Source organism: Acomys russatus, chromosome 29 (assembly GCF_903995435.1).
Source record: "Acomys russatus chromosome 29, mAcoRus1.1, whole genome shotgun sequence".
Classification (NCBI taxonomy): Eukaryota; Metazoa; Chordata; class Mammalia; order Rodentia; family Muridae; genus Acomys; species Acomys russatus.
The window spans coordinates 35,728,562-35,798,396 of NC_067165.1; the positions used below are offsets into that span (position 1 = coordinate 35,728,562).

A 69,835-nucleotide genomic window follows, 5' to 3' on the forward strand; every position below is an offset into this window, starting at 1 on the left:
AGAAGCACAGAGCCTAACATGGCCTTGAGTCTAGGTTGGGGAGGCCCTCCCCTTCATGATGGGAGGACTATGTCTGCCTGATTTTGTCTCCCTGCTCCCCCTAATCCCATGAAGCCTTAGGCAACCACAGGCTCCCTGGTATTCCTCTCTGCAGAACAGGAAGTGCGTACCACGCCAGTCACCAGCATCCTTTTCATCCTGAGAGGCAGGCACTCCATTTTGTTTTAAAAATGTATTCCCAGCTTCAGAACCACATTCTAGACAAGAGATACAGAGGAGTAGAGGCCTGGGCTCTCAGCTTCTCAGACCCTTAGTGAGGGGCAGGACACTCCCTCCCCCCACCCCCACCCCAGCCACAGGAGGAGCTGCAGCCTGGGTGCCCAAGCTGGGGAGTTTGTCTGATTGCCTCCTGGAGGCAAGGAAGAAAGATAGGGAGAGAGACAGACAGAAGGAGATAGGGAGAGAGAAGAGACAGACAAAGAAAGGGAGGTCCAGAAAAAAGGTCAGTAGACGTTGATAGAGAAAGTGAGGGAGGAGGGGGAGGGGAGGGGGATGGGGGAGGAAAAACCACAGCATCCCCCCCCCCCCCCCCCCCCGCTCAGGTTCTTTCGTTAAATAGGAAGATCCTAAAGCCTCCACGGTAGCCCAGGAGTGTGACCTTGGGTTTCTCTTGCCTGGAAATGAAGTCATGGCTACCTTAGTCTCCTCTAAGTGGGACCTTGTCCCCTGACCTTGCTTCAGGCCTGAGGGCTCCTGAAGTGATAGATCTTCTCAACAGAGAGACCTTGATGTTCTCATATGTCCATGGGGTGGGAGGATGGGGGGTGGTGGGGGGGAGGTGAGCCACAGCTGAACCCGCTGATCATTGTTGGCTGGGAGAAATCTAGCCACCAGAAAGCCCGGGGTTGAAGCCAGGGAAAGGCAGCAGCTGGAAGGCTTTGTTTGAGAGGCCCAGGCTTCAGGCTCTGAGCTTTAACCTGGAGTCTGATTAACGCTTCTGCTGGAAGTGAGGTGCATGTTCTCAGGGTGTGGAGGTGTTGGGGAGCTTGAGGAGCGGGTAGCTTGATCTGAGCCCCCATCACATTTGCACACAAGGGCAGTGTGTCACAGACCAACCTTTGCTAGGGCCTAAGCCTCACACACTGAAACCTTAATCTACGTCTCCTTTCATTGCCTTTGTGTGTGTGTGTGTGTGTGTGTGTGTGCGCGCGCGCGCGCGCGCGCGCGCACGTGCACATGCACATGGAGATCCAAGCTTAGCGCACGTGCACACATACACAAACATACATGCACATACATGTGCATATGCAAAGGCATCATATCCTCTTTTAGTGGACAGTGAGACAGGGACTCAGCATTAAAAACAGTCCTGGCAAGCCGGATATGGTGGCACATACCTTTAATCCCAGCACTCAGGAGGTAGAGGCAGGTGGATCACTGTGAGTTCGAGGCCAGCCTGGTCTACAAGTGAGTATAGGACAGCCAAGGCTACACAGAGAAACCCTGTCTCAAAAAAACAAAAACAAAACAAAAAGAAAAACAGTTCTGGCAGGCTGGCCTCGGCACATTTGTGTAATCCCTGGACTCGGGGAGGAAGAGGCAGGTGTATCACTGTGAGTTTGAGGCCAGCCAAGGATACATAGAAAAGCCCAGTCTTGAACCTACCACACCTTCCCAAAAAAAGCAAAAAGCAAGAAAATCCCCTCCCCAAACCCAAAAACAAAAACCCACCAACAATAACAAAAACCCATGCCTGGCAGAAATGATGATAAAAGATGCCCTTGTCTCTCAATGTGACTATGAGGTCATTGAAACGTTGGACACCAAATAAATAGGAATTTCCCCAGGAATCTCATAATGGGAGAAGGAAAAAGCCCCACCCGGGTGGGGAGGGGATTTGTCTCCTGGAAAGAGTCCACACAGCTCTGACAACTTGTCAGACCACCTTACATAATGAGAATGAGGCCCAGACAATGATGGGTTGCTGGTGGTGGGACCACACCTCGACACAGACTGCTTAGATGTGCATATCCTTAGCCCTCTACTTAACCTTTAGTCTTTCTTGCTTTAGGAACCCACAGCAGACATGGGGAGTTTGTGCGCTCTCTCTGTCCCTGTTCCCAACGTGGCCACACTGAACAAATCTTTTCTTCTCTTCCATTTTGTTGGGGTTTTTGTTTGTTTGTTTGTTTGTTTGTTTGTTTTTCTGAGACAGAGTTTCTCTGTCTAGCCCTAGCTATCCAGGAACTCACTCTATAGGCCAGGCTGGCCTGCTTTCCACTTTGAATCATCTTACTCGGGACAGTGGCAGGACCTGACTTGGGGTACAGTTTGTGACCCTCAAGTTTGATAACAGGATCAAGTCCACATCCCAGTCTCCAGATGATGAAAGTTGTGTCAGAATTTTATTTTAAGCCAGGCATTGGTGGCTCACACCTTTAATCCCAGCACTTGGAAGGAAGAGGCAAGCTGATCTTAGTGAGTTCTAGGCCAGCCTAGAGACTTCCAGGACAGCCAAGGCTATTACACAGAGAAACTCCATCTCAAAAAGCCAAAATGAAAAAGAAAGAAAAGGAAAAGAAAAAAGAGGGCTGGAGAGATGGCTCAGTGGTTAAGAGTGCCGCCTGCTCTTCCAAAGGTCCTGAGTTCAAGTCCCAGCAACCACATGGTGGTTTACAACCATCCGTAATGTGATCTGATGCCCTCTTCTGGCCTGCAGGTGTGTATGCAGGCAGAACACTGTATACATAATAGTAATAAATAAATAAATACATCTTTAAAAAAAAAAAAGAAAAAGAAAAAAAAAGTCTAGTTTATTTGCAAGCCCTCCACAGCCTCACACCCCAGGGGAATGGGGAGTGCCCAGGGTATGGCTCCCTATGCAGGGCCCAGAAGGGGCACAGCACACCCCTCAGGCTTCCGGGAGGGGGCCTATCAGACAACAGCTGATCCTCAGGTTTTGTTTCCTGCACAAAGGCCCCGGATCCAGGCTTAGCAGTGAATGAAGGCCACGGTCCCCTCCCTTGGCTGGGCTGGCAGCTCTGGCCTGGCAGCTCCTCCAGTGTCTCGAGAACCTAGCTCGCTTCATGGACTCTGGCTCGGTATCCTAAGTGGCTGCAAAACCGAGCAGACCTGGGACTTTAAAGGATGCAGTGGAAAGCTGGGATGCACACCTGGATGGACTCTCATTTCCTGTCCTCTGTGCAGTATTGGCAACACAGCTCAAGTCCCTCTAACTCAGAAAGTCAAACTCTCAGTGCCTGTGAGCACCACGGGATGCCCAACCAAGCTCAAAGTTTGGGCTTTCAGAAGAAGAATGCTTAGCCTTGGAAAAGTCTAGACATTAGCAGAGCGCAGCGGTGTACACCTGTAAAGCCAGCACTTGGGGAGGCAGAGGCAGGCAGATTGATATGAGGAACTCAAGGCCAGTCTGGTGCACAAAGCCAAGGCTACACAGAGAAACCCTGTCTCAAAAAAACCAGAAGAAGAAGGAGAAGACGAGGAAGAAAAAAGAAAGAAAAGAAAAAGTCTAGGGAGCTGGAGAGATGGCTGAGTTGTTGAGAGCACTGTCTATTCTTCCAGAGGTCCTGAGTTTAATTCCCAGCAACCACAGGGTGGCTCACAACCATCTGATCACCTCTTCTGGTGTGCATAAAAACAGAGCAGTCCTATACATAAAATAAATAAATCTTAAAAAAAAAAAACAAAAAAAAAACAAAGTCTAGACAAATATTCTAGTTCTGGTCCAGAGGGGATGGGCGATCTGCCCCAATAGCACACAGCAAGATAGACACCCAGTCAGTGAGCAGGTCCAGCCCAGAGTCCAGAAAGATCTGTCTCCTTGGCTCCAGAGAAACACAGAAAAAGACATAGGCAGCCAGAGGAAGAGGGGACATGAGAGGGTCTGACCCAGAGGCCTTCCTGGGGGAAGAAGGTTCCCCAACGGGACAGAGCTTTTGGAAGAGAGGAAAGGAGAGCAGGGGTTTCTTTAACCAACCCTGGGAGGAAGGATCTGGGGTGACCTGGACCTGGCGCTCAGATTTGCCTCAGACAGAGAGCTGAGATGCACTGGGCTCTGGTAGATGTGGGGGACAGAGGAAAGCTGACACCCGCAGCCTATCCCAGAATCTGGCCATGCTGTGCTGCCTCAGAGACCTAAGAGAGACCTCAGAAACCTAAGTTCTCTGTCCAGGGACTCAAAGCCTCAAGGCTCCCCTCCTCCTATCATGGGGTGCAGAATGCGCCTCTCACTGAGTGGAAGCTTTCCCGCCAGGTCTGCTTTTCAGAGGAAACCTTAGGTTCTGGCAAGCCTCGTCCTTGGTCACATAGACTGTCTCAGAATGTTTTGAGCTCCACTTTGGCCTGCTACCGGTCTGCTGCTGGAGACAGGACCCAGAGCCAAGGCTGCCTCCGTAGAACGCTGAGCCCTACTGTGAGGTGCCCTCTGCCCAGTGCCAGGGTGGCAGAGGAAGGAAGGTGAAGTTGCTTACCTGGTCCCCCCCCCCCCAGGTCCCAACCCTGCTGCTGTGGCAGCCCCCAAGAATGCTACTGCATTCCTGTGGTGGGGTGTGGCTGCCCACAGCTCTGTTTGCCCAAGGCCTGGCCTGGGTTGCTAAGTAAGCTGTTAGCTCCAGGTGCTGAGTCAGCAAGCTCGATGCCCAGCGTTCTCTGGAAACCCAGTCACCAGTTAGGAAGTGGCGGGGAGGCGGTGAATGAAGGCTCTCTGAGTCTTTCCCCCTGGAGGAGGGAGGGGTGCCTTGAGGCTCAAATTTGGGGACAGCAGGCAGCTCAGCGGTCTGGGTGGTTGGGTGGGTTGCAAGAATCTGGAGGACACTTGTGTGGGTTTCAGAAACCGAGCTGAGGATTTTGGACCCAGGGAAATGGGACTGCTTTGCTGCACACCTGCATATGACCGTGACCGGCGCCAAGCTGACTGCTGAGGCCCAGCCCCTTATCTCATGTAATAAAACTGACTCAGTCATTCCTTAGCCTTGGTTTTGCATGTGGGGAAACGGAGATGTACGTATCCCAGGACTGGCGATGAGAGCCTGGGCTAGCCCCTCTCTCTCTGTTTCTCAGTTTCCTATGCTGGCTGGCCAAGGTTCACAGGAGGTCTCCAAATCCTGGAAGGAAGGAAAGAGTGCGCCTGAGGGATCCAGAGGACAGATGACATCCCTCACTGGCCTCTCCCCTGGGGCTGCCTTTGATCATCCAGCAGCTGGCCGCTGCCGGCAGTCTCAGATTCCCCTTATCTTTATGGGCAGCACCCTTGGCCTGCCGCCTCCCCACCCCAGCCTGGCATCCTGAGGGTGAGACGCACGGCTCCCTCCACAAGAGTGGAAACAGAAGGCCAGAGTCACGGGGCCAACAGACAGCATCGGAAGTCTGGGATGTTGGCTCTCCGGGCCAGATCTTTTACGTCTAAGGCTGCTAACAGCAGAATGTCAGGGTGTGGTACCTGGGTGCCAGGGTGGGGCAGACAGGGTGAGGTGGGAAGGGGGGGGTGTCAGGAGGCCAGGAGTTTCGATGGTTGGTTTTGGTGACTTTCGATAAGAGGAGAAAAGAATGATAGAGTCATTGAGACATGGAGTGGGGGATGGGGTGACTAAGTTGGCCAAGCACTTTTTTTTTTTTTTTCCGAGACAGGGTTTCTCTGTGTATCCTTGGCCATCCTGGACTCACTTTGTAGACCAGGCTGGCCTCGAACTCACAGCGATCCGCCTGCCTCTGCCTCCCGAGTGCTGGGATTAAAGGTGTGTGCCACCACGTCTGACTGTGGCCAAGCACTTTTTACTCCATTGTCCAGGCCAGTTTTTAGGCCTTGCTGCTCTCTGCTTGGCTGCCACCTCAGAACAGATAACATTGAGTCAAGGTCATACAGCTGGCAGTGTGTGCTGTGTTAATGCCCCCTTCTTTGAGAGACTGACAGTGGGGAGGTATCATGGCCTGACAGGGCAGGCCTCAGGCCTGGGAATATGCCTGGTGCCCTTGTGGGCCAAACATTCCATCACTGGAAATGCCTGTCCTCTGCTGAAGGGGGCATAGCCCTCCCATTGGGGAGTTCACACGAGAGGGTGGAAGCCAAGCCAGTCTGGTAGTAAGAAAGACAGGATGGGGCCTGAGGACCCTCGGGTTGGGCCTGGATGAAGACAGGTTCACAGGAGGGGAGGCTCCCCAGGTGAACCTGAGGCAAATGTTCAGGCCATAATACAGGCAGATGCTCTGTGCAAAACAGTTATTAGCACTGCTCCCTGGGGAGAGGGGGCCACCACAGAGTGTCTGTTACTGGACAGCAGCGGGTAGCCTCCCTCTGCCCCAGCTCCACCATACATACTCCTTCACAAACACAGGGTCCTGCACAGGTACCCACAGGAAGACATACTACCTGTAGCATTTTGTCTCTTTGTGTGTGTGCATGTGCATGCATGTGTGTGTGTGTGTGTGTGTGTGTGGTATATGTGTGTGTGCATGTTCATGTACGTGCAAATGATTATATGTGGAGGCCAGAGGACAACCCGGGATGTCTTTCCTCAGGTTTGCACCATTTTGTTTGAGATAGAGTCTCTCCCTGGCCTGCAACGTGACAAATAGCATAGACTAGCCCTAGCTCCTCCTCCCCAGTACTGGATTTTAAATGTATTCTGCCAGACCCTGGATTTTTTTTGTTCTGTTTTGTTTTGTTTTTTTGAGACAGAATTTCTCTGTGTAACAGCCCGTTTGTCCTGGAAGTTTCTTTGTAGACCAGGCTGGCCTCGAACTCACAGCGATCCACCTGCCTCTGCCTCCTGAGTGCTGGGATTAATGCCCCCCCCCCCGCTATTATTATATTTTTTAAAGACAGGATCTCAGGGCTAGAGAGATGGCTGGGCGGGGGGGGGGGGGGGGTGTTAAGAGGACTGGCTGTTCTTCCAGAGGACCCAAGTTCTGTTCCTAGCATCTGTAACTTCAGTTCCAGGGGATCCAATGTCCTTTTTTTAGCCTCTGAGGGCACCAGGTATACACACGGCACACATACATACATGAAGGCTAAACACTTGTATACATAAAAATTAAATAAATAAAGCTAAATTAAAAAAAAAAAACAGGTTGTCATGAAGCTAAGAGCAGCTTGCAGCTCTGCTTCTCAGGGAAATTGAATTACAAGAGTGTGTCTGTCATATCTGGCTTTTTTCTTTTTTTGTTTTTTTGAGACAGGGTTTCTCTGTGTAGCCCTGACTGTCTTGGACTCACTTTGTAGACCAGGCTGGCCTTGAACTCACAGAGATCTCCCTGCCTCTACCTCCCAAATGCTGGGATTAAAGATGTACACCACAATACCCTGTTTATAGCTGGCTTTTTTCTTGTGTTTATTTGAGATAGGGCCTCATTACATAGCCTATGCTGGCCTGGAACTCACTATGTAGCTGAGGCTAACCTGAAACTCACAGTAATCCTTTTGCCTTCTGAATGCTGGGAATACCGGTGCACATCACCATGCAGGCCCAATTTGGGCCAAGCCAACCTGGGGCTTAGTGCATATTAGGCAAGCACTCGACCATCTGACTACACCCCCTGCGACCATTTGACTACAGCCCCTGCATTGGTTGTAGGGCTAAGCAAACCCTTCACCTCCTGGCGCCTGTCTTTCGATCTGTGGAGGCTGCTGACAGCGGCCTGTCTGATGAAGCCTGTGTCCCAATGCCTCAGACACTCAGATGTAGACAGACGCCTGTGGGGCTGCACACTTTCACCTGATCCCACAGGCCGGCTCAGCCCAGCCTTCAGGGCTCACGCGTCACGTGCCTTCCCACAAGGCCCACCCAGGAGTCCATAACAGGCAAGAACTAAGACTTTCCCTCCAAGGGAAGCTTTCGCCCCTCCCCCCCACCAGCAGCACCCGCTGTTTCTAGGGCAGACCCCCAAGTCAGCAGGACCCCACAGGGAGTCTTGTGAACTACACCGAGCTGGCTTCAAATCCAGACTGCCCCCTTCATTTAGTCTCCCCTACCTGTAAAACAGGGAGGTAAAACGGTCGTCGGGAGGGTCCATACTCAGTGTGATGGATGTCAAGTTCCAGGGTCAAAGCCGCATGCTCCATGCCAGCTAGCTGGCTGTGTGGCTGCTGCAAGACCAGGCCCCCTGGCCTTCAACAAGCCTCTTATGTTCTAGGCCCTGAGCTGGGCATTGGAGCCTCAGATTGACAGACAGCAAAGTGAAATCGGCCTCCACGCCCTCCCTTTTCTGAAGGCGCTTGCCCTGCACTAGGAATACATCAGTTTTGAGTGCAAGGTACATTGGGACTCAGATTTTCTACCCATAAAATGGGCATGGAGTGACCACCTGGCTGGTCTGCTGCCCACATTCAAGAGGTATGGGGGCACAGCCAGGCTCAGCAGCAGTCGAGATGACGGCCATCAGTGGTGGCCATAGTGGAACGGCCTCTGGGCCCCTTTTCTCTCCTTCTAAGCCTGTATTGGGGAGGGTCCCAGAGTACGACCAAGGCTGTCTGTTCCCATGGCAGAGTTTGCTTGTTTGCTTATTTGTTTGAGACAGGGTTTCTCTGTGTAGCCCTGGCTATCCTGGACTCACTTTGTACACCAGGCTGGCCTCCAACTCACAGCGATCTACTTCCCTAAGTGCTGGGATTACAGGCGTGCACCATCACGCCAGGCTCAGGGCAGAGCTAAGCCCCCGAGTCAGTCGCTGACTAGATCTCAAGTCAGGGAGGAAGTGGAGGATTCCTGAATGCCCCTGTCCATGGCAAGAAAAGGTGCCCCATCAGTCTGGCCTTGGGCATTTCTAGTGACCCCAGACCTGGGCAAAAGACAGGGGTGTCCTTAGCACTGCCTCTGCAGGAAGAGGCTGTGAGTGGAGAGGCAGGCGGGATCACAGATCATGCCTGATGACCTAAGACAATTCAGCATGTGGTGGTGTGGAGGGGTTGGGTGTCCCTTAGAATGTCTAGCCTCTACCCAAGTGTGGTGGTGCACGCCTGTAATTCCAGCACTCGAGAGGCAGAGGCAGGAGGATTGGAGTGAGTTCGAGGCCAGCCTGGTCTACAAAGTGAGTCCAGGACAATCCGGACTACACAGGAAAACCCTGTCTGGAAAAACCAAAAGAAAAAGAAAAATTTAAAAAAAGAGAGAGAAAAGAAAAAGAAAGAAATGTCTGGTCTCATTAGCAGGTTTCAGAGCCTCACTCTTGGCCACTAGGGTGGGGCTTACTGGAGCCTTCTTACCCTACCTGTGGTTGTACAGTTAGAGCTAGGTGTGGGATGTACTTCAGTGAAGGGGTTCCATCCAAGGCGTTATACTCAGCCCCCCTACCCCCTCCTTCCTGGATATTGAGGTGCAAAGTCTGGAACTGGACCCTCCCTTTAAATATACTTTTTAAATTTTTTTGGTTTTTTATTTTATGTGCATTGGTGTTTTGCTTGCATGTGGGTGCTGGGAATTGAACCTGGGTCCTTCAGAAGAGCAGTCAGTGCTCTTAACCACTGAGCCATCTCTCCAGCCCCTAAATTTTTTGTTTTTTAATTACTTTTATTTTATTTTGGAGATAAAGTCTCACTCTGTAGCCTTGACGGGAACTTGCTATGTAGACCAGACTGGCCTCAAAAATCAGATATCCCCTTGCTTCTGCTTCCCATGTGCTGGGGTTAAAGGTGGGTGCCTAGCCCTTATTTATTTTGTGTGTGCACCCGCCAGCCAGCAGCAGGGCCATGGAGGCAGGCATGTGGCGCTCAGAGGGTAAATAGAGGGAATCAATTCTTTCCTTTCACCATGTGGGCTCCAGGCATCGACTTAGGAAATTATCAGGTCAAACAGTAAGCGTCTACCACCAGCCCCTCCTCGTTGATGAGAAAACTGAGGCCAGGTGATTCCCCCCCACCCCCACTCCTAGCTGATCTTTGGTATGAGGACAAAAGATGACAGTTTCAAAGGGCATCTTGGAGCTTGGCTTGAAGTCAAGGTTTACACAGTGCAAGCTATGACCATTGGTGGACATTGCTACAAAACGCCAGTCGCCCACCCCGCCCCCCGGCAGGTGGCAGTAGCTGAAGGCTTCCAGGAGGAGGTGACGCACAAAGGAGCTTAGAGAGAGGGGTGGAGAAGCGCAGCAGGGGAGCGGGGCCCACCGGGAGATATGCAAAGTGCGCAGCAGGCGCGTCCGGTGACCCCAGGCCGGTCTCACCATCCTGGTCCACCTTGGGGGGGGATGCGCCCCGTATCCAAGGCGACAGAGGCAGCAGCTCTGCAGGCCGCGACCCCTTTACGAGGCGCAGAGGCGGTTCCTCCCGGCAGGGCGAAGACGGGGCCTCGCCATAAACCTCACGTGGCGACCTTCAAAGGCGGCACCTGCGAGGTCGGAAACAGGGAAGCCGGTGCGAGACGGGCCGGGTCGGCTGCTCCCCTCCCCCAGCGCTCGGGATCCGTTGGGCCCTGCGCTCCACGTGGCCCCTTGTCCTTCTGGGCTCCTGGCTGTTCCTCCTTTGCCCTGGGCTTGTTTTGCCTGGCTCATCCCTCAGTCGCAGGGAGTGCCGAGGGGCGGAGGGGCCAAGGGTGGCAAGTGGGCTTGGTTTTCCAGGGCAGGGTCGCCTGTGCATTGATGGTGCCCCGCTGAAAATCTCAAATTGTGGTTATGGTTTTGTTTTTAGTTTGGTTAGCCAGATCCTCATGTTGCCCTTGCTGGCTGACAGCTCTGTTTAGTAGCTAAGGCTGGCCTTGAAATCCTCAGCCTTTTGCCTCCACCTCTCAACTGCTGAGATTATAGGCCTAAATCAGCACACCGAAGTGTGTGTGTTTGTGTGTGTGTGCGCGCGCAGGCGCTGAGACAAGTTTGACTATGCAGCCCAAATTGGTCTCAAACTCAGAGCAATCCTCCTGTTTCAACATCTGGGACTCCAGGTGTGAGTCAGCACACTCCATTTCTGTGTGTCATTTTGAAGAGGCCTTTGATGGATCTGGCGAGAAGCCCAAACACCACACAGGAAGTACACACAGTAAACTAGCCACTCGCACCCACCCCAGGAGGTTCCTAGTCTCCAAACACTTAACACGGGATCCTCAAGCAAGGCGATGCCCAGGGTTCCTAGTCTTGAGAGATGGGGGAAGGGCCCCTTTCCCTCCTTCTCGGGCCCCAACTCCTATACTCACTCATCACCAGGCTTGCACCCTCACAAGCTCACACAAAGGCTGAGAAGTGCCACACACGTTCATGCATACCCTTGTGTGTGCCCAAGAGGAGCTACCCTGAGATGCAAACTTTGCTAATGGCTAACTAGGGCTCCCCACGAACCAGGGTCAGGGGCCTGGACTCCTCTCCTGTCCCTGTTCCTCTTTCCTGTCCCATTTCCCTCCACCTTTCTGTGTTTCTCCAGTCTCAGAGGGACCCAGCTGACTCCTGCCCAGTCCCTTGGACCCATCCCTCAGGTGTGAGGTGTGAACCCATCTGTCTGTCTGCAGCTATCCTGGCAGAGAAGAGCCCTTTGCTCCCTGGGTCTGGTCCTTCATCTTAGCCACATCTACCCCAGCAAGACCCCTCTCCGGCCCTCAGCAGGGGCTCTCATCACTCATCCAGAACCCCACCCACCCCTCCCTCTTCCTCCTATCTGTTTCCCTAATCTGTCAGTGTGTCTGTCTGTACACCCATCCACTCACCCCTTCCTTCCTTCCTTCCCTGCTGGGCCTCATCTCTCTCAACTCTCCCTGTGTCCCATCCATCAACTTACAGACAGCCCTACACTGCCAGGTAGTCTCTCCTCCTGGCGGCTCATCTGTTTGTCTATCCACCAGCCCATCCATCCATCTGTCTCCAAGCCCATCCATCATGCAAGCCACTTTCTGGTCCTTGCCACTATTCACGTGCTCCCTGGTGGAGGCTCCCTCAGCAAGCGCTGAAAGGAATGTGTATGCCCTGAGGTACCTTTGCGACCCTACCCCCGACCCCCCATACCCACTGTACTGGGCCTGAAGTAGTATGGGGGTGGGGTGGGGTGGGGGTGGGAGGACCTGAGGGGATGGGAGGGGGAGGAGTTAGGGAGCAGGTTTGAGGGTGTTCTCAGAGACTTCAACCCCACAGCATGGCTTGGCCTGTCCTCCCACTCTTCCTTTTCCCTCTAGGCTTCCACTCAGGCCACTGGCCTTAGCTGTCAGGATTTAGGAAGGAGGTGACACTTGTCAGGTCCCATGTCAGCCTAGGGCACCCAAGTAGGGTGTTAAGTGATAAAAATAAGCAAGCAGAGACGATGTTCTGAGGACCTGCCATGGGCCAGGCATCGTGCCAGCTTTTCACACTTTCAAGTCTACCCCCACAAGGTGGGGTATGGCATTATTTTTATCCCCACCTGACATAGGAGAGAACAAGGCTGGAGCCTGGACGCACCTCTTCGACCTCTTCACAGCGAAGGAGAACTGGCCATGGTTCCATCTGCCCAGGAGACACTGGTTTTGGTTTTGGTTTTTTTGGGGGGGGTGTTTTATTTTGGGGGTGGGAGGCAGACTAGAGAGAGGGCATAGGAGGCCACATGGGTCGTGATGCTGAACCAGGACCAATGGGGCCAGAAGAACTTGATCTTTGCCACAGAAGTGTGGTACAGCTTTGAGTCACTTACTTCACCTGTGTGGTGCCTCAGTTTCCTTGCCTGTGAAATGGAGCCAGAAGGATAAGGAAACATGATCTAGGGAAAGCACCTGGACTCAAAAGGCTCTGGGAGACATGTAGGGGTGTTTCCTGGAGACCCCTTTGCCCCACCTCTGTAGCCGTGGAAATCCCCCAGTATTCTCTCTCTCTCTCTCTCTCTCTCTCTCTCTCTCTCTCTCTCTCTCTCTCTCTCTCTCTCTCTCTCCCTCTCTCCCTCTCTCTCTCAAGCCTCCAATGGCCTCTAGGCAGGGTGCCAGGCTCTGTACAAGGCGTACTTGTGCCAAACTCAACACATCTCTTAGTGGGTGAGCTATTGCATGTACCCATGGGGAAAGTGTGGGGCAAGAGCAACCACTGCAGGGGTGGTGAGTATAAGGTTGGCATGGGTGACAGGCAGAGAGGACAGTGAAAAGTAGGGTCCCCTGATTTCTGCCTATACTGTACAGAGTTGGTGATGAAGGACTTTCCCTGCAGCTGACAGCCTTCAGGTGCTGTCACCCTTGACAAAATGAGACTGCAGGTTAGCAGTGAGGCCTGTGTGTTGTCTTCACAGTGGCTCTGGAATTTTCTGGAAGCCCCCCTCCCCCACCCTACCTCAACCTGCTCTTCCATAGAAAAGACACAAGAGGCTGGAGGGGTGACTTAGCCGGTAAAGGCAGCTGCTTCCAAGGCTGACAACCTGAAAACCAACACTCCCACAGTCTGTCCTCTGCTCTCTACTTGGGCACATGGCAAGCAGGCACCACAAAATAAGTATCTCTCAGCCTGGGCGTGGTGGTGCACTCCTTGAATCCCAGCACTTGGGAGGCAGAGGCAAGGTGGAGCTCTGTAAGTTCAAGACCAGCCTGGTCTACAGAGCTAGTCCAGGACAGCCAGGGCTACACAGAGAAACCCTGACTTGGAAGGGAGAAAAAAGAAAATAATTAAGTATGTGCCAAAAATAAATACAGAAGCCGGTTGTGCTGGGTGGTGGCCTACGATGCCTTTAATCCCAGTACTTGGGGAACAGAGGCAGGCAGATCTGTATGAGTTTGAGGCCAGGCTGGTCTACATAGCAAGTTCTAGGCCAGTCAAAGCTACATAGTGAGGCTGGTCTCAGAAAGAAAGGAAGGGAGGGAGGGAGGGAGAGAGAGAGAGAGAGAGAGGAGCTTGATTTCTCTGTGTCCTGTACTGTCTTCTGTTCCTGCATTCCTGTATTTCCCTGTAGTGGACTGAGGTGGCTTAGGGAGGGAAGTAGGTTTTAGGGGTTCACGTTTCGGGAATTCCCACATCTCGGAGCTTTTGGGTGGCGCACGATGGCATTACGTTCTTCTGGTACACCGCCGGGCTCATTATTTCATGTGAGCTCTTTTGCTTTGATTTCTCATAATGAAACCGAGGTTGGCCTTGAACTCGGGGCAAGTCTTCTCCTGCCTCCAAGACTCAGTTACTGGACTTTGCTGGTCTGAGTCACCTTGTGCGACTTGCTTTACTTTTAAAAAACACTTCGTTGTAGACCCGACTCTGTGGCTTGAGCAAGGCCGGCGGTGGACAAGGAAGTTAAGAGCAAAGACCGGAGATCTAAACTCAGCTGGAAGCCCAGGAGGATGTGGACAGATGGGGGTGGGAAGGCCCAGAGGAATGAGGGGCGGGGGGGGGGGGGGCTGGAGGAGGGTGTTGAGAATCCAGACTGGAGATGGGCGGAAGGCACCCCGGTGACCCAGGGGGACTGAGCGGAGGCCCCGCCCCTCCGGGAGGCCCCGCCCCGGGCCCCGCGGGCAGGATTTGCGAAGAACCCACTTCAAAGGGTCCCAGGAAGCGCTTGCGAGTCCCAGAGGAAACGGTGCAGCCTCTAATCCAGCTCTGGGGGAGGGGGAAGCCCCGCAATTACACAAGGGTTTTCCTCTTATGCCACCCCCTTAAAAATCTCAGAGCCCACACGTGAGTCCCCGACCCTCGCCTCAAGCTGCCTTATTCCCGCTGTGTGTGTGTGTGTGTGTGTGTGCCGCGCGCACGCACGTTGGGGGAGGTGGTAAGCGGTGCTCAGCAAAGCTTTTTCCCAGCTCATCGCAGAGCCTCATCCGAAAAGCTGATCAACCAATTTCATTTTCCCCCTGCGCGTTCTTCTATTGAAAGGGAAGCTCTAGTCAAAGCCTGTGTGTGGTCCACAAATATTTGCTGAACACCTACTGCATGCCAGGCACCACTGGGGCCAGAAAGAGGGAGTGAATTAGGTCCCTGCCCCTCAAGGACCTCGCTGCCTGAGGGAGAAGGTGGTATGGTACACCTGACCTTGGGTTTGTCCTCGAAGGATAGTTGGCCAGTCAGCCTTCAGCAATGACTTGGTTTTAGAGGGAGGAACAGCCGCGATTTAAGGTACATCCACTCCAGCTGACAAGGGCACTGCCTATGTGATCTCCTGAAGGCCTGGCTGCTCCCTTGGAGTGTACAAGCCTATTACAAACCACACAGCTAAGCTAAGCAACAGGAGGCAGCCCTGCTGGACCACCATCCCTCCATCTTAGCATTCGTTTATCCACTCACCTCTGCCTGAATCCATCCATCCATCCATCTTACATCCATCCACGCATTCAAAACTCTGTCCTGGGTTCCCTCTGCACTTTAGGGCTCCATTTTCTAGTGCTTTATCAAGACAGGTCTTGAGGGGGTTGGAGAGATGGCTCAGAGGTTAAGAGCACCTCTTGCTCTTCCAGAGGTCCTGAGTTCAATTCCCAGCAACCACATGGTGGCTCCCAACCATCTAGAATGAGATCTGGTGCCTGCAGATAAAGCACTCATGCTCTAGGACAGCCAAGGCTAACACAGAGAGACCCTGTCTTGAAAAAACAGAACAAAACAAAACAAAACCACTCATATGCAATAAATAAAATAAACAAGCGAAGAAGAAGAAGAAGAAAAGACAAGTATTGACTCACTTTGTAGACCAGGCGGGCCTCGAACTCACAGAGATCCACCTGCCTCTGCCTCCTAAGTGCTGGGACTAAAGATGTGTGCTGCCACCACCACCCCTGCCGCCACTCCCACCCCCAGCTAAAAAGACAAGTCTTGAAGAATGCGGAGTGACTGTCCAAATGGAAAGGGCACCCAAAGGAGACGGCACAGTTTGGACAATATGCATGAACGCAGGAAAACATATGATGTCCTTGGTTGTGTCGACTGACTCGTATAGCCCTCTCTACAAAGACTGAAGCCAGAATCTAAAGGCTTCCTTGGGTAGACTTAGTGTCTCAAAATAAAGAAGCCTGGCAGTGGTGGCATGTGTGTGCGCGCGTCTTTAATCCCAGCATCTGGGAGGCAGAAGCAGTTGGATCACTGAGTCCAAGGCCAGCCTGGTCTACAAAGAGAGTTCAAGGACAGCCAGGGCTACACAAAGAAACCCTGTAAGGGAGGAGGGGAGAGGGAGGGGCAGAAACACTAATCAAATGACAAAAGAAAATGAAGGGAACTGATTCAGAATATCCCACCTCAGGGAGACAATCTGGTCACCCGGGGAGTCTGTTCAGAGGCTCAGGAATCTGAGAAAAGTGTTCCCTTAACTCAGTTGAGGATCTTGTTCCAGGTGGACTCAGAGGCTTAGGAGAGGACCTGTCCCTGGAAGCCACTGAGAACACAGCCATTACACTGGCCTGGAGGTCTTGCCTGCAGGCAGAAAGCACATTATTGCAGGTGGGGAGGACGGTAGAACTCAGGGACAGAACAGTGTGTACTGGGTCCAGACTGGCTGAGACCCCATCTCAGCCGAGCTCTTTTCTTCCCTAGGCACCATGTGAGCAGAACTATCCACCTTATTGGGGGGAGGGGGTGTCAGTGTGACAAAGTTCTTAGAACCGAGCCTGGCACACAGTAAGCCCTTTACGCACAGTTGGCGCCGATTGCCCTTTTTGATTATATCTGGCTCTTGGCCAAAGGCAGATGCAGATCAAAGCTGGGTGGGGAAACCGAGGCGTCTCCATTCCTGTGGGTGGCCTGCTTTTGCCCAGCTGGAAGCAGAGCCCTAGCAAAGGTGGGTACCTGAGCTGGCAAGATCTCTCTTTCATTCTGTCTCTTTGGTTCCACCTGCCTGTCCTGGAAGTCTTGCTGGCTGCAGTGGCACTTAGGCCCCCAGGGCTCCTTGGGGCCTTTACGGGGTAATTCCATCTTCATTACAGCCGATTACGCCGCAATAAATACCAGTTCCAGGGCCAATTTATGAGACTCACTAGGGAACTTTCCCCTTCAGCATCCAGTCACCCAGAGCCTGTCAGGAGAGGGAGGGGGTGCCAGCTAATGGGTGACTAAAGCCCCTGCCTCCTGCCAATGCCCAGATCTTCCCGCCAGCCTCCGTTAGTGTTACGTGTTTGAGGTGGGTGAGAACACTCCAGCGCACACCTCTCAGCATATGGCCCAAGCACTGAAGCCTGCCAGCACCCTCGCCTTTTGGGGGGTATACATAAAACACAGGGTACAAAGAGAAACAGCTACCATTATACTGAACCTTGTGCATTTGAGAATTGCCCAACACTGCCTTCGCTTACAATTTCATTCATTTAACAAAAGTTTCCTTTTTTTCCTTTTTTTTTTTTTTTTCCCGAGACAGGGTTTCTCTGTGTAGCCTTGGCTGTCCTGGACTCACTTTGTAGACCAGGCTGGCCTCGAACTCACAACGATCTGCCTGTCTCTGCCTCCCGAGTGCTGGGATTAAAGGCGTGCACCACCACAGCCCAGCTAAATTTCCTGATAGATACCTGGATGTTGTCGGGGCACTGTCTTTCACAAACATTCCTGTCTTCTACATATATATCCATCCATATTCTCTCTCTCTCTCCCTTTCTTTGAGACAGGGTTTTTCTATGTAGACCAGGCTAGCCTTGAGCTCCCAGTGATCTGCTCGCCTCTGTCTCCCCAGTGCTGGGATCAAAGGCATGCACCATGTATGTTCCTAGTACTCAAATACTCAAAATACACAGAGCCTGCAAATGTCATGTCACACACACACACACATAGGGTATTACAAACAACTCCTAGGGCTGAATACATTGGTGCACACCTGTAATCCTAGTACCTGGGAGGTGAAGGGAGGAAGATCAGGAGTTCAAGACCAGCCAGAGCTGCATAGTAAGTTCCAGATCTGCCTTGGCTTCGTTTTGTTTGTTTGTTTTTTGGTTTTTCGAGACAGGGTTTCTCTGTGTAGCCTTGGCCATCCTGGACTCACTTTGTAGACCAGGCTGGCCTCGAACTCACATCGATCCGCCTGCCTCTGCCTCCCGAGTGCTGGGATTAAAGGCGTGAGCCACCACGCCCGGCCTGCCTTGGCTTCGTGAGACCAAGGAGCTGGAGAGAAGGTAAGAACATTTCCTGTTCTTCAAGGGGACATGAGTTCAGTTCTAAGCACATACATCCGGTGCCACACAACTGCCTGTAACTCCAACTCCACAGGATCCCGTGCAGTCTTCTGGCCTCGGAGGCACTCGAAACACACACAGTCCAAAAAGAAAAAGAAAAAAAAAAAAAAATCAAAACAAAACAAAAGCAACTGACAGGAAGTCTTAACACAAACCACAGTGTCCCCAACCTAGCGTGTCCAACAGAACACTTACCCATACCATGTGTGTACTATGCCCATGCACGTGCCTATCCACAGGACCTCGGCACACCACATTCCCTGCCTCCCCAGATGCGATTTCCTCTCGCTGAACCGCCTGTAACCGTAATAACAGCTGAGATTTGACTAGCGAGTTCTGTGTCCCAGTCTGTGCGGTTTCCATGCGTGACCTTATTTGATCTTCACAGTGATTGTTCCAAATCGCTTCTGAGTGTCCCCAGAGAGCAGAGGGGAAACTCTGGGGGAGCAAAACGACTTGTCCAGACTGTCATTGCTGCCTCCTCCACAGTCTGTGCTTTCCACTGCTGTGAAGGGTGGCACACCCCAGGTCCTCTCACACGCCAGCGCACACCTACATCTCCATCAACACTTGCAGCCGACACACATCCACACTCACTATTGTACACAGTGCACTCATGAGTTCCAATCCTCCTACCACCCGTCACATAGTCCAGAGCTTCGACATTCAGACATGCTCACACATACATGCCAGCCACTCTCACGGACACACACAGTGTGCTCACGTTCTCAGAAGGCATGGGCTCCTCTCCCATCATCCTGATCAAAGGCTCGCATTAACCCCAACACCTGTAATTAACCCTTTCTCTCCCCCCCTCCAGGGGAGATGTCTGGACCCGCTTCTCAAAAACAGGCGCCAAGGCCAAGCTGGTGGGTAGGCTCCCAGGAGGACCTGATACCAGGATAGTATAGTGTGGGCCAGGATGAACAGGGCCAGGGGAGTCAAGGAGAGGAAGGTCAGGGACCAAGAAGTAGGCAGAAAGTTTCACGGAGAGCCACGCCTGCTAAAACTGTTCCTCTTGCACTGGCCAAATGGTAACTGGGCGGCAGGCAGCTGTGGGCCAGGCTGGCTGTTTAATTACCTTCATGTCCCGTTTGTTTCGCTAACGCTAGACACCAAGCGAGAAGATGAACTCAGAGGTAAGGAACCTTGGCAGAGAAAGGGCAGGTAGGAGGCAAGCATCTCGAGAGTATCAAAACAGTCTCATTCTGCCATGCAAGGATCAGGGGACAAGGGTGCTCTGTTGTCCCATTCAGAGGCAGAGGTCAAGAGGTACCCATGAGGTTTTGTGGTGGGTCCCAAAATGGAGCAGTGCTCACCCAGATTCAAGCCCTGCATCTATGACCCTGAGTTATATAGCCTTTGGGCATCCTAGCAAACCTTTGAAGCTTGATGTACATCCTTCTTTTTTTTTTCTTTTTGGTTTTTTTGAGGCAGGGTTTCTTTGTGTAGCCGTGGCTGTCCTAGACTAAGTAGACCAGGCTGGCCACGAACTCACAGAGATCCTCCTGTCTCTGCCTCCCCAGTGCTGGGATTAAAGTCGCGCTGCCCCGGAGTAAAGCCGCCATTCTAAAGTGAAGGGGAAGACACCTGTATGTCTAAAGTGTTCCCAGAGGCACTACTGTTGGTACACAGTTTAGAGAACCTTCCTTGGTGTGGTAGTCTCAGGAATGTGTGTGTGTGTGTGTGTGTGTGTGTGTGTGTGTGTGTGTGTGTGTGTGTGAGAGAGAGAGAGAGAGAGAGAGAGAGAGAGAGAGAGAGAGAGAGAGAGAGAGAAGCTCTCCAGGCCTGTTGCTAAGGAGGCTTCTACTTCGGTTTACAGCTCTTTGCTGCCTAGGTCTTGAAGCCCGGGGACAAAAGGCTAGAATAGGTATGCTCAGTGCAGATTCATTCTGCACATTTGGGCTTAAAGATCAGATCCGCGAGGGCTAAGTGTAACCCTCGGAGGCACTTTCAAGGGCTCAAACTCCTAAAGGTTTGGAGCTGGAGAGACGCCCGCCCTTGCACAGGCCCCCTACAATCCTCCCCGAATTCCTGCCGATCCCTCCTCTCCGCTCCCCGCCTCCCCCTGACCCCCGCCGCTTCTCTCAACGCCCCCCCCTCCAGTCCCAACTTCCCTCTCACTCCCCCGCCCTCCAGTCAGGGTGTCAGTCCGGCCCTTTTAAAGGCATTCCTGAGGGCGTGGTTTCGGTGACGTCAGCGTGGGGCATGAATGAACAGGAGCGGGTTCTCACCCAACTTCCATTAAGGACTTGGGGCAGGAGGGTAGAAGTTGTTCGCGGCGGGCAGGCAGGCAGGAACGGGACATCGAGGCCGGCGTGCGGACAGCGGAGATCTCGGAGAGCGAGGGGTGCAGCATGGAGCCCCAGGCAGTTCGGTTCTGCCTGGCGCTGCTTTGGGGTTGTGCGCTGGCGGCCGCGGCGGCACCGGGAAAGGAAGGTGAGTGTCTGCGCGATGGTAGCAGCCATCAGGGACCCGGTCCATGGGACCCGGGGTGCTGGCGCCCCACTTTCCTCTCCGGGGCGCACCTTTGGAAACCGAATTGTGGCTGCTGGGTCTCGGGGCGCTGAGTTCGGCAGGGCACGCTGGCTGCGACCGGAGACGGTCTTGGGGACCTCTCTGGGATCCCAGGGTCTTTGGAACTAAGAGATCTCAGCTGGGGCGCCCAGGGCTCGGAGGCCTTGGAAAGGGGGAAGCGACGCCCGCCACGCGGTTGCAGCTCTGTGGCTGCTTCTGGAACGCGACCCCCGCGGGGCGCACGGGGTCCCTCAAAGGAAAGGAGGCGTCTAAGTAGGCTTTTCCGGGCGATCAGCTTCTTGGTAATCAGAGTCCATTTAATTCATCTGCACCGATTTCGCGCGGAAGGCATTTGGATTCAGGCCCCGCTTTTTGGGGAGGGGTCTCCTGGGCGCCCTGAACCAAGAGGATCACTTTGCGCCCTCCTCTTTTACTGGGATCCCAGAGGTCAGTGTAGGGAGCGCCTGGGGTCAGCCCTGGCCACGCACACCCCTCCCTTTTTACCAAGCCGCACTCCCAGGTTTGGGAGACAGGTTAAAGAGCCAGGAGCGAGGACAGGAAGTCCCAAAGTCAAGTGTTTTGAGCAAGGGGTGACTCAGAAGGAGGAAATGCGGCAGGTGGGGTTGCGGCCTCTCGCGGTGTGGAACCATCGTCTCGGGCACGGGGAGCCCAGGCACCTGGAGGTGGGAGAGTGAATCACCTGCTCCCGCCCCAGAGTCCTGGAGCCACGCAAGGTGAGGGGGCTGCAGACTTTGCCTTTGCCTAAGGCGCGGCTGGGGGTGTACTTGGGGGCGTTGTCCCTCAGCTAAGGTCTCCGAGCGGGTGGGGATTCCTGCCCTGCTCTTGGCGAAGATCTTTCTGTCTACCCTGCCAGAGCTGGCTTCCGTTTCCCACAGCGAAAACTTTCCCCTGCTTTTGGGCATTGCACTGCTCCGGCCGACTCCAGCAGGGGGAAGCGTGGAGGAAACCCTGGTGGGTTAGAAGTTTCCCAATTCTTTCGCCTTCCACATTGGGAGGGTAATAGGCCAGTGTGAACTCTTGGAGGGTGGTGAATTTGGGGTGGAGGGGGGGGTCATATATCCTAGCCCCATTCCAAGGACAAAGCCCCTCTCTCCTCCCCGGGAAGTTCTTTTCGTCAAGGTGTGGGCAGGACAGGGATTCTGCGACCCTCGCCCCCCTCTCTGGTTCAGCTTTTGGCTCTCTCTCTTTCTGGGAGCTGTGGTTGGGGAGAATGGAGAGACAGTTGGAATTGCTGCAGACCTTCCTGGGCTCCCGCGGAGTTGAGGATTAGACGTCTGCTTTGCTGTGCGGGCTCCTGGCCCCCAGTCCTCAGCGGGGAAGCGTCAAACAATCTTGGACTTGTGCGTCTGGGTGCATCTGTCCTCCTTACCCCAGGCCTTTGTGATTAATCTCGTGCTGCATGGGACGGAGGAGGAAAAAAAAAGTGCATATTGTCCCGGAGTTGTGGACAATTCTTGTCTGTGCACCTCCAGGAGCAACTACCAGGCACTGTGTCTGTGAGATGGGGGGAGGGGTCGTGACCCATCTGGTTTCACTTGTGGGGAGGGCGCAGCCGAGGGCAGGTATGATCTGTCTCAGCTCTAGCCTTGACACAGCTGTGCAGCCCTCTTTCTCTTCTGCTCTTTGCTCGGTTTGGAAACGCAGTGGGAACCAGTTAGGTCCTCAACAGCTGCTGAATGTGCCTGCTACAGTGACTTTTACTTTTTTTTTCTACTTTTTTTTTCCCCGTGTGTGTGTGTGTGTGTGTGTGTGTGTGTGTGTGTGTGAGAGTGCCAGTGCACAGGTGTGGAGCTCAAACTTGCAGGAGGAATTCTTTGCCTCCTTCATGTGGGTTCTGGGATGGAACTCAGACTAGACTTTTTACCTGCTGAGCCATCTCACTGTCCTGTCCTTCCTTATAAACAGAGGGGGAGGGGGACGCACAACACTGGTCAGGCAGGACCCTGTGCACAGAGTCTGAGCCAGCCAGCCAGCCAGAACTTCGGACGCTGCCTGTGGGTTGCTGGGATGGGTGGGGCTTAGAGCTGCAGGAGGCATGGAGAAGGCTGGGTTTCTTAGTTCAGCAAGGGCCCTGTCTGCCCCCAGTCCCCTGCCTGTTTGCATCCGGAGTGCCTAGTCTCTCCCCCTTTTTAGGTGTAAACTGATCTTGGGTAAAGAGGCATGAGGTTAGCTGGGAGGTGGCAAGGGGGACACTGCCTTGTGGGAAAGCTTGTAAAGTAACGTAGCCCACAGGGGTGACGTTATGGTGGTAGATTCCAGTCCCCCCAACCCCCTTGTCAGAGTATCTCTTAGGGGTCAGAGAACTTATGGGGTACCCAATTTAGGCCAACCTTTTGGTGAATCTTCGACAGAGTTAGGCAGATGGCTCCCAAACTGCCTGCTTCCAACTAGCTAGAACCTTTGATTTCCAGAGCCTAGGGGTCTCTGTCATAGCAGGAGGATGCCTGGGCTCTCCCTGTTCCTGTTGGTTGGGTCTAGAGAATTTCCATCAGAGGGGGCTGTGGCTGGCAGCCCTTGGGGTGCACAGGCCTTCTTTTCCTCTCAGGTTGAACCTCATGAAAGTTCTAGATCCAGACTTGGGCTGGCCTTTCTGTCAGGTTAACCCTTTAAAGCCCCTTCCCCAAGGGGCTTAGCTTGTGTTTTCCACACTGCTTGTGTATATGGTGTGTGTGTGTGTGTGTGTGTGTGTGTGTGTGTGTGTGTGTGTATGAATGTATGTATGTGGTATATTTGTGTGCTATGTGTTAGATTTACAGAGAGCGGTCTTCTCCTTCCTCCTACCCAGCTGGAGTCAGGAACACCCCCCCCCCCCCCCCCAGAACCTTTTCTGTGGGGTTAGTGAGTTTCCCAAGATTAGGCCCTGGGCATGTCTGAACAAATCCCTGCTGTTACCCACCACACTTTCCACTCTCTCTGACCTGCCACCTCTGCCACTGGCTGTGGGATGTGGGGTCTGAGCTACTTCGGACTTCCTCTTCCTTGTCTGGGCTGCCAGAACTTTGTTAGATAAGGCTGAGGCCAGAGTCAGGGTGGCAGAACTTTTCACCAGGCCTCAGGGCTTCCCTAGGATGGAGACTGTCTCACCTCAGAAAGAGTTTTCTTTCTTTGAGACATACTCTTTTTTTTTTTTTTTTTTTAAAGATTTATTTATTTATTATTTATACATATTCTTTCTGTAGGCCGGAAGGCGGCACCAGATCTCATTGTAGATGGTTGTGAACCACCATGTGGTTGCTGGGACTTGAACTCAGGACCTTTGGAAGAACAGCCAGTGCTCTTAACCTCTGAGCCATCTCTCCAGCCCCCGAGACATACTCTTACTATGTAGCCCAGGCTAGCCTCAACTCACGGAGATCTGCTTGGCTCTATATAAAACGGTTCTTTTTTCTTCTTCTTTCTTTCCCGAGACAGGGTTTCTCTGTGTATAGCCTTGCCTGTCCTGGACTCACTTTGTAGACCAGGCTGGCTGGCCTCAAACTAACAGGTTCACCTGCCTCTGCCTCCCAGAGTGCTGGGATTACAGGCATGTGGCCCCGTGTCCGGCTCACAATGGTTCTTTTTAGTTTTATTTTAGATATTTATTTATTTATTTATTTGAGATTGGGTCTATCTTTGCAGACCAGGCTGTCCTGCCTCTGCCTCCTGGATGCTGGGATTAAAGGCGTGCACCACCACATCTGGTTTATGTGGTCTTGCATATCAAACCAGTCTTGTCCATGTTGGGCAAGCACTCTGCTGACTGTTTTTTCTTTCTTTCTTTTCTTTCTTCTCTTGGTGGCTGTGGTGCTTGGAGTCATCTGCTAAGCACAGATACCTCAGCTGACACACACTGCACACTGTCCTTAGGGTTATGATTCCTCCAGTCTCCTCATATCTGGAACCCTAGCCTGCCTCAGTTTCCCACAGAGAGCCATTCTTCTAGGTCTTGGTGTGGAGGAGTGTTGCTTCTGCGGCCAGCTCTCCAAGCTGCTTTTGTCAGTGAAAGCAATTACTTTGCGGTTCTTACAATTACAAGCGGACCTTGGCTTCTGAATCTGGAGACCATGTGTGGGTCGAAAGCCTCAGTTTCCCCAATACACTGCTCTCTGGGGTGGGTGGCATGACTTAGCCTTTGCTTGAAAATGGAAGAGAAAGAGAACCTTTGGTCTTGGCTGCTGGACCTGGAAGAAGGGTGGCCCCGATGTGTACTAGTCATGTGCATTGGTGTTTTGCCTGCATGTTTATCTGTGTGAAGGCGTCAGATCCCCTGGAACTGGAATTACAGACACTTGTGAGCACCCTGTGGGTGCTGGGACTCGAACCCAGGTCCTCTGGAGGAGCAGCTAGTGCTCTTAACTGCTGAGCCGTTTCTCCAGCCCCCTCCAGATGCCTCTTGAGGGAGGAGGATAGCGTGGTCCTGGCACCTGGTCCCTCTGGGCCTGGAAAGTCCCCTATGACAGTTTCCATCCATCACGTTCCTACAGGTCCTTCTGCTAGGGTTAAGAATGACTTTCCCGGGGAAGAGACTTGGCCAGTGATCTGTAGCTATGGGCCCCTCCTAGAGACCTCCATGCCTTCAAGGTCTTACTTCTCCTAATCAGTGACTTTGTGGTGAGAAGATTGCTTTCGGACTGCCCACTCCTCCAGATCTGTCCACTCTTGTTTACAGCCCTTTCTTTCTCTTCTCTTTTCTTTTTTTGGGTGGGGTGGGGTGGGGGTGCAGGGTCTGACCATGCCATCTTGCTAGCCTAGAGCTCTCCATGTATGTATGTAAGTATGTATGCATGTGTATTAGTCATGTGCATTGGTGTTTTGCCTGCATGTATATCTGTGAAGGCGTCAGATCCCCTGGAACTGGAGTTACAGATAGTTGTGAGCTACTATGTGGGTGCTGGGACTTGAACCCAGGTCCTCTGGAAGAGCAGCTCTTAACTCCTGAGCCATTTCTCCAGCCCCCTCCAGATGCCTCTTGAGGGAGGAGGATGTAGACCAGGGTAGGCTTGAATTCTTAGAGATCCACTTGCCTCTGCCTGTGTGCTACCAGAACTAGCTAATGACCCTTTCTTTTTTTTTTTTTTTTTGGAAACAAGGTTTCTCAGTGTAGCCTTGGCTGTCCTGGTCTCGCTTTGTAGACCAGGCTGGCCTCGAACTCACAGCGATCTGCCTGCCTCTGCCTCTCGAGTGCTGGGATTAAAGGCGTGTGCCATCACACCCGGCCCAATGACCCTTTCTTATGGAGCACCTCAGTGCCTTTCTACCCACTGCTACTATGTGTGCTGGGTGGCCTGGTTTGGGCCAGGGTGTTCTATGCCAGAGAAGCAGACAGTCCCATGCTCTGTGGCCCGTGTGAAGTGATCCCTTGTTCTGAGGAAGCAGATGGAGCAGTGGGGGATCATTCCAGTACACTGCCCAGCTGCTGTTCTCCTGCTGTGCTGGGCCCTGCCCTGCTGGGGGGCTGAGGAGACAGCATAGCTGAAACCCTGGTGACAGGCAGCTGTGTGGCACTGAGTTCCGCCTCTTCCCAGGCCAAGTCATGTGTAGCTCATGGGATTTGGGATTGGGTGGGTGGGGGACACACCATCCCCAACTCGTTCTGTTGTGTGGCTCCTGGGAAAGCCCAAACTCACTGGTCCTTTCCTTAATTTTTCCTGCAGTTGTTTTGTTGGACTTCGCAGCGATGAAAGGGGAGCTGGGCTGGCTCACACACCCCTATGGCAAAGGGGTAAGTAAACTTCCATGGGCTGAGGGCGGGTGGGAAGAAGAGCTGCGGATCCCAGGAGAGACGGAGGATGGGAGCCTGGCTCAGACTCAACAGTTAAACCAAGCTTCAAACCGTTTTACCACACTGGACTGAGTTAGTGGCCGAGGCCAGGGTAAACCGGAGCTGGACAGGAAGGAAGGGACCTCAGGTGGCCTAGCTGGAGAGGCAGCTCAAGACGCAGGCCGAATGGGATGTTCCAGTGAAGGACTCACACACAGTTCTGTCTGCCTTTTGGGAGGGAAGGGTTAAAGGCTACCCTGTCTTGGAGGTCTAAGCCCAGGAGGTGAAGAGTGCTATAGATAAGGAACATAAACTCCCTTCCTGCCTGGGGCCCCTTGCCCTGTCTACCCCGCCTTACCTGCCCTGGGGGCATTTCCCTGTCCACGGTGCTTTGCAGTTTTCCTGCCCTGACCCCACAAGATTCTGAGTTGCAAGCTGAGGGACTTTAGAGAAGACAATGCTGCACTTTGGGCCTCAGCTTGCCTCGGGCACCTTTGATAAATTGGTCCTGGGACTCTGAGCCAGGGACAGAGGTGTGTCTCTAGGAAACTCTAGGATAGACCTACAGCTGGCCAGATCTGAGTGACTTAACATTTCTTTCCCTCTCATGCCACCAGTGAGGCCTGAAGTATAGTTTTTGTTTGTTTGTTTGTTTGGTTGGTTGGTTTGGGCTTTTCTTGACAGAGTTTATCTGTGTAGCCTTGGCTGTCCTGGACTCACTTTGGAGACCAGGCTGGCCTCGAACTCAGGGAGATACACGGTCCTCTGCCTCCCCCAGTGCTGGGATTACAGGTGTGCACCACCCCCACTCAGCTTGAAGTTTAGTTGTGAACAAACTTTCAGGACCCTGGAATGTCCAGCTAGAGGCAGGTATCCAACCCAGTCATTATAGACAGTGGGAAACTGAGCCCTGGAGGTATGTGGGTCTTGGCCAACGCCATATAGGGCAGGGCAGGCCTCTTTTTTTGTTTGCTATACTTGAGTTCACTATTACTCCTTTTTTTCTTCCATTTATTCATACATTTCGCTCATCTAAGACCTCCCTAAGTACCTAGAGGGGCCCTGGGTGTTCAGAGCCAACTCAGTTGCTGTTGTCGTGATGAGGAGGTCAATACAGCCCTCGGAGGCAGGCCTATGTCATCACGCGCCGAGGTCTCCACTGATGCAGGGGACGTGGAGATTGTAGGGGCACATGGTTCTACCCAGGCACCCAGAGGAAACTCAACTGTCCTGTAAACACAAGCTGGTCAACACCAGGGGCTGGACTTTGCTGACTTACCATACTTGTCAACACACATGACACACAGTGATGACCCTGGCCACGTCGACACAATGCCAGTCGCTTCATTTGGCTGTAGCCCTGAGCTGTGGCCCAGCGTTTTGTAGATAGTCTGTCATCCTCACAGCAGTCCTGCTCCTGTTATAGACGCTGGCTTTAAAGAGCTCAGATGATGGGCAGCACCCAGACTGGGTCCAGGCCCACTGTAGGGAAGACTCATCACCCAGACATCAGGGCCAGAAAGACCCACAGCCATGCCTTGGCCCAGCCATTTTCTGCTTGCCTTTCTCTAGGCCCTAGTTTTCTTCCCTGGAGAACGAGGGCACTGAGAACTGAGAGTTGGCTAGCCGGGCAGTGGTGGTGCATGCCTTTAATCTCAGCACTCGGTATCGTTGTGAGTTCAAGGCCAGCCTGGTCTACAAAGGGAGTCCAGGACAGCCAACGCTACACAGAGAAACCTTATCTAAAAAACAAAACAAAACAAAACAAAAAAGAACTGAGAGTAGGGTGTGGCAGTACACACCCATCATCTTAACACTTCAGAAAGCAGAGGCAGGAGGATCAGATATTCAGAGTCCTCCCGCATGATGCAGTGAGTTTGAGCGCAGCTTGGGCTACCTGAGACCCTGCCTTAATAGGACATAGGAACGCCGGGCGTGGTGGCGCACGCCTTTTAATCCCAGCACTCGGGAGGCAGAGGCAGGCGGATTGCTGTGAGTTCGAGGCCAGCCTGGTCTACAAAGTGAGTCCAGGACAGCCAAGGTTTCCACAGAGAAACCCTGTCTCGAAAAACCAAAAAAAAAATAGGACATAGGAATGGAGGGAGGGGCGCAACCATGAGGCTCTGCCATCTGGGACTCCCTCCGTGCCCTTTCTCACTGACCCTCACCTGTTAACCACATACAGTGGGACCTAATGCAGAACATGATGAATGACATGCCCATATACATGTACTCCGTCTGCAACGTGGTGTCCGGGGACCAGGACAATTGGCTCCGTACCAACTGGGTGTACCGGGAGGAGGCTGAGCGCATCTTCATTGAGCTCAAGTTCACCGTGCGCGACTGTAACAGCTTCCCGGGGGGTGCCAGCTCCTGCAAAGAGACCTTCAATCTCTACTACGCGGAGTCGGATGTGGACTACGGCACCAACTTCCAGAAGCGGCAGTTCACCAAGATCGACACCATTGCCCCCGACGAGATCACCGTCAGCAGCGACTTCGAGGCCCGCAACGTCAAGCTGAACGTGGAGGAGCGCATGGTGGGGCCGCTCAGCAAGAAGGGCTTCTACCTCGCCTTCCAGGACATCGGCGCCTGCGTGGCGCTGCTCTCCGTCCGCGTCTACTACAAGAAGTGTCCTGAGATGTTGCAGAGCCTGGCCCGCTTCCCCGAGTCCATTGCTGTCGCTGTCTCTGATGCACAGCCCCTGGCCACTGTGGCTGGTACCTGTGTGGACCATGCCGTGGTGCCTCATGGGGGTGAGGAGCCCCTCATGCACTGCACGGTGGATGGCGAGTGGCTGGTGCCCATCGGACAGTGCGTGTGCCAGGAAGGCTACGAGAAGGTTGAGGAAGTCTGTCACGGTGAGTGAGGGAGTGAGTGGAGGTTTCTGGCTTGGAGGGGAAGCCGGCCTGGGGTGGAAATCACAGCTTTGGGATTGGGACATCTTAGTAAGTACGTTGGGGATGTCTCTGCCCTGGACACTGCTGCTCTAGTTGCCTGGAAACAGGATAGTGTGGGGGTTCCAAGCCAGGGTTTTAGCACAACTATGCTTGGGTTCCAGTTCCCCTTTCGTTTCACCCGTTTCCTTCACACCCCTACCTGAGTTTCATCACCTGTAAAGTGGAGAGGGTCATAGTATCTGTCTTGGGGTGGGTAGTTGTGATAATCACATGACCTCATGCTCGTAAAGTGCTTAGGTCAGCGCCTGACACATACATGCCTGTAAGTGTGGCGCTTTTTTTTTTTTTTTTTTTTTTTGATTCATCCCACGAATAGTTCCTGCTCTGCTGGCGCTCTGCGGTCTATTCCCAGGAGCTATTTCTGATTCCCTTGCTGTGTGGCCTCAAGTAAATTGCCCAACTTCTCTGGGCTTCTCATTTAATAGAGTTTAGTAGTTTGTTGATTCAGTGTACCTGTGAACCACCTGGAGTGAATCGGAGGCACCGCGAAGTGGGGTGCGTGCTGTTGGCTCTCTTGCCAGATCCTCTGTTGGGGGTTTATTGGTGACTGAGACTGCGAGGGCCCTGGTTAGATGACTCTCTGAGAACAGGTCTGGGCATTAGTGATGTCATACAGGGAAAGCTGTGGGGACAGCCAGGGCCAGTGACAATGGAAATGTACAAAACCGCGTGTTTGTAGTGGATGATTCTGGAAGCCACTAGGGCAGACAGAGCATGTGAGGAATGCAGCTGACCTTTGGAAGGCCACCCCCACGGCTGTCCCTGGGAGTCGCTTTTGCAGAGATAAGCTGAGTGTTGAGAAATTAGGGGCTAGGGCCTTATGTCCCCTACAGGTGCACATATCTGCTGCATGACCCTAGCTGGGTAAGTCCCTTCTCATCTCTGGCCTCAGCTTTCTTCCTCCACCCTCAGATCTAGTTTTCCATGAAGGAATCTGAAAGACCTTGGAGCCTTTCTTTAGGTGGTCTGTGTGCCTCCCAAGACAGTTCTTAGAACCTTCATTAACACAGTGCATAAGCGCCTGGTGAGGGATTTCTACAAGCCTTTTCTGGCTTTGTGAGTTCCCATCACCCCCACTCTCCTCCCAGCTGCCCTCTGCTGAGTGAGTCTCCTTCCCTAGGTGGCCCCTGAGGTGACCTCAGTGAGAGTCCCAGCTTCAGACAATGACCATGGCAGTTGCGGGTGGGGGGGTGCAGGGGGGGCTGGACAGGACAACCAGTGGGCTCAGGAGCTCCTCCCCCATGACATCCTAACACAAGAATGCGGGGGTGGAGGAGGGGCAGTTGAAAACTTTCCACCCTGGTGATTCAGACCCTTCAGAGATAAGTGGGAGCTGGGGGGGGGGGTCTTCATGGAGTGGGCAACTCCCTCCTCTTGTGGGGACCAGGGGAAGCTTTGTTTATAAAAAGCTAAGCCAAGACCCCCTTTGGCGGAATCGGCCCAGTGGGAGGATAAATTCCCAGGAGGGACACTTGACTTAGCTGGCACAGCCCTCTCAGTTCCAGCCACCCACTGCCCTGGCTCTGTCTCCCAGTACCTCCTCCCAGCAGGTAAAGGGTCTCACCATGCAAGACTGGCAACCTGCGTGCAATTCTCAGAATACTAATGGAAGGAGAGGACCAACTCCACAAAGTTGACTTTCACACACGTGCCATGGGGTGTGTATATGTACCTGTGCGCACGCGCGCACGTGGGTATACATGCTGCTCAGCAGCCTGTTGGCGATGGCTCTGAGGGGTAGATGCTGTCCTTGAGTCCACACATCCTTTCTGTGCTGCTGGGGATCTTATTAGTCTCCTTAAGTAGATGGGGAAACTGAGGCTCAGAGGCTTGCCTGGAATTACACAGCTATGTCTGGGTTTAACTCATGGTGAACAGTGCCCAGGCTGCTGTGGGTCAGGAAGTGGGACAGGAAATGACCAGATCCTGTGGAATCCCTGACTCAGCTCTTGGCACTGAGATGGGCTCGCTGGGCAGTTCTGGGGTGGCAGGTCTTGGCACCAGGGCTGGGGCTCCATCAGAGGGAGGGGCAGGGTGACTGGAGGGCCATTGCTGGGCATGTTGGCCGTAGGTTTTGCTCCCCCTAGGCTGTAGCCTCAGGCGCTCCTATTAAGGCCTTTACTGATAGGGGTCGGGTGTAGTGTGGTACCAGCTTGCAACTTGTCAAGGTCATTTCCAGAGTCATCAAGCTGCGTATCTGTTTTTCCTGGGAGTTCCCTCCCCCACCCCACCCCCGGAAGAAGGCTGGATCTGGTCAGGAAAGAGTTAAGTGGTCAACGGAAAGGAGGTGCCTTCCAGGTGGACAGGTGGGCATGCTGCCCAGCCCGCACTACCCAGAGCTATGTCAGGAATGAGCCAGCCTCCCTCCAGCCCACCCCCAGCTCTGTCCAGGGGACAGCGGAGTCACTCAGGCTGACCAACGTCTCCCTGGGGGCTGCTTTGTCTCTGCTTCCTGTGTTGGCCTCTGCAGGGCCCCTGACTGGCGCCTTTCGTACTAGGCCCCAGGTAGTCAGGGGCCAGGTGAGCAGGTGACCAGCGGCCTAGGCCAGAGGCTCAGCCCAGCAGCTGGAAGGGGGGGAGGCAGCCTTTGGAGGATGTCCCTGCCAGGTTCCAGTTTCATGGCCCTTTTTCATATACATTCCTTATTCCACAAATAAGTAGTTCATAGGCAAGATTTATAGTTTGCAAAGCACCCAGAGAGGGTGAGGACTCTCCCATTGTACAGATGAGATCAAGGCCAGAGAGGAAATGACCACGCCCCCGCCCGGTCCCCACTTGTCTGTAGAGTGGTGTGACTATGGCAAAGCCCCTTTGGGCTCTATCCTCCTTATCTTTAAGCGGCTCTGAGGGACCTAGCCACCTTGTGATCAGGTCCCAGAAGCTGTCACTTTCTTGGTCATGTGTACCATAGACCGTCAGAAGGCACTCCTTGCCCAGGGCCCACAGCAATGACCTCAGACTAGGGTAGGGTGGTGGTTCTTACTTAGCCTTAGACCTCCCTTGGTATGGATACCAGCTCTAATTTCTGTGGGTTTCAAGGGTAAGGGCCATGGCGGCAGCCTCCCAGCCTCGCACCTGTGCTCTGACCTCTATGCTCCCAGGAGCAAGTCTAGGCCCTAGTAGCCCCACCAAGTAGGCTCGGCCCCTCGCTAGTTACCGGAGGGAGGTAAGGAGGTAAGTGGGTCCCCTGAACGGAAGGAAGGAGGCAGCAGGCGGAGAAAGCAAACAAGATAAGGGCTGGAGGTGGGAGAGCTGGGGTGGGCGGAGGGGAGCACTTAGCTTATTTGTTGGGTGGCAGATATGCTTACAGATAGGAGCACCCTGGGGGGCCACGTGTGAAAGGAGCAAGGCCCTGAGAACTGAGAATGGGGCTCCCTTTTCCTGTAGGCATCACAAGGCCTGTTGGGGCCACCCTCTATACCCTGGGTCAGTCAGTAACTCACGGGTTGACGGTCAAGCTTAGGCTCCACGTGCAGGACAGAGGGAGTGAGGTGGTGTTCTGGTTGCCCGCTGCTCTTGGCTTGGGGAAGCTGATTGCCACCAGGACTGACCTGTTGACCCCACGACCTTAGCAGCCAAAGCCTGGGAGGTGGCTGGGCCTGGGGAGGGCCTCCGTAAGGAGCTGGATTAGCGCCACACAGAGGGCGTCCGTCCCTGAGTCACCCTGCAACTGCCACCTGAGGGGCGGGCATCAGGAACTGGAAAAACCAGGGTACAGCCCTAGCTGCAGCTTCTGTGTTCCAGTTCTGCTTGGCGTGGCCCAGGCCTGTCAGGCAACTGAGGCCAGAGATGCACTCCACAGGTGCCCCAGGTGTGCCAAAGCCAGGCTCTCGTGCCAGCCAGGTGGCAGATGGATGGTGCCCCTGGAGGGGGTGGGGTAAGCAGAAACACCACTCACTTCTGCAGCCCTTGGCCTGCTTCACTGTGCACTCATTCACTCCTTCATTTCTTCACTCACTCATTCCTCCTGCATCCATTCATATATCTATTTATTCAAGACCGATTTGTTGAGTGAGGCTTCCTTCCCATCAGGCCCTCTGCTGAGCCACAGATACGGCAGATTAAACCAGACTCCTCCTGCTCCCTCAAAGCTGCCAGTCTCAGAGAGGGAGGGAGGGAAGGAGGGAGAGAGAGAAAGAGAGTGGATTCTCATACGTGCACAAATAATTTCAAATGAGGCATAAAAGCTAGGCTGCAAATTCCCCTGGAGCTGAAAAGATGCTAATCTGTCAGTCACACCACCACATCCCAGTTCCCAGCTTTGTGCCAGACACGTAGGTTGGGCTTGTTACTGTTGGTAAACTTGAACCTGAGTAATAGATGCCGTATTGGAGCTGAACAGTTGGTAAAGGTTATAGAGGAGTTAAGCTAGTTGGCTCCCGGGCAGTGGGTGGGTCCTTGAAGTGGTGGGTGGTTGTGTGTGGATGTGTGTGTGTGAGACCCTTGTTGCTTGCCCTGGATGTTGGGGGGAAATTCAAGCAATTTTGAGGGTCCTCGTGGTCTTCCTGACAGGTTTTGGGACTTCTTAGACACTTGCAGACTCTGGCAGGCAGGGCCTAGGGGTGCCCTAGGGCTCTGTGGTTGGAGGAGGAGGGGGGCAGTGCGTTTTCGGCAGGCAAGCGCATGCCCTGTGGACGCCGCCTCTCCTGCATTATCTGGCATATCCGCAGCGGAAATCTCTCCAAATTCCCTTTTTCCTGCCGGCAGGCAGGCCACCCCCAGGCTCTGGGTCCAAAGAATAGAACCCATCTCTTCCCCCACTTCCTCTCCTGGCATGAGATGGTGGGGAGCAGGGGAGGGTTGGCAGGTGGCTCAGGCCTTTGTGACCCCCATCTGGACTGAGCACAGGGCTGGGGAGAGGTGATTATGATTTGGGGGCTGGACCCTCCCGCCTCCCAGTCCCCTGACCTTGGTCCCCAGTGAGCCAACACTTAACGCACAGACATCTCTGGGTATAAGTGAGAGCATTAGGGAAATGGAAAGCTGGGATCAGCAGGGCCTGGCATTCTGGTGTCTCATTTTTGTGTGAAAGTTAGGCGAAGATGAGAGCTATTTTAGTATTGTAACAGCTATGTAACGGGAGCGAGGCCAGAGACACACAGCTCTCTCTAACCCACTCTGAGGCTAAAAAGACTGTAGAGCTTAGAGAAGATGTTCTTAGTTAACTCCGTAGCCCCTTGGGGTGGTCCCCGGGAGTCTGGGCACTCCCCTCCAGGCTGCTTTGGCTATAGTCTGGACTTCCCGGAGGTGAAGCAGGTCAGCAGGACTCATGGCTGCCACCAGCACTGAACTTTGTTCCAAACCCAGGTGTTCCCGGAAACAGGAAGGGGTGACGGGAGAGGTGCTCAGCCTCCAGCATCCTCTTTTGGCTTTAAGATCTTGAGCAAATTGGCCTGTCAGAGCCTCAGTTTTCTCCCCTGCAGAATGGGGATAAATGCTAGCCACGTCTACATGTAAAGGTTCACCTTGAGGACTAAAGATTGTCAAGTCCAGGCCCTGCACACAGTAGGTGCTTCATCCTTAGGAACTCAAACTTTGTGTAGGTTAAGAGCTGGTGTTGGGTACCTCTGTCTTGCTATTCCATTCTGAATAACCCCCTTCTTGCCATAAGTACCCAAATTCGTTCATTCATGTGTGTGTGTGTGCGCACGCGTGTGCGTGCATGTGTATGGCCAATGGCTGGGCTAGCCTGGGCTACCTCAGGGGCCACAAAGAGTTAGGATGTTGTCTGCATGACTTCTAGCAAATGCAAGGCACAGGCCAGTCCTTGACAGAACTAGAGCCCACTTTGCCCTCAACCCTGTCTCCCTAACACCCCTGCTCTCCTATCCAGAACTGGGCTCTGCTCTCCAGCCTTTGGCTTGGCCAAAGGTTTGTTGAGGTCTTGAAATTGGCTTCACTGTTCACTGGAGGGGTTGTCATCAGGGCCACGTCCGCCCCACATCAGACAACCTTTGTCCAGGCAGTTTTCCTTACAGTGTCCTGCCGGTGTGACTGTCATGAGTGGCACCCTATTGTGCGTCTCTTTCTTTTTTCTTTTTCTTTTTTTTTTTTTTTTTTTTTTTTTTTTTTTTTTTTTTTTTTTTTTTTTTTTTTGTTTTTCGAGACAGGGTTTCTCTGTGTAGCCTTGGCCATCATGGACTCGCTTTGTAGACCAGGCTGGCCTCGAACTCACAGCAATCCGCCTGCCTCTGCCTCCCGAGTGCTGGGATTAAAGGCGTGCGCCACCACGCCCGGCTTTTTTTTTTTTTTTTTTTTTTTTTTTGGTTTTTCAAGACATGGTTTCTCTGTGTAGCCTTGGCTGTCCTGGACTCACTTTGTAGACCAGGCTGGCCTTGATCTCACAGAGATCCACCTGCCTCTGCCTCCCAAGTGCTGGGATTAAAGGCCTGCACCACCACGCCCAGAATAATGCAAATTTCTTTGCCTGCCCTTCAGGGCCTTTCTCTGCTGTATCATTCATTCCTCCTGTCCCTTTTGTTTATATCTAAAAGGCTGCTCAGACCTCCTGTGTGACAAGCTCTGCATGACAAGTCCCTACTCTCTACCCTCTGCCTTGTTGAACTTTTACACAGCCCTTAAAACCCCAGCTGAAGTCTCCACCTTGGGCTTCTCAGATGCCTGGCCACCCTTTTTCCCCTCTGCCAGCCACTTAACTGCAGATGTGTCACACACTCCTGTTTTCTGTACTTAACAGTATTAGTTTTCACCTTTGGGTCTAATAAGCCACATGGGGCTAGGCAGAGGGGACAATCAATCAATGAGTATTTAGTGCAGAAAGTTAATGGTGTTTCAGGACCCTCTCTGCAGAAAAGCAAAAGAGGGCATTGCAGGATTAAAAAAGGAGGTCCCCTGGGACAGCCCACAATGGTCTCTTCCAGAACCACCCAAGGCTTGGCTAGCCCTGTGAGGTGAGCCTTGTGTCTGAGCAGTTTCCTGCCTGTAGGCCGGGAAAGAGCTTGTGACAGGGAGCCGAGTAAGGTGCTGGGAGGAAGAAGCCCCCAGAGTCAGGTGCCTAAGCCCCTAGCCAGCTGGCCAGGATGGACCACCAGAGGAGGAAAAGCTACTTCCTGGCAGCCCCCTGAAAGGAGAAATGATTTGGCTTTGGAAACAAATCCAGGGAAAGAGCTGGGCCCGGCCTTTCCTGCTTCATGGAGGTCAGCCCCGGAACAGGAAAGAGATGGAGTCGTAGGGTAAAGGAGCCTTGGCAGGGGGGCATCCTGAAAGGGGAAGGCCAGCTGGTTTTGTCAGGGGTGGGGGTACGCAGACACAATCTCCACCTTGGTCAGTTCGCATCTGTACAAGAGGGGTCCTGCTGGGTCAGTCTGTACAAACCAGGTTATAGCAAGGTACTTACGCTGGAGAGCGAGCTGTGGTCCTTGAGTCCTTGAGGTGTGACGCTTCCTGATGTGCTGGGCTTTGGGGCACTTGGGACAGGTTATTTTGGTGTCCATCAGGTGCTGGCCATGGGTGTGATGTCCTGTCAAAACACAGCTAGGGAACTACATACAAATGACCTCCTGTCTCTCCTCATGTCTCAGCCTGTTCACCAGGATTCTTTAAGTCTGAGGCGTCCGAGAGCCCTTGCCTGGAGTGTCCGGAACATACCCTGCCATCCACTGAAGGTGCCACATCTTGCCAGTGTGAAGAAGGCTATTTTAGGGCACCTGAGGACCCACTGTCCATGCCCTGCACACGTGAGTCTTGCAAACATCCAGGGAGGGGTGGCTGAGTGAGAAGGCGGTTTCTCTGACCTCCACTCTTTTTGACAGGTCCACCCTCTGCCCCTCACTACCTCACGGCCATCGGCATGGGTGCCAAAGTAGAACTGCGTTGGACACCTCCCCAGGACAGTGGGGGCCGCAAGGACATTTTCTACAGTGTCACCTGTGAACAGTGTTGGCCAGAGTCTGGCGACTGTGGGCCCTGTGAGGCCAGTGTGCACTATTCAGAGCCTCCCCATGCCCTGACTCGCACAAGTGTCACAGTCACTGACCTGGAACCTCACAAGAATTATACCTTCGCCGTTGAGGCCCGCAATGGCGTCTCCAGCCTGGTGACAAGCCGAAGCTTCCGCACTGCCAGTGTCAGCATTAACCAGACAGGTGAGCCCAGGCATGGTAATGACTGTCCATTACCTGCCAGGGTGGGAACTTGAGGACAAGCACGGGGACTCAGCTGTATTTGGAGAGGCGGCTGTAAGTGGTTTAAGAGTTCCATCCTTCCTGGTCTATGTAGTGAGTGCCAGGCTAGCTAGAGTAAGGCTCCTGCCAGGTGTGATAGCACACACCTAGCTATAAACTCAACACTCATGCTCTGAAGGTGGAGGCAGGGAGATCAGGCATTCAAGGTCATCCTCAGGTACATAGTGAGTTCAAGATCATGTGAGGCAAAGGCAGAACAGGTGGCTCAAGCAATATTGTGCTTTCTGCATAGGCCTGAGGGCTGTTTGGATCCCTAGGACCCACAGAGACAGAGACAGGGAGTCATGGCTGATAAAGCCAGATCTGGGTTCAGTAGAGGACTCTGCCTCAAAATATGAGGTGGAGAGCAGTGGGGGAAGATAACCTTTGACCTCCATGTGAACACACACGTGAACACCACACACACACATAAAACACGAACACACACAAACACCACAAACAAATCAACAAACAAAGGGACATCTCTGGGCTGGCTATACAACCCAGAGACTTCAAGTTACTTCGGAAAAATTTTTTGTTTTTCAGAAGGAGAGGGCTGTTGAAACTATTGAGCACACACAAACACCACAAACAAACAAACAAACAAACAAAAGGACATCTCTGGGCTGGCTATACAACCCGGAGACTTCAAGTTACTTCTGAAAACATTTTCTTTTTTCAGAAGGAGAGCGCTGTTGAAACTATTATATGAAGGAATGGAAAGACTTAGTGTGCTTGCTGCACACTCCAGCACTTGAGTTGACACCTGGCACCCACAGTGGGTGTGCGGTTGTAATTTGAACACCAGGCTGATGGGGAACAGGCAGGTCCCTGAAGCTTATTGATTGATCAGCGAGCCCAACTGAATAAGTGAATCCCAGGTTCAGTGAGATCCTCTGTCTTTAATTTAAAAAAAGAAAGAAAGAAAGTAAGTAAGGCGGAAAGAGGGAAACTGAGGAAGACGCCTGATGTCATTATCATCTTTAGCATGTATGCACACATACCAATGTGCACATGTGCACGCACCCATACATACATACACCACGCAGAAAAAGAATCTCTATCACACAAAGTTCTTCAAGCCTTGCCTGGTCTCCAGAAAGATTCAGTGGCAGTCAGCTAGTGTCTTAGTTACTATTTACATGTTTGTGAATGTCCCCAGAGCTCCTCTGATGAGCTGACCTCTGTGGTTGGTCAGGGCAGCATCTGTAACAGGAAATCCAGGAACCCAAGGCAGGACCTGAAGAGCCTAAGTGGTGGGTAGCGGGTAGCTGGTGCTCCCGTCTCTTCATCCCTCACCTTTGAATGGCTTCTCACACACCCTTTCCCCTCTTCTTCCCAGAGCCCCCCAAGGTGAGGCTGGAGAACCGCAGTACCACCTCACTGAGCGTCACCTGGAGCATCCCAGTGCCACAGCAGAGCCGCGTGTGGAAGTACGAAGTCACCTACCACAAGAAGGTAACTGGCTGAGGGTCAGCACAGGCCATGTTGAGGTTCCCGCCTACATCCGGGGAAACTGAAGCTTGGGGTCTCCCAGGGTTCTCAGAGTCAGAGTGGGCTGTTTGGGATCCAGCCAGGCCTGGGGGTGGATGTTGGTTTCTGGTTCCGGTGAGTGCACTTCTGCACCTCCGTTTCCTGTCTCTAAGAGTGTCTGTGTGGTTGGATAACACAGGAAACCAACCACCTTTCTGACTGGAGTTTTGACTGCCCTATCTTCACTGTGTGCTCCTCTCCCCACCACCGTCCACAGGGGGATGCCAACAGCTATAATGTGCGCCGCACAGAAGGCTTCTCCATGACCCTGATTGACCTGGCTCCCGATACTACCTACCTGGTGCAGGTGCAGGCACTGACACAGGAGGGCCAGGGTGCCGGCAGCAAGGTGCACGAGTTCCAGACATTGTGTGAGTCGGAGGGACCAAGGTGTGGGCCAGTCCAGGGACCCTGAACTAGGTGTAGGCTCTAAGAATCTATAACTGCTCCTTTCTTTTAGCCAGGGCATGGAATAGCCATTATGTGGGGATGGTCTAGACTGAGACTAGAATATAGGACCAAGCATGTGTGTTCAGGGTAGTGTTAAGAGGTGAGGGGGGGGGGGGGGCTGTGGCTTTGACATTGATGTTCCTGAGTTCAAATCCTGTGTAAGAAAGTGCTAGAGCTGGACTGGGGCATAGCTCAATGGGTAAAGTACTTGCCTAGTGTCCTTAAGACTTTGGATTCAATCCCTAACCCATGTGTAAAGCCCCATGGTGTGTGCCTGTGAAAGATCAGAGGTTTAAAGTCACCCTTGATTCCTTGATGAGGCTAGCCTGGGCTACATGGGCTACATGAAATTCTTCCTCAAAAATCTGTGGTGGCCCATGCCTGGGATCCCAGAACTTGGTAGGCAGAGGCAGGCAGATCTCCGTGAGTTCGAGGCCAGCCTGGTCTACAAAGTGAGTCCAGCACAGCCAGGGCTACACAGAGAAGAAACCCTGTCTTGAGCGCCTCCTCTAAATAAGAGAGCTTTGGCTGCAGCAGGGCATGTGTGTAGGATTTGGGGTGGACTCTCTCATCAGCTGGTCCCTTCCAACAGCCACGGAAGGATCTGCCAACCTGGCGGTGATCGGCAGTGTGGCTGTTGGCGCTGTTTTGCTCCTAGTGCTGGCGGGAGTCGGCTTCTTCATCCATCGAAGGTTTGTCTCTGCAAGGGTCTGGCTTGAACACAGAAGGGCAGGGAGCCCCAAGCACACTGCAGTTACTTAATCTAATCTAATGCAAGCCTGTGGGAGGATGGGCTGAGTTTTAGGGGCCACAGTGGTCACTGTTACTGTGCTCCTTGTGTGTCCCTACTTCTTCTGGACACAGGACAGAATGCTCTAGCCCTAGTTATGGCTGCTTATGTGGCCATTGTGGAGTGTGGTCTCCAAATGTGACTCTGGCCTTGGTGGCTTCCTCTGCCTTCGCCTTCACCCTCTGCCCCCACATGGAGGCTAAGCGGTTTGCTGGGCATTGCAGCCAGAATGTGGTTGGGTGTCCTTTTGGCCGGTACAGACTTCATTGATCGTGTGTCTGGTTCCTCTGGGGGTTTCTTCCAGGAGGAGGAATCTGCGGGCCCGCCAGTCCTCTGAGGATGTCTACTTTTCCAAGTCAGGTGAGATGCATGCTGGCGCGCGCGGAGACACACACACACACACACACACACACACACACACACACACACACACACACCACACACACACCACACACACACACACACCACACACACACACACACACACACACACACACACCACACACACACACACACACACACACACACACACACACACGCTTTCCCAGCTCTAGTGTAGACTTAGAGGCTTCATTCAGCATCCCTCTGGCTGAACCCCCTCAGTCTAAATCAGGGGTGGTGTGCCTTTCCCCTTCTCTTGCACCTCACCTCCTAAGCTGTCTGTGACTACTCAGCTTCTTTCTTCCCCTTTCCAGAACAACTGAAGCCCCTGAAAACATATGTGGACCCCCACACTTATGAAGACCCCAACCAGGCCGTACTCAAATTTACCACCGAGATCCACCCGTCGTGTGTCGCAAGGCAGAAGGTGATTGGAGCAGGTGAGGCTGGCCCACCTACTGTGCACCTGGGAGGAGACAGGTGATGGGTGGTCCAGACAGGGCCTGCCCAATGCCCTGGCTTAATGGAGCACACTTTTTGCATACCTTGCCTGCCTGCAGGAGAGTTTGGGGAGGTATATAAGGGGACCCTGAAGTCATCCTCGGGGAAGAAGGAGATACCCGTGGCCATCAAGACACTAAAAGCTGGCTACACGGAGAAGCAGCGCGTGGACTTCCTGAGCGAGGCCAGCATCATGGGCCAGTTTAGCCATCACAACATCATTCGCCTGGAGGGCGTTGTCTCTAAATGTGAGGCCTGGGAGGTGCTAGGGGATGGCCCCGGGTGGTCAGGGGAAGGGGCTGTGCCCCTACCCTCTGCTTGCTGGCCTCACTCACACCCACGTCCATGTCCTACAGACAAGCCCATGATGATTATCACAGAGTATATGGAGAATGGGGCCCTGGACAAATTCCTGAGGGTAAGGTCATGGTCTGGTGGCGGTGACGGGGGTGGTGGGCCGGCAGGAGTGCCTGGGACCCGTCAGCACTGATGGCCTGTGATCTGTAGGAGAAAGATGGTGAGTTCAGCGTGCTCCAGCTGGTGGGCATGCTGCGGGGCATCGCGTCCGGCATGAAGTACCTGGCCAACATGAACTATGTGCACCGTGACCTGGCCGCCCGCAACATCCTGGTCAACAGCAACCTGGTATGCAAAGTGTCCGATTTCGGCCTGTCGCGTGTGCTGGAGGATGACCCTGAGGCCACCTACACCACTAGTGTGAGTTGGGGGACGGGGATGTCATACCTGGGATGTGGAGGGCTCAAAGGTGAAACAGCTTTTAGCCTAGATCTGGGACCTGGGGAGTCAAGGATGACTCTAGGACCAAACAGAAGGAGCCCCAAGTTTTGGCTGGCATAAGGGTAACTGGGGCTGGGTCTCCTGCAGGGCGGCAAGATCCCTATTCGGTGGACAGCCCCGGAGGCCATTTCCTACCGGAAGTTCACCTCGGCCAGTGATGTGTGGAGCTATGGCATCGTCATGTGGGAGGTGATGACTTACGGCGAGCGGCCCTACTGGGAGCTGTCAAACCACGAGGTAGGTCCCGCTCTCCCCCACACTGACCAATGCAAACCCTGCATCAAGTAGTGACCACACAGATACTTGTTCTGTGGCCTGTCATAGAAAGGCAGAAGGGAGGAGTGTATGCACATGCCCATGTGTGACGCACATGTGTGCGTGGGCGTGTACACGTATATGATATGCATGTGCATATGTCCACAGGTAGATAGATGAATGTTTCTGTACATATACAAGTGCAAGTGGATATGTATTATCTATGTACAGGTATATAGGCAAGTTACATGTACCTGGTGCCTAGTCTGGAGGCCTGGGATTTTGCTTGCAGGGATAACACTCCTCCAGAGACTGAGGAGACAGCAAGTAAGGCAGACAGGCAGGAAGAAAGAGCCCATCTTGGGGGTGGGTAGAGACAAGAAGAGGCTGACCCTTGGTCCTTGAGACAGCACCTCAGCACTTGCCCCATGGATAGCTTTGAAATTGTGTGTGTACTTAGGAAAGGCTGCTTGTCTGTTTTTGGGGCCCTCCTCCCTGTGTTAGGGCCAGGGGGGTGGGGTGGGGGTTTGTAGAGCTGGTCTGTAGAGCGGTTCCATGTGGCTTTCTGTTAAGGGCCACCCTGATGCTTGCCCCTAGGTCATGAAAGCCATCAACGACGGCTTCCGGCTCCCCACACCCATGGACTGCCCTTCTGCCATCTACCAGCTAATGATGCAGTGCTGGCAGCAGGACCGTTCCCGCAGGCCCAAGTTTGCTGACATCGTCAGCATCCTGGACAAGCTCATCCGAGCCCCTGATTCCCTCAAGACCCTGGCTGACTTTGACCCCCGGTGAGTCTCTTGTCTGTGCCTGTGATAGCATCCAAGTTCATTCCTGTAGACGCCTAAGCTCCTCAGGTTGACTGGATGGCTAGTGGGGGCTGGGGGGAGGCTTGGAGAGTGAGGGATGTTAAGGGGCTCAGAAGTGACACATCGGGCCTGGTGATAAAGCCGAGTGGTAAATTGTTTGCCTAGTATGTATGAAACCCTGGGTTCAGTCCCCAATAACTAAAAAAGAAAATGGGCTCTTCAGGCATGGTCCAGTAATACCAGTAAGAAACCATCTTAAATGGTGGGCGGGCGGGCACTGGGCTCAGCACCAGCCATGTTACAAACCTGCTGAAGTGTCCTGAAGTGGTCTGTATGCTGAACAGGAAACTGAGACGTAGGGTGGCCAAGCTGGCACTGTGACTCCAGGACCCAGAGTCCCCACAGGAGTGGGTGGGGAGTTCCCGTCCGATGGGCCTAGCTGGTAGGAATGGAGCGACAGCAGGTAATGCCAGGGGGTCAGGACTGTCTCTTCCCTGTCTGAGCTTCCTCCTTGGCTCAGAGGAGGAAACTGAGGCACAGCCAGCTGTAGGCCCTGCCCAAGTTAGGAGGGCAGGGGCTTGGGGGATGGGTCAGGTTCGGCAGCCCCTCACCCCGAGCCTGTGGGTTTCCATCCCAGGGTGTCCATCCGGCTGCCCAGCACCAGCGGCTCAGAGGGAGTCCCCTTCCGTACGGTGTCCGAGTGGCTGGAAAGCATCAAAATGCAACAGTACACAGAACACTTCATGGTGGCTGGCTACACGGCCATCGAGAAAGTAGTGCAGATGTCCAACGAGTGAGTTCACCACTGGGGACAGTCTCTGACCTACCTGCCACTCCTGCCCCTCTCTTCTCTCTCCTCCTCTTCCTCTTCTTCTCCTCCCCCCCCCCCCCCCCCCCCCCCCCCCCCTTCTTTCCTAGGTACTCTCCCTTCCTGCCTAGGATATAATAGTTATCACAAAGCTGCTGTTGTGTGGAGGAGCTGTTTGCCCACCCCTGGGCTGCAGTGTAGGGAATCTCTCCTTACATAGACTCAGAAGGTTACTGTTGCCCAGCATCCTACAGAGATTCTAGCCTTGATCAAGCGGGACCTCAGAGCCTTGCATTCCTTTCCTGCTGCCTGGGAGAAATGAAGGAGCCTTGCAGACCTCTGCCAGGTCACTCTCCCTGTGATGGTTGACTTTTAGCCTGCCATCAGCCTGTTCCTCCTCAGTGCTTGCTCGTCTCGCTGTCCCATCCCACCCTATCTCCATCACTGAACCTTCCCAGAACAGCCTTGGCAGGAACGTCTCTTCCCATCCCTGGAGGAATAACAACATTGTCCTCTTAGCCTTTGTGCTTCCAAAAATAGTTGTGGGTCCCAACAGTCCAGTGTCCAAGTGTCCCAAGGCCATGGTAGAAACAGCCCCAGGGCGGGGAAGGTTTTGGGAACTGCTTGGAAGAGGAGACCTGAGCCTCCCACGTTCCTGCGTTCTAGACCCTTTGGGATTTGGGCTTAGACACATTCTCTCTGGCCGCTGGGCTTTTTGACCTGCTGGTCATGAATGTGGCCAGCCCGAGAAAATGGTGGGTCATGGGAATTGGACGGGGAAAACTGACCAGAGGGAGGTCAGGTTCTCTTGCTGCCAGCCAGCAGCTGGGCTCACACCTCGGTTCTGCAGACAGCACCTGAGGTCACGTCGATTTGGTCTAACTTTGATCTTGGTGCCCATTTCTCGACAAGGACACGGCGAGGGTGTGATTGAATGACATGCTTACGCTGTCTCGAACCACATCTCTGTTCAGCCGTTCCCAGGGTCCCGGAAGTCATGGCCTCTATGCCTTGGTTCCTGAGTCCGGCTCCATTTCCCTGGCAACCAGGGTCAGCCCCCTGGCTTCCTTCAGGTCCTCCCCCACCCAGGACAGCACAGCTTTTCTTCTGAGTCTAGCACTGAGGACATGGAGCAGGTTTACAGGAAACACATGGCCATAGAAACATCCCAAAATAGCCCCGGGGCGCCCCTTGCAAAGTCTTTTCCCACGAGCTGAGACGGGCTCCCGGACAGACAGGCGGTGCGCTCAGGCAGGCAGCGTGCATGCTCACGGGTTATTTGGAAAGTATCTGGATAAAGCCCGGAAGTCTTTCGGCACTCCTTCCTCCTGCACTCAGACCCACTGGCTCTCTGGCCTGTCTCTGATGCCCTGAGGGGATGTGGGATTGGACCTGAGTGCTTTTTAAACCTACAGACTAAACCGGGCGTGGTGGCGCATGCCTTTAATCCCAGCACTTGGGAGGCAGAGGCAGGTGGATCACTGTGAGTTCCAGGCCAGCCTGGTCTACAAAGTGAGTCCAGAACAGCCAGGGCTGCACAGAGAAACCCTGTCTCGAAAAGCAAAACAAAACAAAACAAAACGCCTACAGACTGTTGACCACACCACGGAGCTCACCAGGAGCTGGTGACAGGAGACATCTGTTCCCTTCCTGCTACGGTCACGATGTAAGCTTCAGTACCTGCCCGCACCCTCTCTCCCCCGCCCCTTGGGCCTCCCTCTCTAAGGACCTGGCCTCTCTCCCCTTAGCTGCCACCTCTTCTCAGCTCAAGTGTCTGCCATGCTATTTTGGACTAGGTTTGGTTTTCTAGCTGGATGAGGTCAAAATGGCTTTTTGAGAAAATACAGAAAATGTTTTTATTGTACCGTATGTACCTTGGGCAAAACAGCCGGCCCAAAGGCCAGCCCTGCCCAGTGTCAAAGCTACAGGGTTCAGCATCCTCTGCGCTGGCTGTGGGCACACACTCCAGGTAGATCTTAAGGATGGGAGTCCACTAGCTGGGTGTGACTGATACAACTCTTGAGTCTCTGGGGACTATTATGCCTCCAGCCCCACCCCCACATACAGCACGTGTTTATGGGTACTTATGGATTAGGGGAAAGATGGGGTACTGAAGTGTCTTGTCATGTCTCTTTCCTGCACAAGGGTTAGCGGGATGTGTGCTCGGCATCCCTGAGAGGAAAACTGAGGTGGGAACAGGGACCAGCTTGGACTCCAGCTTGCCTGTGCATCGCCGGCACATTGTTCCCACCCATAGTCAAAAAAAGGTGGCCAAATCAAGCACAGTGGCGCACACCTGTAATCCCAGCACTCAGGAGACAGAGGCAGGTGGAGCTTTGTGAACTGAGATCAGCCTGGTCTACTAAGCGAGTCTAGGAGAGCCAAGGCTACAAAGAGAAATCCTATCTTAGGGGGGAAAAAAAGAAAAAGGCAGGTATGGTGGCCCACGCCTTTAATCCCAGCACTTGAGAGACAAAGGCAGGCGGATCTCTGTGAGTTTGAGGCCAGCCTGGTCTGCAAAGAGAGTTCCAGGACAGGCAGGGCAACACCGAAAAATCCTGTCTGGGGCGCAGTGGAAGGTGAGGGTGGGGAAGAATGGGATTGCAGAGATCTTTTTTTTTTTTTTTTTTTTTTTTTAAAGGCTGGCCTTTAATCCCAGCAGTGGGGAGGTAGGTAGAGACAGGTGGGAATCTGAATTTGAGGCGAGCCTGGTCGTCTACATATGAGTTCAAGCCAGAGAGGACTATACAGCGAGACCCTGCCTCAAGGAAGGAAGCTTGGTTGGTTGATTGGGGAAGGAGCTCACTGCCTAGGAATATGTCATCCTAGCCTCTGGAAAAAAGACACAGGCGTGGGAGGTACAACCAGACTGAAAGGAAAGGCTCTGCTGGGGAGAGGACCTCATGGTGGGGCAGAGGCTCAGTCCAACGGTGATGTTCACATACACACCCGTTTACTCAGCAGGGCACGATGGGACGAGGCCCAGTGAGTCTGGGGTTGCCCAGCACCCTGCTTTCTAACTGTAAGAGCCACTTCTGGTGGTTACTCCCAGCGTGTATCCAGGTCCCCACATTGTGATCCCCCTCGGGGAGGGGGTGGCTGTGCAAAACATCCCAGCACCTTGGTGGTAGGCCTGGGCGGTCCCCATATCTATCTTCCAGCCTTCTTTCTGCAGTGTGAGTGGTCCCTCCCTCCCTCCCTCCCTCCCTCCTTCCCTCCCGACCTGGGTCTGCCCATCCCCTGCTCCATGCTTGGTTCTTTCCGAGCCTGTGGGAAAGTCTTGTCTCCGGCATTGTGAGCTCCTGGAGCTTGCACCATATAATTAGCCCCAATTACAGCCAAGAGCTGGCCCGTAAAAACCTGGGTGTTTTCATGAGCTAGGGCTGGCGGGTGAGGACAGAAGAAACCTCCTGAAGTTAGCAACAGACATCCTGCTGACAGCTCCTGGAAGCTTACATGGTTCTAGAATGGAGGCGGTAGGGAGACCAGGGCAGCCTACTCCTTCCCCAGGGGGGATCCCCTGGGGCCTCTTGTGAACCCCCACACTAAATCCTAACCCCTTAGTATCCCTCAGATTGCCACAAGCAAAGGCAACCTGCCTCTGGTGACCTGCAAGCTGCACCCACTAGAGTCTAGCAGAGCCTTATCCTTGAAGGCTCATCAACAAATGCTTGCTGTCTGCATGGGGGGTGGGGTGGGGTGGGGCCTGTGAGAGTGATCCAAGGGGAAAATAGAGGTGACAGTAGTTGGATGGAGGGCCTTGATATGACACTCTTTAGAGGGTCCCTGAAAAGCTACTCCCTATGATACTTCGTGCTGCTTAGAGGCGGGCAGAGGGAGGAGGGGCGGGGCGAGGGAACCTAGCTCCCCAACAAGGAGACAATTTCTTCACTGCTGGCATAATTCTCAGTTGTGGCATCTCCTAGCTGTGTGGTCTCAAGACGTCTCTCTAGGCTCCAATTCCCCCAATCTACAAGACACAGGGTAAGAGGGGCAGCTAAGGCTGGGCAAATAGCTCAGCCAGTAGAGCTACACCAACAAAAAAAGCTAGCCCTTGGTGGTGACCATTTGAAATCCCGGTGGTGAGGAAGGGATAGGCAGATCCTTAGAGCTTGCCGCCAAGTGGCCCTGTCTCAAAGCAAAGTGGGCATGCTTCTAAAGCGAGTGTGCGCCTGGACCTGCCCATGCATACGCACACATATGTACCCGCATACACACATGCACATGAATGCATAGGAACACCTACTCCCAAATCCTTTGTGCAGACTGGGAGAGGTTCCGAATAGCAGTGTATCACTTCTTCAACTCTGAGTGGCAGGCTATGTGAACCTCCAGCCTCCCTGGACCCAACCCTCACCACAGGTCCTGAACGCCCCCTTCCCTCCTTGCCTTCCTCTCTGCCTCTGCCTCCCAGCCTTGTCTCTTAACTCTCTTCTCTCCCTCTGCCACTTCCCCAGCAGGCCTCACCCCACAGACCTTTCCCTCACTCTCCTCCTCTCCCTCTCCACCTACAGTGACATCAAGAGGATTGGGGTTCGTCTCCCTGGCCACCAGAAGCGAATTGCCTACAGCCTGCTGGGACTCAAGGACCAAGTGAACACAGTGGGGATTCCAATCTGAGTCCAACAGGGCCTTGTGCCCACTTCGACCAACAATACTTGAAGAAAACCCGCAGTGGTCTCCCTGCCGACCCCATGCTGGGCCACTAGGACTTTATTTATTTCGACTTCTTCCTCGTCCATGCCACCCTGAGGAGTCTGCAGGGCACCCTGGCCTGAACTACGGAAAACGTCTGGATGCTGGCCAGGGGCCTCTTGCTCTACCAAGGACCCAGCTAAGCACTTAGCAGTTGCTGTTGCATTCCCAGCATCCCTTGGGGTTCAAGTGACACCAAGGCCATTGATATCCATGCAGAACATTTCGAAATGGATTTCCCTCGTCATCTTTTCTCCCTAACAAGTCACCTCAGGAGCTGAGGCTGAGCACTCAGCCCCAAACCATATGCCTAGGGTGCTGAAAGCCCCGCCCCTAGTTAGAGGGTAGGTTATGGACTTGGCTGGGTGGAGCCATGGCAATCTTCCAGTGCCTTCTACAGACCCAGGGCCCTGCCCTCTGCCCTCAAGGGCCAATTTCTTGCTTTCCTGGGGCTCTCTCAGGATGCTTGGTTGTGTGTTGGTTTTTTAAATATATATTTTGTACTTGTGGAAAGAATGAGTGTGTGGCACGGACCTTGCCAGCGCTGGGGATGGAGGATAACCCTGCAACAGACATTCCCAGGCTGGGGCTGGCCAGACTCGCCCAGCCACCCATCTCTGGCCCCTTTGGACGACTGTCACTGTCAGTGTTACCGATTTGTTTTATTGGGTTGTTTTTGTGAACATTAACTTATTATTATTTTTTATATTTATTGTTAGAAAACAACTTATTTCTGCTCTGGAATAAAGCTGCAGATGGTTCATCTTGGCTCTCGGTCCTAGAGCTCAGTGGGGTCTGTGACTGCCTGTGGGGTGGGGGGAAGGGGGCCCCCTGAATTCAAGTGTTACATCACCCTTGAAGAATGGGTAGGAGTGCATGCTCTGGCCTCCACACCAGGACCAGCAGACCTGGATCAGCTTTGATCTCTCTCAGCTTCTGTGGGGCTGAGAGGCTTGAGAGCAGCAGGTAGCCTCCCTCCCACTCCAGGAGGGTGTGGCCAGTAGGGGTAGGCATGGAGGCTGGCTATAAACCCTTGCACAGATTTTCTGATGGGGGAGCTTTAGTGTTCATGAATTTTGTGGGCATCTCCATTTTATGGAAGAGGAAAACTGAGGCTCAGTCCAGTGACCAGACTTGCTTGAAGCCACATAGCAAGATACAGATCAGAATCAAAAGAGAGGCCAGGAACTCTGCCTTTTCTCAAGAAGAAACTGAAGTTTAGAGCCGGGTGTGGTGGCGCACGCCTTTAATCCCAGCACTTGGGAGGCAGAGGCAGTCAGATCTCTGTGAGTTCGAGGCTAGCCTGGTCTACAAAGCGAGTCCAGGACAGCTAATGCTACACAGAGGCCTGTCTCAGAAAAAAAAAAGAAAGAAAGAAACTGAAACTTAGAGATGGGCAGTGACTTGCCCCAGGTCACACAGCAAAAGCCTCAGAGAAAATCAAAATCCCCATTTCAAACCCCAAGCATTTGCCTCTACCAGATTTACTTGTCAGGGTGCTCATAGCAGGCGGTTCCGAAGATGTTGCACATGAGGTGGGGGGGCGGGACTAGAGAGTGGTTAAGTGAGCAGAGCTTCCAAAGGAAGACCTCCTCGGAGGAGGGGACACCCGCTGGCCCCGGAACCAACCAGTGAGGCAGTTGGAGGGAGCAGGGCACGCAGAGCTGGGTGCGGGGGTGTGAAACCGCAGAGTTGTGCAAGGGAGCCACAAGCAATTTCATGTTATTAAGGCATGACGTGGGATGTCTGAGAGGTCTCCAGCGCCTTGTAAGGCAGGTCCAGCAGTGAGGACTTTAAGTTGACGGCAGTGGGGAGCCACTGAAGGTTTTAAGCAAGGGTGTGGCAGGCTGAGAACTCAGGCCTCTTGATTCTCAGCCGAGAGATTAGCAAGGACAAAAAAAACCCCACCCCACTGGCTCTGAGGAATTGTTCTGACTCCTTGCTCCACCTAGCACCTTTCTGGGTCCCAGCCCACTGAACACTGGCGAGATGTGCCTGTGTCAGGTGTGACTGGGCCTGGGTGACACGGGCACTCACAGCAGCTGGGTTCTGCCCGTAAGGCCAGGTTAGGCCACCTGAGTGTTCTAGGCAGTGTCTGAGTCAGCATCACCATGCCTGACCTGTAGTTGACCTAGCTAGGGTGGCCACTGTCACTTTGGAAGAGGGGCCAAGATTATCACTGACAGTCTAGGTTTGAGAGTTTGATGAATGAGCCAGGGTTCTGTCCCTAGGTAACTACCTGATGTCCCCATCATGAGCAGGCATGGAAACAGGAGGTGGTTCAGCGCTAAGGGTGCCGGCCTCCCATGCTGTGCTTTTTCCCTTGAACCTAACGGATATAATGCCTTTAATCCCAGCACTTGGGAGGCAGAGGCAGGTGGATCTCTGTGAGTTCGAGGCCAGCCTGGTCTACAAAGCAAGTCCAGGACAGCCAAGGCTACACAGAGAGACCCTGTCTTGAAAAACCAAAAAAAAAAAAAAAAAAAAGGCTTTCTTAAACACTATCCGGGACCCAAAGATGGCCCAGTGTTGAAGAGGCCAAATGGATGGCACATGCCAATGAACCCTTTCATCAGCACAAGTAGAAATGCCACTGAATTTTATTATTTATGTGTGTGTAAGAACACAGGGGTGTGCATACCTCAGTGCTTGTGTGAGAATCAGGGCAGCTTTTGGAATCCTTGCTTTCCTTCAGCCTTGGGGGCTTAGGATAGAATATATGTCATCAGGACAGCCAGGTGTGCGTGTGCTTTTTGCACACTGACCCATTTTATCCTTTCAAAAAAAATTTTTTTTGAAGGGGAGAGGTTTTGAGACAAGGTGTGACCCAGGGTGTACATCCAGAAAATTCTCTCCTGTGGGAATCCACCCCATACACACACATAAGTGCACATGAGTACATACCTGTGTGCATGTAACACACAGAAGCTTCATGACACAAAACTGAATCTCAGGCTGCTTCCGGCTCTGGTCATTTCCACTTCATTTCGTTTGTTTGTTTGTTTGTTTGCTTTTTCGAGACAGGGTTTCTCTGTGTAACAGAGAGCTGGCTGTCTTGGATTTCCTTTGTAGACCAGGCTAGCTTCGAACTCACAGAGATCTACCTGCCTCTGCCTTCCGAGTGCTGAGATTAAAGGCGTGCACTACCATGCCCAGCCCAAAACTTCTTTTTTAAATGAAAGCAAATGCAAGGGTGTTCCCTAGGCAGCCTGGATGTAATGACACCCCTCTAGCCACTAGTAACCCAACCTTAGGTCTCCGTTCTCCAATAAAAATAACCACGGTTTCTTAGAGAAAACCCTAGGACTCAGGCGGGGAAACTCCAACGTGAGCTGGGAGCATCTACAAGAGTGAGGAAGAACTCCAAAAAAAGACCATGTTGATTGAGAACACACAGGGACAAGGTGACAGAGCCTCCAGTGGGCAGACCTAGGGCTAGGTGAGCAATAGAACAAATACGGTGACATCACCTTAAGGCCCAAAGTACGAAAGAAACACACATGAGTTCATGCTAGCACAAATAAACAGTTGGGTTAACAAATAAGTGGGGGAGAGTCAAGCATTGTGACACACCCTGGAATCCCCTCACTGGGGAGGTTGAAACCTCCATGGGGGTCCAACACCCTCTTGTGGCCTTCACAGAAACTACACTTACGTGGGCACACACAATAATGTAATTGAGAACAAATCCCCTGCCCCCCCCAACCCCCTGCAATAAGGTTCCTCTGTCTAGCCCTGTCTGTCCTGAAACTCACTTTATTCTTTGTGAGGTTTTGTTTCATTTTGTTTTGTTTTGTTTTGTTTTGAGACAGGGTTTCTCTGTGTAGCCTTGGCTGTCCTGGACTCTCTTTGTAGACCAGGCTTGCCTTGAACTCACAGAGATCTTCTTGCCTTTGCCTCTCAAGTGCTAGGATAATGGGAGTGCACTACAACAGCCCAGCTTAAAAACAGAATCTTAAAAAGGAAGTGTGAAGACTACTAAGGCACACAATAAAAAAGCAAAGAAAGGCTGGGCGTGGTGGAACACACCTGTAATTCCAGCACTCAGGAGGCAGAGGCAGGTGGATCACTGTGCATTCAAGGCCAGCCTGGTCTACAAAGCCCCAGGACAGCCAAGGCTGCACAGAGAGACCTTGTCTTGAAAAACTAAAAAAAAAAAAAAAAGTAAGTTCCCAGTGGGGAAAAGCTGGCAAGTGTCGCTGTAACCAAGGATCAAAGTCAATATCACCAGTTAAAAGCAAATAAATGTTACCAAAACAAGAGCATTGTGGGTAAGCGTTAACATTGCACAGCAGGGAACCCCCTGGCTGCCAGCCACCACCCACTGTTCTGTGCCACCCAATCCATCCAGCGACCTTTCCAGGTGGATACTGTTGAATACTCAAGGCCAGGGCAGTGTGGACCCTGCCAGAGCCACTCAGATCTCTAGGAAGAAAGGTCAAGCCCAGCTTCCTAGTTGCCATCTTCAACCACCATGACAGAAAGCTTGGTCACTAGCCACCACGGGCTCCATAAAGAAGATCTAAGCGGTTGGATTTGGTGGCACATGCCTATCAACTTCGCAAGAGGATCGGGTGTGCAAAGATCCTCTGCCGTATTGGGAGCTGGTGGCTAGCCTGGGCTACACTGTAGGAAAAAGAGAGAGGAGTTGGGGTGAGGGAGACAGACAGACTAAGATCTGGGGAGACCGAAGCTCCAGAATTTCTCTAAGCTCTGTCTACACCCCAGGCACCCAAATGCCTTGCTGTCTGGTTCGTCCCCAAAATGGTTAAGTTCCTGCTGTGTGAGGCCAGCACGGAGGCCAGACTTGAACCAGGCAGGATTTCAGTGGTGGGGGTGGCAATGACAGTGGAGTGGGAACAAGGCTTAGAGAAAGGAACCAGAGAGGCCCTCCTGGACTATCCAGAGGCAGACCCCACTATCTGAGGCTAAATAAGGCAGGGTAGAACCAGCAAGGTGAGGGCACCAGGGTATACCCCAGAAGAGGCTGGTCATTCATTGCCTGTGGGTGTGGCTGAGCCCCTTTATGCACCTGGGCCTCGTTTGGCTAGGATGAGCCTCTCCTCCAGCACGCTGACTCCTTGGTGACCCTGCTGCCAACAGCCCTATGTCACCAGCCTGCTCATCCCCACCCAAAGAGGAGCCATGTCTCCGGCCTCGGTCTTCTCAGCTGGGCAGTGAGCAGGAAGCTGCCTGCCCCTTGTGGGCTCCAGGCTGCAGGGACTGCGGCAGCCCTTTGATGGGCCCGACCAAGTACAGATAGAGGCCAAGGGTGCAATTAGAAAATGCTGGGTGGGGGGCCCCTTCCTCCAAGGCTCCAGGTCTGGAAACAAGTTAAAACAGTTTCACCAGGCACCACCCGCCTTAGATTTCCCCACTTAATTAGTAAAGCCAGGCCGGGCAGACTCTCTGCCCCTCACCCCTTCCTACTCCCACCCTTACAGGACAGGCCCGGGGAGCAGCAATATGGCCGGAACCAACCAAGCCAAGAGATGGAGTACATGAAATCCCAGTGTCTGCAGCCGCCCCTCCCCCCACCCCCCATTTCATTGTGTTCACGCATGCTATGTGCAGTGTCTGGGGTACCACCGTCCAAAGTGATGCCCAGCAGCCACCAGGCTCCCCAATTCCCTTTTTTTTTCAATGAGTAACAGAATGAGAAGGGACAAGAATAGAGGCTTGGGGACCTGAGGATTTAGCGGCATCATATGGAGGACAGCCAGTATGGGTTTAGGGGGTGAGTGTAAATGCTGTGTCAAAAAAAAAAAAAAAAAAAAAAAAAAAATGCTGTGTCCATAGTCCCACCTATCCCAGCTCCCACTGGCTGGTTGGAGTCATCGTCAACTGACTATATTTCTGTGCCTGTCACTAGACAGAGAAGACCGAGACGCTCTCTCCTCTAACTTGGAGTGACATTGAACTTACGATTCTTCTTCCTCACCACCTGAGTGCTGGGTGACAGGTGTTACAGCCCTCTCTCCCATCTTGTCCTGGCTTATGCAGTAATGGGGGTGGGGGGGGAGGGACTATACTCAGGCTTCCTGTATGCTAGCCAAGCACTCTACCCACAGCCTTAGGCTCTCAGCGCCTCTCCACCCTCAGCCCCCTCCACCCTCAGCTGGCCTCCACCCGCATCAGCCACCATGTCCACCCTCACCCCCTTCCACTCACTGCCTTCCACCCTCATCCACCCCTGCACCCTCATCCACCCCTGCACCCTCAGACCTTCCCCTTCTTTTGTCCCCCCTCCACATACTACTGCCTTACACCTTCAGCCCCTCTCCACTCTAGCCCCCCTTCATCCTCAGCTCCCCCTCCCCCTTCAAACCCTCTCCCCCCTCAGCCCCACCTCCACCAACTGCCTTACTGAAGGGTTATAGTCCCCCCAAGACACCATTTACTCCATTTTACAGATGGAAACTGTTATTTATTCATTCCCCTCAAGCAGCTGGGAAGCCATGGACTCCCTTTGTAAACTGTGTATCCTTTGTAAACTTTACAAACTCTGGAGGAGGGGGTTTCCTCAGGAGCTCCAGCAACCAGGCCCCTCCCCCAGACCTCTCTGTCATAATAGCATTTCTAGCCTCTGTAACTGTCACAAAGTCTCTAGCCCCTCAATAGAACTGTTCCCAGATTATGCTAATTTTAGGCAGGAAGTCTGAACACAAACACCAATCCCTAAACTCCCCCAAGCTCAGAACTTGAAATCCCACCAATCCTCACCCTGGAAATCTCTGCCCTAGAAAGTTCCACCCCCTAAGAAATCCTATATAAGGGCTGTGTCTGTTCAGTTCCCTGCTGCCTTCTCCTTGGCAGAGGCAGCTAAGGCTGGATTCAGCCCTCCACACCCTGGACCGTCCCAATAAATCTCTTTTATGAGATTTGCTGCCTGGTGTGACTCTCTCATTGGAAGAAGCCAAGAAACAGTGAAGAGAAGTGAAGTGGGGTGGGGCTGAGGATCAGCTCAGCTGCGGATCCCCACCCCTGGAAGCTGCAACACCTCTGCTGAGGAGGTTCCTCTCAGAACTGTGCGATTCCTGGGCTCCCTTCCATCCGAGCAGGAAGGTCAACAGAAACTCCAAGGTTTGGTGAGGTAACAAGTCAGAGCAAAATGCCTCAGCTGGAAAGTGACTGACACTTTGGGAGATGACAAGGACCCATTGCTCAGCCCCATTGCTTATTTGCTCTGAGTGACATTTGGAGCCTGGATGGCTTTTCTTGGAATACAGTGGAAACAGCCACAGGCTGCTTCAGTCTCCTAGCCAACGGGGCCCTGGCAGCACTCTCTTGGGTCTTTGGTGTCTGAGTTGCAGCATGAGGAAGTGAGTGGTGGAGACTGGCCGCAGGGCAGGGTGACCCCTAGACTTGCCACCCTTAGCCTCAGCACCCGAGCAGCAGGCCCCACTCCAGCCTCTTTTTGCCCCAGGCCCTGGTTCTGGAAAGTTGCAGGCACCCTGCTGAAGATGCCGTAGAGAGGTGGTGGGGGGAGGGGGGCGGTATCTCCCACTGGTCCCAAGCCCCATTTCAGCAGCCTCATCACATTCCCCACTCTGTAGCTCAGGCCAAGCCATGAAGTTTCCACTTTGGTCTGGCAGCTCAGGACCAGATCTCCTGTTGGATGTCCAGGCCCCTCTCCATCAGGGACCAGGTCCAGGGGCTTCTGGCCAGTCGCAATGTCTGCATATAGTTACTGCTCCCAGACTCACCCCCCTCCTGCCCCCCCCCCCCCCGCTGCTGTCCTCTGACTCACACTGGTTCCTCAGGCCCACCTTCTCCCTGCAAGCCCCCCCCCCCAGGCCTGGAAACTGTCCCAGTACCCTAATAACTCTACTCCACTTTTCCCAGAAACCTTTGTGAAGCCCTCGGTTGTCAGCCATGTATATATGGCAGCAGCTTGGACGGCCTGCAAGAGTGTACCTCTGTGTTTATCTCGCCCCTCTTCTGACCTGATGACTTTGACTAAACTGAGGGGGAGGGGGGTGTGTACTGCTCTTCTGTTAGGCTTCCTGGGCTTAGCTCCAAGGTGCAGGTGTCCCGTCCCAACCCCCATGGCCCAATTCCCAGCCATCTGTCCCACCCCTAGTCTGGGAAGGGCCATTGTAACAGCTCCTGACATCACTGCAGGGGGCAGTGTGATGTCACATGGCCCCCATTGTGGCTATCCAGGGGGAGTCCTGCCTCACCAGAGGCCCAATCCTATTAAGCCGGGGGTCTGGACAAAGGAAGGGCCTTTGTGTTGTAACCATGTCTGAGGGAGGGGTGGGCACAGGGCTGTGCTCTCCCCACCCGCAGCTGGGCCTCCAGGTCAGGACAAGGCCTGGCTGCCACCACTGTGGGCTGTCTTCCCAGCACACATCACCCACAAAGCTAGAGTCCACAGCTAATGAGGAGGCTGCAGGCTGCATCCAGAGGCCAGCACTGGCTCCCCAATACCCTGCCTGTGGAATAAAGGGGGGACCCCCCCGGGGAATCCCAGCCCTTGGGTCAAGAAAAGGGACAGTCAAGAGCCAGAGAGCAGAAGTTTCTGACAGACCTTAGGGAGGCAAGTTTAAGACACAGGAAGGGGGACAAGCAAAGCAGTGTATCAGAGTCCGGCGACCCAGAACATCACTAACACTTTTTTGTTTGTTTGTTTGTTTGTTTGAGACAGGGTTTCTCTGTGTAGCCTTGGCTGTCCTGGACTAACTTTGTAGACCAGGCTGGCCTCGAACTCACAGCGCTCTGCCTGCCTCTGCCTCCTGAGCGCTGGGGTTAAAGGCATGCACCACCACCGCCCAGCATCACTAACACTTTTAAACACCCACTGAGGGCTGGCAGCAAAAGCAAAGAGGGTACCGGCTAGCACTCATCCCAGACATGGCTGCTCTGACAGTACTAAGGGAAGGGCAAGGCTTGTGCCTCATATTTCCCAGAAATCTTTATGTCCCCCATGGCTGAGAGGAGGGTCCCGTGGGACTTCAGGGTCTCCAGCTTGGCCTTTGGCTTTTTTTTTTTTCCCCCTCAGTGTTTGGTCCTTCTCTGAGCCTCAGTTTGCCCTTTGTGCACCAAGGAGGGTGTGGACCTGGACAAGGCAGGCCAACACTGACTCCAATTGCACTCCATCGCTGACGGCACGTGTTGCCACCATTCACTGTCACCCCAACTCTCTCATCTCTCTCTCCCCCATCTCCTGGCTAGTACCTGTACCCCTGTTGTACCTGTCCGGGCCTCAAGTGTGAGGAGGGTGCAGCTGATAGGAGACATCCAGGCTAGGGTGGGCTGTGGCTCCAGCAGGGGCCTTGGCTTCCCCAACACCACTGTGTGGGCTTCTCTGTCATTGGCAGAGTGCCTGGGCATGCGAGGAGGCTGGGGTGGCTCAATTTCAGGGAACAAAGCCCCCTTTCTCCCCAGCTCGTGGAATGCCTAGCACTCCAGCCTCCATTTCAGGACCCAGACCCTAGGGCTCACCCCACAGCAGTTAGGCTGAGCCACCCACTAGGCAGCCCTCCCTATAAGATGCCAACCCTCCACAATAGCAGAGCCAGCTCACGTGACACATGTGCACACTTATCCTCCCTCAGTTTGCCCCTGAGCCCCATCATGAATACTAAGCAGTTGAAGTAGAAAAAATGTCCCTAGCCTGCTAGGAGCTGGTACCTGAATCTGTCCATGCTCCACTTTGCAATACTGGGAGTTGAACCTGGAACCTCATATACACTAAGCCATCTTCACAGCCTTTTTTGTTTTGTTTTGTTTTTTTGTTTTTTGTTTTTTGAGACAGGGTTTCTCTGTGTAGCCTTGGCTTTCGTAGCCCTGGCTGTCCTGGACTCCCTTTGTAGACCAGGCTGGCCTCGAACTCACAGAGATCCGCCTGCCTCTGTCTCCCAAGTGCTGGGATTAAAGGTGCGAGCCACCATGCCCAGCCACAGCCTTCTCTTTTAAAAATTACATTTATTTGTGTGTATGTGTGTGTCTTTGTGTGTGTGTGTGTGTGTGTGTGTGTGTGTAGATCAGAGGACAATCTGGGGAAGTCAGTTACCTCCTTCCATCATGACGGTTCTGAGAAGCAAACGCGGGTCATCAGACTTGGCAGCGAGTGCTTTCACCTGCTGAGCCGTCTTGCCAGCCACTCAGGACAGGAAGCGTCTCTCTTATATTATAGCCCAGACAGGACTTGAACTTTCAATTTTTCAGCCTCAGCCTTCCAGGTAGCTGTGATTCTAGGCCTGAACCTAGGTCGAGCCGAGATCACTAATTCTTACCTCAGAAGCCCACAGAGGGCAGGGGGTTGCTGGAGGACACAGAGCCTGGGAGGGCAGTGAAGGAAAAAGGGACCGAGGAGCCAGGAGGTAAAAGCCTTGTGTGTGTTCTGGTGTTAAAGAACGCCCTTCCGCCGGGCGTGGTGGCGCACGCCTTTAATCCCAGCACTCGGGAGGCAGAGGCAGGTGGATCGCTGTGAGTTCGAGGCCAGCCCGGTCTACAAAGTGAGTCCAGGATGGCCAAGGCTACGCAGAGAAACCCTGTCTCAAAAAAAAAACACAAAAACAAAAAACAAACAAACAAACAAAAAAAAGAATGCCCTTCCTCGTAATAGTTGCTCTCTTGGTATGGTCCTTACATAGAGGAAGCAAAAAGGTTGTGGGGGCCCAGTGACCTGCTGGCAGTCTATGCACCAGCTCTTGGGCCCATAGATGGGAGAAGCTATGTTCTGGCAGCTGTGGCCCAGCAGAGCCCAGCACTGCCCCAGGCCTTGCCTGGCAGGCTTCTGTTGCACGCAGGGTGCTCAGCCCTAGGCTACTGCCCTGTTCTTGACCCTGGGTGGGGTCTGCCCTCCCACAGTATCCCTGGCCAGGCTCTACCCAGACTCCTCAGGAATGCGGACTGGGGGTGGGGTGCACTCAGTGAAAAATGAGACCTGAAGTTCCAGAGTCTGAACACTCCCTGCACCCCTGGGATGGACCACAGGTGTCAGAGGGAGGCTTTCCCGTGTGCTGTGTCACCTTTGGCATGCAGTCGCCCAGCTCCGCTTTTCTGAGACACAGAATGGAGTGTCCGCGCCATAAAGCCTGCTGAAGCTCCAAAGTTGAGACGTGGGCTGCAGAGAGGGAATGTGGGAACTAGCCTCCTATAAAGCTTCTCTCTCTCTCTCTCTCTCTCCCTCTCTCTCCCCCCCTGCTCCGGCCTCAGGAATCGCCTTAATTACAGCATCAGCTCGTCCGCGCTTCCTGCCATAAACCCAGAAATCTAAATTAAAAGGCAGAAGGCCGGTTACCCCTTCCCTCCGACCCCCCCCCCCCAGTCTTCTGGGAAGCTTGCCTGGACACAGGCCACAAGTGGAGGGCTAACTACAGAGATGCCCAGGGCCCAGAACTGGGGGTGTAGAAGGAGAGCAGGAGTCTGTGCATCACTGCCCAGTGCCTGTAGCCTGCCAGCAACCCCACCAGACTGGCGCCAGTCTTCCCAGAGGAAGAAACTGAGGCACATGCCAGAGTCTTCCTGGGCAATGCTGGCTGAGTTGACTGGACCCAAGTCTCCAATTCCAGGCAGGATTTGGTTCCTTTGCAGAAAGCGGAGGGCTGAATGGGGCACAAAGGAGACTCTCAGTGTGTCCTCAGGGGAGTGGAAAGATCAGATCTCACACACTCCGGTTCCTCAGCTCCCCAGTGGAATGGAGGCTGCTGGAAGAGGGGTTTGAGACTCCTGTGCAGAGACCAGGCAGTGTATAGACAAGTTGTGCCCCATGCACAACTGGCCATCTGTAAGTCCAGCCTGTCTGGCCCCGTGTGAGTCTACACTGTTCCCCAGGAACCTGATGAGGTAGGCAGGCTCCTGACTGGGGCCCCTGGGAGGAACCAAGGCTGCCTCAGATCTAGTGACGCACCCAGAAGAGGTGTGTGTGTGTGTGTGTGTATGCACACGCGCTGCAGTGTGTGCATGTTTGTGTGCGCGTGTTGTGTATGTCCTTGCGTGTTTGTATGAGCTCACTGAGTTTGTGTGTGACAGTGGGTGTGTGCATGTGGTGGGGGAAGTGAGGTCATGCGGGCAGCTGGAGCTGAGGGGATCCAAACCACTGGAGCCACCAGGGAAGAGACAGACTCCAAGGGGAGGAGGGCAGGGGTGAGGGAGGCTGGAGAGAGGGGTGGGAGGATGGGGAGGTATCATGTCAGTAGCAGTGGGAGACAAAGGGGAGGTGACAGAGAGAGAATGGGCTGGGGACAGAGTGACTAGAGACCCCATAGCACAGACTTAAAGGATGCAGTGAAGACACCTACAATGCAGCTGCCCTTTCCTCTGTTGGTAGCTCTGAAATCACCCACCTAGAGGGCTGCACCAAATGCCAAGAAAGGGCCCAGACAGGAGACAGACAATGGCCCTGATTCCCCACCCCACAGCACAGGTGGATGCTGAGAGATCAGACTCTTGGGAGACAGTTCATTTAATTGGGGGAAAGGGGAAAACAAAAACTATTTAAACCTTTGGGGGGGGGCGGGGACCAGTAGGGGCTGTTTTGTCTTACAACGGGGAAGGACCACCACGATCGATTGATCGTGAGCCTCCAGGTTGGGGATGGTTTGGTATTGAACCAGAACCTAGTTGGCAGTGAATTTTTGCAACATTACTTCTCTGTCTTTTTTTGAAATTTGATGAGGCAGACTGTCAGAAGGGTCCCCAAAACCAATGTGGAAACAAGGAAGGAGACGAGCCAAACCACCAGAGGACCTGAGTACCATGAGGTAAGGCCGTCTGCCTGAAGCTCTCGCCGGAGCTCTTTGAGCTTCCGTATGTTTTGTTCCACCAGTCCAGATTCATTGACATAGAAGCAACATTTCTCCCCTAAGAAAAGGCACGCCTCCCCCTGTTTAGCGGCCACGACGTCCCGACGTCTTCGGTTTTGCGGCACAACGCCTGTTTGGGAGATGATGTGTTGCTGGAAGGATTTGAGACTGTCCCCTATGGTGGAAGCCATGGCCTTGTCAAACGTATCTGGGAAGTCAATGGCCAGACGGTGTGTTTGGACGTGGGCTGCTCCAGCGGCTCCCGGGGCGCCCGACGAGACGTTGAGACCCAGCCCGATGAGTAGAGGGATGAAAAGCTCCCTTTTCTTTCGGTCTCCTCCCAGCTGTGAAGCGAGTTCTTTGTGCTCATAGAGATAAACCTGGGGAACAATTATTACGGGGGTGCAGAAACCTTGAAGAGGGGGGTGAACGCAGGGACTGGTAATGTTATTGTTGCACCAGAGAAGTGCGGGAGGGCGAACACACATTGGCTTGGTGACAGTGATGTTACGGGAACATGTAGGACGGGACCTTGAAGAGGGCCCTATGAGGCAAACCGGGAGGGACTGACCGAAAAGAGGAATGTTTTCTAACTTTCCTGTGGGTATGGGCCCATGGGGTTCACCAAACCAGACGTTGCTGGGAACAGCGGCCAATAGTGGCCGAGAGGGGGAAGTGCAGAAAAAGCACTGAGAGACGTTCTGGCGGGTGGTTAGGGAAAGGAGGTAGGCTGTGTATTGGATGTATAGTAGCCAGGAGAAGTCGGCTTGGGCCTCCTCTTGAGTTTGAGTCGTCTGTTGAAGACTGTTAACAGGTCGCTTAGTGACAGGTATGGGGGTGGGGACAAGCTGGCGGATGATGTGTAGGTCCGCTACTGGGTATTTGGCGTACATGTCAGGGTAGATGGCACCGTAAATTCCCATTCGCCACTCTTCGTTCCAGGGGTCGTCGATGGAAAGCTGGAAATGAGTGTTAAGGTTGGCGAACATGCTGTCTTTCTCACCGGGGGTTTCAGTTTGGCATTTCCAGTATTTGCAACCTCCGAATTTGGAGACTTCCTCGAGGCAGTCGCCTATGTTGCGGTGAGGAAAGCAGAGGACAGGGGTGGACGTAGTGGACACAGATTCGAGGTGTAGGGGGATCTCAACCTTGGTCATGCATCCTCCTGCTGGACAGTCCCAGGTTCCTACGATTTTGTTGTGTCCTTCGTAGATCTCTTTAGCAAAGAATCTCCAGTGGTGGGTGATACTGGGAGGGTTAGGCGGAGTCTGGGCAGCAGCAGAGTTAGAATGAAGGACAAAAACAGCCAGAAGAATAGAGGAAAGGGAAGCCCATGGCGGGCACGTGGCCTGGGCAGCGGCCCCCAGGTCATGGGTATTCTTCCAGGAGATCTTGTTGCCCCATCTGAGGTAGAACCTCCTTCGCCTCCTCAATCCTTGAGCCATCAGCGAGAGGTGGGTCATCTTCTTGATCAGTGGGGTGGCTGGGACCCAAATAACCCTGGGCAGGTCCTGTAGAAAGACATGGGGGAAAAAAAAACCCCTTCTGATTATAACGAAAGGGTCCCTTCAGCTGTCATTCTCGCCTTTACTGGGTGAGACTGGTGGATCCTGAGAGGAACAAGGAAAGGCGGGAAGGGCTCCAGGGATGGAGATCTCATCCGGCAGAGTACCTAAGGAAGGGGTCTGGTCCCTTCAGCTGTGGCTCTCGCAGTGCATCCTCACTCACACCGGGTCAATCCGGTAGATCCTGAGAGGAGAAACCCTTACCCTGTCCGACTGGTGATTCCTGAGAGGAGGGTCGGAGAAAGGCAGGACCGGCTGAGGTCTCAAGCAGTCAATGAGACTGGTTTCTGTGAGAGAGAGCTTGTTTAATTGGGGGTGGGGGGGGCAACAAGTGTTCTTTAAACCTTTGGAGGGGTAGTAGTGGCTATAGGAGTGAATCATTAGCTGGGGCCTAGGGGATGCTGCTCTTATTTTTTTGAGGAGGAGTTCCAGGTGAAGTTGGACTTGACCTTAGGGCAAGGAAGTTTAACGTGGCTACCGGTTATGTGGTTTATATGACCTCCTCCAGTGGGGCAAAGGTGGGGGGGGGGGCGCAGGCTGAGGCGGGGACAATGACCTTACTGCAGCCCATCTCAGGATGAGATTTCTGGGCTTTGGACATGCCTGGACCCGACTCTTTCTCCAGGCCTGCGCCTCCTGGTCTCAGGGCTCCTGGCCCCTCCAGAGTGGGTGGAGGTTGTGTATGGGGAGAATGGGGAGGGCAGAGGAGTGGAGTACAGAAAGCTGTAAAGAAAGCTGGAGGGCGGGTGCGATGACTCAGCTCAGGAGGGTGATTGCAGCCAAGTTTGAAGACCTGTATTTCATCCCTGCAAGCCACATAGTAGAAGGAGAGAAACTATTCCCGCAAATTGTCCTCTGACCTCTGTACACCACACAGACACCCACATAGACATAAATAAAGCAACTAAGTGTACTTAAAATATTTTTAAAGAAAACAACATATAGCTAGCTAGCTAGATAGCTAGCTAGCTAGCTAGCTAGATAGATAGATCATGTGATTGGAGCAGGGCTTGGCTCCGTCTACCTCAGGCAGAACTGGGCCAGGGATTGGTTGTCCACTTCTCACTGGCCATAGCCCAGCCACTCTTTCTTTCTTTCTTCCCCCCCCCCCCCCTTTTCTTTGAGACAGAGGATGTGTAGCCCAGGTTGGTCTTGAATTTGTATGTAGGCCAAGCTGACTTTCAAGTCCTGTCCCTCCTGCCTCCACCTTCCAAAAGCTGAGATTACAAGCGTTCACTGCCCTAGTGCCCCACCCTGCTTTGGCTCTGCAGTCACTCAGCTCCTGGGCCTTGCTTTCAGGTGCTTCTGCTTTTTAGCCTGTCACTTATGACCTTTACTCTCTTCCTAAGTAGTGAATTCCAACTATAGGCAACCTTACCTTCCTCAGAGGGGATGTTTGGCTCTGTCTCAACGCTTTTCATCACAACTGGGGCGTGAAGTGGTGCTCCCTATGGGTACTGACTGAACCTAGGAAGCTGGTGCCGTTGCTAAACTCAATCAGCAAAGAATTACGCAGTAAGTCTGTGAGTTCCAGGCCAGCCTGGTCTACCAAGTGAGTCCAGGGCAGTCAAGGCTACACAGAGAAACCCTGTCTCAGAAAACAAACAAACAAACAAACAAAAAAGATTTATGCAGTAACCCAGGCAGTGGTGGCACACACCTTTGATCCCAGCACTTGGGACGCAAAGGTAGACTGATCTCTGAGTTCGAGGCCAGCCTGGTCTACAAAGGGAGTCCAGAATAGCCAAGGACACACAGAGTAGCCTTGTCTCAAAAAACCAAAAAAAAAATTACACACGCATCATACCACACAGACACACACATACACCATATCACACACACACAGACACACACATACACCATATCACACACACACACAGACACATACAGATACCATATCACACACACAGACACCACACACAAATACTACTCACACCTACACACAGAATACATATTTACAGGTATCTGCATACATGAGTGTTTTTTTGTTTTTTTTTGTTTTTTGTTTTTTGTTTTTTTTTTTGTTGTTTTTTTGGTTTTTTGGTTTTTTGGTTTTTCAAGACAGGGTTTCTCTGTGTAGCCTTGGCCATCCTGAACTCACTTTGTAGACCAGGCTGGCCTCGAACTCACAGCGATCCGCCTGCCTCTGCCTCCCGAGTGCTGGGATTAAAGGCGTGCGCCACCACGCCCGGCTATCTGCATACGTGAGTGGATGAACACATTTGTGAATGAACAGCACACATATACACGTGCATAAAAAGATTGGAGGGACAAATGCTGGGAGGTTTGTGACAAGGCGCAGGTAGCCTCGGGTGTCCAGGAGGCTTGACAGTCTCCTGAAATGAGAGGGAAGCAGCTGGGTAGTCACTATTTGAGGAAATAGTATTCCAGGCAGAAGTGACAGCAATTTCAAAGGACCTGAGGCAGAACACATTACTCATGAGGACAGAAGACAAGGAGCCACCTCTCAAGTGCCAGTATTTACCTTTTAAAGATCCCAGATCAGGACTCTAGCTGAGAGGGAGGGTGTGGAGCCCTTGCCTAGCTCCTATGAGACCCTCCAGTCTACTTTCGGTCTCCAAGTTTTTCCTAATCTGGACAGGTCACAGAAATGCAGTCTACAGCGCGTGACAGTCACTTGGCCTGAGGGTTCCAAGGCCTCTCCTGGTCTCAGCCACCTGCTTCATTCTGCTTTCACTGTTTTGCTTTTGTTTTAGTTCCAGGGACTGCACCTAGAGCTTCTCCCAGGCGAGGCGACAGCTACAGTTCTAGCCGCCTTTTTACAGTTTGTTTTAGACAGGGTCTCATCAAGCTGCCCAGGCTGGCCTTGAACTTACTCTATAGCCCTGGCAGGGTGTGAAGTGTCAAGCCTCCTGCCTCCTACCTCTAGGCCTCGAGTATTTTGCTCAACTGTTTACTGTGTGTGTGTGTGTCTTTGTGTGTATGTGTCTGTTGACGTGAATGTCTGTATGTGAGTGTGTATGTCTCTGTGTGTGAATGTATGTGTTTCTGTGGGTGTCTGTATCTGTGTGTGAGTGTATGTGTGTGTGTGTGAGTCTCTGTGTGTGTATGATTGTGTATATGAGTGTATAAGTGGGTGTGTGAATGTATATGCATGAGTGTGTGTTTGTATGTGTGTGTGTTGTCTCATACATACAGTGTGTGTGTGTGTGTGTGTGTGTGTGTGTGTGTGTAGGTTAAAAGACAATCCTCAGAGGTTGGCTCTGTGCCTCTACTAAGCAGATTCCAGTTTCCAGCTCAGTTCTTCAGGCCTGTGCAGCATGTAGCATGTACCCTGACTCCCCGGGTCATCATCCCCAGGCCTCGCTTTGTTATTAGACAGGGTTTCACTAAGTCAGTCACCCAGAGAGGCCTGGAACTTTCTGTCCCCTTGCCTCAGCATCCCAAGTGCTGGATCACAGGCGTGTGACCCCCCCCCTTGCAGGTGTCTACATTTTACACAGACACGTTTCCTTTCTCTCAAGTACTTCGGGGAGAGGAATTGATCCTGTGAGGCCTGATTTCCAAAATGGCGGCTCACTTTAGATCCCGTCGTGATATACAGGGCTCTAGTTTGCCCACATCCTTCCTGATACATGTTATTGCCTGTTGCATTGGTTGCAGCCATTTTAGTGGGTGTGAGATGGAATTTCATTGTGGTTTACATTTCCTAGTGACTAATGATATTGTCTTCACTCAGACTGCTGTAACAAAAATACCACAGATTGAGTGACTCAAACGACAGACACAAATTTCTCACACTTGGGCCAGTGAGATGGCTCTTTAGGTAAATATGCCTTGTGACAAGCCTAATGGCCTGCGTTTGATCCCCAGGACTCACACGATGGAAGGATAGAATCAATTTCCCAAAGTTGTCATCTGACTTCCACATGTACATAATATATAAATACATACATACACACATATACACATACATACATACATACGTGTATTTTATAAGCATTCTCAGGCTTTGGGAAGCTGAAAGTCCAAGCTGAGGTGGGAGCACACCTGGATCTGGTAAGAGAGACCTCTTCCTAGTACCTGCCCATTGAGTGGTGATCTAGCCCTGGCTGTCCTGAACTATCTTTGTAGACCAAGCTGGCCCCGAACTCACAGAGAGCTGTTTGCCTCTGCCTCCCCAGTACTGGGATTAAAAGTGTGGGGCACCATGCCCCACTTGAGGGCAAATTTTCCGATAGCTTAGGCTCAAACTTGCCAAGCAGTTGAGAGAATGACCTTGGACTTCTGGTCCTCTTGATTATGGAGCAGTGCCATAACACCCTGGTCTCAGGAGCCTTGTGATCTAGGGTACAATCTGTGTCCCCGAGGGCCCCATCCTCGTGTGCATTAATGGTGAATGAAATGCAAGTATGCAGCAGAGAGATAGCTTTGTTATTTTGTGTGTGAGGTATATCCAGTTACCTCAGCCAAATCTGTTGATATATACGGCCCCCAACACACACAGAATTTTCTTTTTTTTCTTTTTTTTTAGAATTTTCTTTTCTTTGTTTCTTTCTTTCTTTTTTTCCCCTTTTCTGCTTTTGGTTTTTTGAGACAGGGTTTCTCTGGGTAGCCTTGGCTGTCCTTGATTCCCTTTGTAGACCAGGCTGGCCTCACAGCGATCCACCTGCCTCTGTTTCCCCTAGTGCTGTGATTACAGGCATGGGCCACTGCACCTGGAAAGAGCCTAGAATTTTCTTTTCTTTTTTTTTTTTTTTTTAAAGGTTTATTTCATTATTATTAGGTATACAGCGATCTGCCTGCATGCACACCTACAGAAGAGGGCACCAGATCTCATTATAGATGTTTGTGAGCCACCATGTGGGTGCTGGGAATTGAACCTGGGACCTCTGGAAGAGCAGTCAGTGCTCTTAACCTCTGAGCCATCTCTCCAACCCTAGAATTTTCTTAATATCTTGCTAAAATTCAATTGAGTAGGGTTGGAAAGGTGGCTTGTAGGTTAACAGCCCTTGTTGCTCCTGCAGAGGCCTTGAGTCCAGTTCCCAGCAACCACATGGCAGCTCACAGCCTTCTGCAATGTCAGTTGCAGAGGATCTGATACCCTCTTCTTGACGCCAAGGATGCCGGACACACGTGTGCTCCACAGACATAAATGCAGGCAAAACATAACTAATGCTTTAAAACTTGAGTCTTGGGCTGCTGGAGAGATGGCTCAGAGGTTAAGGGCACTGGCTGCTTTTTCCAAAGGTCCTGAGTTCAATTCCCAGCAACCACATGGTAGCTCACAACCATCTGTAATGAGATCTGGTGTCCTCTTCTGGCAGGCAGGCATACATGCAGGCAGAACATTGTATACACAATAAATAAATCAATCTTTTAAAAAAAAGATTGATTTATTTATTATGTATACAGTGCACATCAGATCACATTATAGATGGTCATGAGCCACCATGTGGTTGCTGGGAATTGAACTCAGGACCTCTAGAAGAACAGACAGTGCTCTTAACCGCTGATCCATCTCTCCAGCCCCATAAATAAAATTTAAAAAACAAAACAAAACGAGTCTTGGGCAGGCTGGAGAGATGACTTGGAGACTCAGGGGACATGTTGCTCTTTCAGGGGACCCAGGCTTGGTTGACAGCACTAGTTGCTGGTTCACAACCATCCATCTGTAACTCCAGTTCCAGGGAATTGGATACCCTCTGGCCTCCATAGGCACCAGGCGTGGCTATGGTGCACATACAGACAGACAGACAAAATATTCGTGTATGCAGAATAAAAGAAGTAAACCCAAAAACATTTACCGGACTTTGAGATTTTACTTTTCCTCAGCAGCACAGCGATGTGGGTCCCAGAGATAGATAGCTCTGTTACTTGAAAACCCCATTTGAAACCATTAACTTTGGGCTAGAGAGATGGCTCAGCAGTTAAGGGCACTGGCTGCTCTTGCAAACTAACCCAGGTTTAAATCCCAGCACCCAAGTGGCAGCTCACAGCTGTCTGTAACTCCACGACCTGACACTATCACATAGACACAACATGCTGGCAAAACACCAACGCAAAGCCGGGCGTGGTGGCGCACGCCTTTAATCCCAGCACTCAGGAGGCAGAGGCAGGCGGATCGCTGTGAGTTCAAGGCCAGCCTGGTCTACAAAGTGAGTCCAGGATGGCCAAGGCTACACAGAGAAACCCTGTCTCGAAAAATCAAAAAAAAAAAAAAAAAAAAAAAAAAAAAAAAAAAACACCAACGCAAATAAAATAAAGGTATATAGAAAAAAGAAAAGAAAAGAACCCGCAACTTCACACTAGTTTCCTCTTACTCTTGCCCAGGTTATGCCTCAGGCAGCATGTTGCCTCTGTGTAACTACTCCTGGCCCCTTAGTCTCCAAGTCCTACATATGACTATGTCATCATGACAAGCCATCCCAGCTGAAGGCCCCTTGCTCTCAGGTCCCTGGGACTTTCCCGTCTACATCTCCATTGCTGCATCACTTATCTTCAGGCACTCACATGGTGCCACTGTATACCAGGCACTTCCAGGACCCTGGGAATTCAGCTGGGAACGAGACAGACTGCCTCTGACACACCCCCAAAATGCCCCTACCCTCCCATCCACCCACCCCCACCCCCGCCAGGATGATAATTGACTGGAAACTACAAACCATAGTGGTCATGATTGAGGAACCTTGTAACCAGGAACCTATCAGGGAAAGCTTCCTGGAGGAAGCCAATTAAAGCTGAGGTTGCAAGAATGAGGAACAATTCCTAGGCAAACAGGGCTGTGGGAGGCTAGAGCATTTGACAGTGCACCGGGGGTGGGGTGTGGGGTGGGGGGGTGGCTGAGGTGGGAGGGAAGGTGCAGGAGGGGGCCTGCACACTGTCAGGCTTTAAGAATCCCTCTTTGCTTCCTTCCTCTAGACAGGAGCGGGTGGAGGGCCCTGTGCTCCAAGGAAATGCAGCTCCCTTGATCTCTGCACTGGGCCCTTCCTTTCTAGAAAGGTCACAGTCCTTGGCTCACACCTCAGGCCCAAAGCTAGGCTCCTTCCTGCCCTCTTGCCCAGGGGCAGAGTAGAGAATGCCACATCCCCCCCCCCCCACTTGCAGGATTC

General features: G+C 52.8%; 2 protein-coding genes across 2 annotated transcripts; one reads left to right on the forward strand and one right to left on the reverse strand.

Moving 5' to 3' along the window:
* The first annotated feature begins 20,239 nt into the window (after positions 1-20,239).
* On the forward strand, positions 20,240-49,227 carry Epha2 (EPH receptor A2). Its single transcript, XM_051171157.1, has 17 exons — positions 20,240-20,441; positions 26,174-26,241; positions 28,466-29,141; positions 36,782-36,937; positions 37,013-37,345; positions 38,766-38,881; positions 39,174-39,327; positions 39,999-40,098; positions 40,501-40,556; positions 40,891-41,016; positions 41,137-41,325; positions 41,434-41,495; positions 41,585-41,794; positions 41,963-42,112; positions 42,728-42,921; positions 43,577-43,732; positions 48,262-49,227. The coding sequence occupies exons 1-17, from the start codon at positions 20,360-20,362 to the stop codon at positions 48,365-48,367; spliced, it is 2,934 nt and encodes a 977-aa protein (XP_051027114.1). The 5' UTR covers positions 20,240-20,359; the 3' UTR covers positions 48,368-49,227.
* An 11,810-nt stretch (positions 49,228-61,037) lies between these two features.
* Positions 61,038-62,660, reverse strand: LOC127211260 (ERV-BabFcenv provirus ancestral Env polyprotein-like). Its single transcript, XM_051171086.1, has one exon. It carries the CDS (start codon positions 62,658-62,660, stop codon positions 61,038-61,040), a length of 1,623 nt encoding a protein of 540 aa, XP_051027043.1.
* Positions 62,661-69,835: the final 7,175 nt, after the last annotated feature.

Excerpts from the sequence above, each read along its gene's own strand:
- Epha2 (XM_051171157.1), top strand. The coding sequence starts at position 20,360 with ATGGAGCCCCAGGCAGTTCGGTTCTGCCTGGCGCTGCTTTGGGGTTGT. Across the intron at positions 40,099-40,500 it reads GGCTTCTTCATCCATCGAAG|GAGGAGGAATCTGCGGGCCC; the intron begins GTTTGTCTCTGC and ends GGTTTCTTCCAG. Across the intron at positions 41,017-41,136 it reads GCAGAAGGTGATTGGAGCAG|GAGAGTTTGGGGAGGTATAT; the intron begins GTGAGGCTGGCC and ends GCCTGCCTGCAG.
- LOC127211260 (XM_051171086.1), bottom strand. The coding sequence starts at position 62,660 with ATGACCCACCTCTCGCTGATGGCTCAAGGATTGAGGAGGCGAAGGAGG.